Source organism: Nelumbo nucifera, chromosome 2 (assembly GCF_055504915.1).
Source record: "Nelumbo nucifera cultivar China Antique chromosome 2, China Antique-T2T, whole genome shotgun sequence".
NCBI lineage: Eukaryota > Viridiplantae > Streptophyta > Magnoliopsida > Proteales > Nelumbonaceae > Nelumbo > Nelumbo nucifera.
In genome coordinates this window covers 40,901,384-40,956,430 of record NC_142650.1, presented here as the reverse complement: position 1 = coordinate 40,956,430, position 55,047 = coordinate 40,901,384, and the positions used below count along the sequence as shown (strand labels likewise).

Below are 55,047 nucleotides of genomic sequence, written 5' to 3'. Positions count from 1 at the left end.
GTATGTATGTATGTATAAAATAAAAGTAAATACACACAAAAAATTCCGACTTCGTACGGAAATTTTAAATTATAATAAAAATTATTATTTATTAAATTTGGTATTTTATTTCCATCATAAATAAAAATTAACAATTATTTTTATTTGATATGATGAATATATAACATTAGAAATGTTCCCGAATGTTTTAGACAAAATTCTATACTATTTCATTTTTTGTGTTTTATCTTTTTTAATTATTTATTATTTAATTTTGACACCATGAGTTAATTTGAAAAGTTGGATAACTGACCCATAGAAAAACAGTTTTGCTTTTATATCAATTTTAAATTATATATTTCATCTACATTATATAAATAATGTTTTACTTATTACACTTAATCTTTGTTTGATATAATTAATATATTAGAAACATGTTCACGTTTTTTTATAATTTTATATTCTTTTGATTAGTTTTACTTTTTAAAGATTTATTATTTAACTATGACATCATCGATTAATCCATTTGACCCAACCGACGATCCAAAAAGGAAAATAGTTTGGTTTTTAGATTTTCTCTAGTTTTTTATTTTTGTGATTCTTTTTATTTTCTATTTTTTAAATTTTATTATTTGACTATGACATCATTTCATTTCTAGGTTGATTTGGATTTGACATTCCATTTTCATCATTAATAAAAGCACTTCTTATATTTTATATTTATTTTGTTTAGTATAAGGAATATGCAATATTAGAGATATGCCCAATTACTTTTGTTTTTTCTATATTTTATATTTTATTTATTTTAAGCCTGGCCAAATGGTTGAATTGCTTACCCACCACTGAGAGGGAAGAAAATGGTTTTGTTTTCAAATTACTTTTCAAAATATTTATTTTTATAGTGTTAAAATTAATGTTGTGAATTTACTTAGTAGAATTTAATGATGAGAAAAATATATCTCAAATATAAGATTTAATGAGAGAATATAACTTAGATATGCAATTTAATGAGAGAGAAGAGAATAGGAAAATAGTTATATTTCCAATTGGTTTTCAATTTTATATTCCATTTCCATAAATAATAAACATATTTCATATTTATCATAATTATTATTATTTAATATGTTGAATATATGCTATTAAAAATGTTCCTAAATTTTTCTTTAATTTCTATATATATTTTTTAATTTTATCTATTTTGAATTTTTTATTATTTAATTGTAGCAACATGCATTGGCCCATTTGACCCAAAATGGATTAATTTCTTATCAATACTTAGATAAAAACATTATTTTTTCCATGTAGATTTTAAAAGTATAAGTTTTTATGTTATTAGAATTATTAATTTATTATGTATGCATTTAATTAGTGAAATTTAGTGGTGAGAATAAATAAAATGCTTTAAATATATGATTCAATGAGGGTGAATGGGAGTTCATACCTTAAATGTAGGATTTAATGAAGGAATTGAATGCATTGAATAATAGTATTCAATTTACATTGTTTACCCTCACAATAAAGGAACCATATTTCAAAAAAGGGGGTATTTTAGTCAAGAAAAATTTCAGAAATTTTAGATATTCATACTTTATATATATATATATATATATATATATATATATATATATATATATATAATAGTATGATAATATTATAAGTATACTGTGAGTATGATCAGTTCGAAACAATCAAAACCGATCCAATATTATCACCTGGACATGTAATGTGGATCCAAATATTTCATGGGTTTGATTTGATTTTGTCGGTTCTACCAATTTTTTTTCCACCCCACCCTTGGGTTCTATCCCACTCTTACCTAGGGCTGTCAATGGGTCAAGGTTTAGATTGGGACAGTATTTATCGGTCCCATACCGATTATTAATTAATTAATATAAAACTATAGACCCAGAATTGTCCCGATTATCAGTGGGACTAGTGGAATGCAATCCACCCAATTATACTGATATTAATAATTATTTATGTAAAAACAACTTAAAACTTGATTTTTGATAATGTAATGGTATAACCTAAGGTTGTGTTTGATTGCAATGCAAATGATTTTAGTGTAAAATTTGACTTATTTTTGTTTCAAATTTCAGCTTATTTTGTTTGATTGGAGTACAAATAAAGTAAATTAAAACATGAAGTAGAACAAAGTAAGACCCAAAACAAAATTAAAGGAGAATTTGCATTTTTTTTTCCATTTGCACCCCCACACATTTATATTAATGCAAAAAAATTGCAGTGCAACCAAACACAACCTAAAATAAAAATGCAAGTAAAATAATATGTTAATAAACCAACTGTTTTTTACCAAAATTATGGTATATTATCTATTAAATTTATCTTTTAAGACAAAAAATATAATAAAAATTAGAATCCATTATATTGTTAACAAAATAATTGATTTGGATCTGAATAGATTCGAACCAAAATCGACCCAATTGTTAATCGGGCTAAGATCACATAACCAGAACCGATATAATCGGTTTGGTCGATCTGGTAGAATCGACCCGTTGAATCATTGCAGCCCTGCCCATACATATCATATATCACTTCTGCGTTATTGAATTCATCGTCACGAGACGGCCATTACTTCAAACGGGGAAGGGTATTTTCGGAATATAATTTGAAATTGTGGTCACATTCAAAAATCAAAAATCAAAAATAAAAAATCCAAAAGGGAACGAGCGGCGGTACCAAGGCTCAAGGGTGGAGCGTGGAGGATTGAGGGCAATCGTGTAAATATTGAAGCCTTGAGGGGCGAGGTTGCTTGAATCCAACATGAATTGAGAAAAAGCTAAGCGCCGAGAGCTCTAAAAAATTAATCAAAATCAAAATTTACAAAAAAGTAGAAAGGGATTGCATCATCATGTTCGTCCATTTCAAACGGTCAGAAATGAAAAATTAACGGAACCTTAACGACGTCAACGTTAAATACCAATTATTCCTTGGTTTTTGAATTTTTTGGGTTTAAATCAAACGTCGCTTAACGGTAATGGGTTCCTGTCATTATTAACACTTGATGTTCTGTTTCTACACCACCTACACGAGTCAGAGTCTTCAGTATCTCTGCTGTCTCCTACTCCTACTCGTCAATTCAAAATTTAAAAACAAACAAACAAAAAACGGAGAGTGCTCACGAGTTTATTCGAAACCGATTCACAGCTCGAAATCGTCATAGCCATTGTTTCTGGAATATTTTTTCTTCTACAGATTTGTTTTATAGAGATTTTACATTCTTCTTGAATTTTTCTTCCACATTTCGTGGACTCACTTTGCTGGCCTTTCACTTGACTGTAAGTGTTTCAGCTTGATTCAACAATCTTATTTGCATAATCTGCGTTTCTAGTTGCGAATGTTTGACCGATCGTTGTCGATCAGACTGTGAATCTCCACTACATTTAGGTTTTTTTTATTTATTTTAACAATAATTAAGTTTTAGTGATTACTGTGTACCTCTTTTATTGCATTTTTCGTTGCATATTTGTTCTTGGATGGAGCTTTGCACTTCTTAAATCGGTTCTTCCTTTTTCCTATCACACTCTCGTCTCTTTTCCCTTTATTGTTCTTTCGTCACTTTTTGCCCTTGTGTTATCTCTCAAGCTTCGATTTTTGGATTTTCCAATAGTTTGCTTGATTATTGGAATTGCATTAGTGTTTCGGAGTGGGTTTTTGGATTTTTTATTCTGGGGATAAATGAATATGGACATCTTGTTCTTTTACATTTTCAGATTTCCAGCTGATGTTCCTAATAGATTTTTGTTTTTTATTTAAACTCTTTTACTACATTCTTTTTGCAGGAAAATTAGAGGCTTATTATGGACTCTTCACAGCATAGGAGAGGGGGACTTATCCCCGTTTCTCCGTCTCATACTCCACGATCAAGTGACAGGGCTGCAAGAGATTTGAGATCAGGGGATGGAAACGCAAAACATGACAAGGGAGTGAATGTCCAGGTTCTTCTCCGTTGCAGGTTAGTGAAAAGTTCGATTTTTCGCTTGAATTTCTAGTTAATGGGGCAAGTTATACCAATAACAGATGATAACGTTATGCATTTTTTAGACCTTTGAGCGAAGATGAGATGAGGGTGAACACACCTGTGGTCATTTCCTGCAACGAGCATAGACGAGAAGTATCTGCAATTCAGAACATAGCAAACAAGCAGATTGATAGAACCTTTGCATTTGACAAGGTTTGACATTTAAAATCTTCCCCTACTCTGTCAGAATTCTCACACTTATTTTGACAGATATACAATTCGAAACATTTTTTTTTAAATGGATTATGCTCAGCTCAACTCAACGAAGCCTTACCCCAACCATACGAGCTTAGCTACACGAATCCTATTTCACAACACTACCGGGGGCCATGTCATCTGCTGAATATTGGATAATAACGGTGGGTATTTATTTGTAGGTTTTTGGTCCAACATCCCTACAGAAGGACTTGTATGACCAAGCTGTCTCTCCTATTGTAATTGAAGTTCTTGAAGGTTATAACTGCACAATTTTTGCATACGGTCAGACGGGTACAGGGAAAACGTACACAATGGAAGGAGGGGGAAGGAAATCGAAGGTTCTGTTCTTTTTCTTGTACGTGAATTAGCTTTATATTTATCTTTATTTACTTTCCATTATGAATTCACCTCTGCTTCCTCTTCTTCACTTTGCTTTTGTAGAATGGGGATTTGCCAAGTGATGCAGGTGTTATACCTAGAGCAGTTGGACAAATTTTTGATATACTTGAAGCTCAAAATTCTGAGTACAGTGTGAAGGTTACGTTTCTAGAGCTGTACAATGAAGAAATAACAGATCTTTTGGCACCTGAAGAATGTACGAAGTTCATTGATGACAAGTCAAAGAAACCAATAGCCCTTATGGAAGATGGAAAAGGTGGTGTTTTTGTGAGAGGCTTGGAGGAGGAGATAGTCTGTACTGCAAATGAAATATACAAAATATTGGAGAAAGGTTCTGCTAAAAGGCGTACCGCAGAAACTCTCCTCAACAAGCAAAGCAGTCGTTCTCACTCAATATTTTCTATTACAATTCACATCAAGGAGTGTACACCCGAGGGGGAAGAAATGATCAAATGTGGAAAACTTAATCTTGTTGACCTTGCTGGTTCTGAGAACATATCACGTTCTGGTGCACGAGAGGTAAGCAGGTTACTATGGTTAGTAGCACAAATGCAGAACTTATCACATTCCTTGTAAGGTTGATATATGTTCTCTTGGCATAAAATGCTGATATGTGCATGTGTATACATATGCTTTTATGCTCAAGTGCACATATCCTTAGTAGGGATAAATGGCATTCTTGTAGATGCAATAATATTGCTTAATCTGTCTTAGTGGTCAATATGAAATTATGATTTAAGACAGCTTTAGTAAATTTGTAATCTTCTAGATGTGGCTATAACAAAACCTATGCTTGCAGGGAAGGGCAAGGGAAGCAGGGGAGATTAATAAAAGCTTGCTTACACTTGGCCGTGTCATTAATGCACTTGTTGAACATTCTGGCCATGTCCCATATAGGTATTGTTTATGAATCCAATATAACATTTCCTAGTGACATGTAGCGTATGTTGATAAAACTATAATGTGTAAAAAAATAACAAGGATATTGCTTGGTCTGTCAGGGATAGCAAATTAACACGGTTGTTAAGGGATTCCTTGGGAGGAAAGACAAAGACATGCATAATTGCCACAATATCACCTTCTATCCACTGTTTGGAAGAGACACTCAGCACTCTGGATTATGCACACCGTGCCAAAAACATCAAGAATAAACCAGAGGTTAGGGATTCGGTTGCTTTGTTGGTTTCTGTTTCTTTGTGCGTTTTTAGTCAAGATGTTTTCCCTTGGACTCTAATTTAATATTCTTGGATGACTTCTTGATTTTGTCAGATTAATCAGAAGATGATGAAATCTGCACTGATAAAGGACCTGTATTCTGAGATTGACCGCCTTAAGCAAGGTTGCTGATAAATTTCCTACTTGGGGCTGCTTGGTCTTACTTTTGAACCATCAATCTAATAAAATGCTGAAATATAATTTTTGATAAATATTTAACTTCTTCTCAACAAAATGGATGCTTCAAATCATAGATGTAAAAGTAGTGTCTGACAGATTTGATGTTGTATTTTGTTATTTATCTCCCACCAGAGGTATATGCCGCCAGAGAGAAGAATGGCATCTATATACCACGGGACCGTTACCTGCAAGATGAGGCTGAGAAGAAGGTCCAGCTCTTTCTTTTTTCAATTGAATTATGAGTTACTCTCTCCAATGAAAACTGCATTTCAGAGTTTTTCACTGACTTGGAAATTTCATCCATTATTGCCATCTGTTTCTTTGCCCAGGCCATGGCTGAGAAAATAGAACGCATGGAAATTGATTCAGATTCCAAGGACAAGGTAGTTCTATATTTCTAAAATTTGTTAGGGGCTTACAGGCCTTAAGATTTCCTGTTAAAGAGGCTTGACTAATTAACAATATGTTGCAAGTAGCAACTCCTGGAGCTTCAAGGACTTTACAATACCCAGCAACAGTTGACTGCAGAATTAAGTGAAAAACTCGAAAGGACTCAGGTACGATGTGGTTGAATGTTCATCTTCTAGAAACTCTCACTTGTCAATAGAACTATTTCACTATTTCTATCCACTTTTCAGCAAAAGAAACTAAACTACTTCCTATTCTTCTTTTGTTTGCATGCCTACTGCAGAAAAAGCTTCAAGACACTGAACATGCACTATTTGATCTAGAGGAAAGATATAGACAAGCAAATGCTACAATTAAAGAACAGGAGTATCTGATTTCCAATCTCCTCAGATCTGGTGAGCGAAGTGCCATCAAATTTTTTTATGCATCTTGTGCAATGGTTTCTAATATTTATGTGATTGACATAATGACATTGCACCTTTTAGTCCCAAGGGAAAACTTTTCTCCATTTTTTTCATCTTGTAGTATAGCAGCCTGTTGGTAGCATGGGTATATGTTTTGACTATGTTTGACTACTATGTTTCATTAGTTAGGGATATTTGACAAATCCAATGGCACTTCAGACACTGACATGTAGCCTTGATCTTTTAGAGAAAGCACTTGTTGAACGGGCAACTGAACTTCGGGCAGAGCTAGAGAATGCAGCATCGGACATATCTGGCCTGTTTGCCAAAATTGGTTTGTACTCATGTTTTTGAGAAGTAGATTGCTTAGGATTTTATCCTTTACTAGGAAATGTCTGCAACTTTCTTTTGCTTATTCTGCTATGCTTGATCGTCTACAGAGAGGAAGGATAAAATAGAAAATGGAAACAGAATTCTTATCCAGAAATTCCAGTCTCAACTAACTCAGCAGCTTGAAGTCATGCATAAGACTGTTGCAACTTCTGTGACACAACAGGAGCATCAACTGAAAGAAATGGAGGAAGATATGCAGTCATTTGTCTCCACAAAGACTGAGGTAGAATACATTTTCTGAAGGTGATAAAATCATTCCCAAAATCTTAATCAGTAACCTGAATATATTGTTCTATCTCATCATCTTTCTGTAGGCCACAGAAGAACTTCAAGGACGAGTGTCAAATCTGAAAACCATGTATGGTTCTGGTATAAAAGCATTAGATGATTTAGCAGGGGAGCTTAATGAGAATTCTGAGTCTACATTCAACCATCTAAACTCAGAAGTTTCTAGGCATTCATCTGCCTTTAAGGATGTAAGAATTGCTTACTGCGTTTTTTTTTTCCTTTTTTAACTTTTCTACCATTGTCACCCTTATTGTTGCTTGACCTTTATCCCATAATACAGCTTTTCAAGGGAATTGCCTCAGAGGCTGATGTGATACTTAATGATCTTCAAAGCAACCTTTCCAGTCAAAAGAAGAAGCTAGCTGCATATGCACAAAAACAGCGTGAGGTTAGCAACTGGCAATTATTTTATTTCACAAACTCCAGTGTGTGTGCTTGGAGGCAAGCTAAGATTGTTGTAATTCAATTGATTGCTTTATTAAATTGTGCACACTACACAGGGACACTTTAGAACGGTGGAAGCCACAAGATCTATTTCTAAAATTACAGTAAACTTCTTCAAGACACTAGATATGCATGCGTCCAAATTGACCCAGATTGTTGAAGAAGCACAGACTGTAGACAACAAGAAACTGTGCGAACTAGAAAAGAAGTTCGAGGTGTTTCTTTTTCTCCTGTTTAATCCTGTCAATATGATCATAACTATTTATTTGCACCTGAAGGTCTGTCCTATCAATGAAGTCCAATTGCTAACAATTTACTTTGTTTCTGAAGGAGTGTGCTGCTAATGAAGAAAGGCAACTTTTAGAAAAAGTGGCAGAGCTGCTAGCAAGTTCAAGTGCTAGGAAGAAAAAACTGGTATGTATTCTTGTTTTTGTTTGACTTTATGGGAACATGATCTTTTGGATGTAGGAGAGATGCTGTGATCTTTGCTTTAGGGATATACTGAATCATTCTTTTTACCAAAACTAATATACTTGACCATTCTATTGCTTGTATTAGTGAAGCATAAAATAACCCGAAGAACTTACAAAAATGTGATGCATTCTTCAATTTCCATCCTTATTTCAGTTGCATGGTTGTTTACATCTTGCATAATCCAGCAATTGATGTCTGTTGCACCAGTGGCTGACAGGCTTCTGGCATAGATATAGGATAAACATATTGAAATTGTTTATCTTTTAAACACACTCAGATTAACTAAAATTAACCATAATTTTGATGAATGTATTCTCTGCATAGCACTTTCATGAAGAAAATATGTCTTGAAAGTTGTAAACTTTGAAGTTTGCTATCCAACCAAAGGCCAAAAGCAAAGTGTTAAAATAATTAACAAATGAAGCATATTGCATATGCTTCTGCCTTTTCTTATGTAAAAGTTTTTTAGTAACCCCTCTCTATTAGTGAAGGCTACATTCCATAATCAAAACAGTTTTAAGGATAGAGGATCACCAATTGCATGTCTTCTGTTACTTACCATGTTTAATAACGACTTCACTTTTGTACTTTTCTTCCTGGAATTGTAATGTCAGGAATCTAGGCTAGAATTGTCTGTTGTAATGGTCAGCATATTTCCGTTATCTATCAAAGGCTCTTTAATCAATCCAATAAGGCTATGTTTGGTTTGAAGGAAAAGGTAGGGAAAGGAAGGGAAAGGCAGGGAACCCTATACATGGTTTGTAAAGGTTTCCCTACCTTTCCCTACTTTTTCCTTCAAACCAAACACAGCCTAAAGGAAAAGAAAAGAAAAACCAATCCAGTGTTCACTCTGAACCAGATCAAGGAAACCAAAGATATTTTATTTTGTTATCAACAACAATTTAATTGTCTTCTAAGCAGTAAATTCAATTACTTTATCAGACACCATGCAACTAATGACAATGGTAAGGTTGACAGTAACAAGGTAAACATTTTTTGAGGGCATGGTAATGAAACGTCAATTATCTAGCTTCAATGTGAAGACAATTATTTTAGAGGGTGGGTTCCCTTCTGAATTATATATGCTTTCCATTGTTCAGGTTCAAACAGCAGTGGATGGTCTTCGTGAGAGTGCAGCCAGCAGAACAAGTAAGGTACAAGAAGAAATGTCAACAATGAAAGATTTCGCCACTTCCGTCAAAGAAGAATGGACAATTTACATGGAGAAAACTGAAACCAACTATCTTGAAGACACTGCTACCGTGGAGAGTGGGAAAAATGACTTGTATGAAGGTCTCCAACACTGGTATGGGGAACTCTTCTGACAGCTGATATTTTCCCTGTATCCTGTTTTACTTTCATTTTTCCATATAACCTATGCTTGTAAACGCTGTTCAACTGCCTGAAATTTCTATTGTTAAAATAATGATCAGCATGACCAAAGCAAGAATGGGTGCACAACAATGGCAAAATGCCCAAGATACTCTGCTTTGTCTAGAAAGCAACAATGTTGAATCTGTTGATTCCATCGTCAAGTGAGTTACTAATTTTATTGTCCAATTATTTATCAATTTGAAGATGCACTTGTTTTTCTTTTCTTGTCTTACATTTTGCGGTGGCAGGAGAGGAGTGGAAGCCAATCAGATGCTGCGTGCTCAGTTGTCTTCTGCTGCCACATCTGCTCTTGAGGACATCAACCTTGCAAACAAGAACCTTCTTTCCTCTATTGAACGTAAGTTTCTAGTTGCATATGAGCATGAGCATTGCTTTTAATTTCACAAGCAACGTTGGATAGAGCTTTCCAGGATATTTTATTACATTTCTATGTCACTATTGTAGATTCCTTGAAACTTGACCATGATGCATGCGGGAACATTGATTCCATGATTATTCCTTGCTGTGGAGATCTGAGGGAACTGAAGAGCAATCACTATCACAATATTGTTGAGATTACAGAAAATGCAGGGAAGTATCTTCTGGAGGAATACAAGGTAAACATCATTGATATGGTTTGGTGTACCACCTTTGCTCGTGTCTTCTTTTGTTTCTGTTCAAGTGTGTATACCTCTAATATATCTTTTGTCATCTAGGTGGAAGAACCAACTTGTTCAACACCGAGGAAAAGGTCATTTAATTTACCGAGCATGACATCCATCGAAGAATTCAGGACTCCATCTTTTGAGGAGTTGTTGAAGTCATTTTGGGACACAAAATCTGGTAAACAAGCAAATGGAGATGTCAAGCATTTACCAGGGGTTTACGAGGCAGCTCAGGCAAGAGATTCAAGACCACCTCTCACTACTATAAATTAAGGCAAAGGTGGGAAGAAGCAGATATGAAACAGCACTAAAGAATGTAAATATATGGCTCAAGTATCATTCACCAACCGATCAACGTTGATTCTCTATCATTTATTATTTTGTTGGTGGGGGATTTTCAATTTTTTTTTTGAACTCCTCTCTGCTTTTAACGAGTGCAGTAGGATTTACCAAATAAGTATTTTGGATGTTGTCAGTGTATTAAAAATGGGTTTGCAGATTATTACAAACTCTTGTCAGTATTATCATAAGTTGTCTCACTTCACAAATTGACAAGGTTGCATTGATGATATAAATTGGGTAAACTATAAATTGTCTTGTGTGCTTGTGTCAAGAATGTATGCCAGAGATTATTAACGTTGACAGCGCGGAAGGCTTTTTGGAAGACTCCCAGAGTGGCTTTATAGAAATTGGCACACCCCAACAGAATAGTTGTTTTGTACTGGACAAAGATGTGTGGTAAGGGTATTAATAATTAATAAAAATAATATTAATCATATTAATAAGAATTAAAAATGAGTAACCATATTAATGATAATTGATAATATTAACAGTCAGAGACAATCAATGAGTAAGTCCCAACTAAGGCCATGGATGTATAAAAAATCAGTTTAATTTGATTGACTTTCAACCATCTGATTTTGACATTCTATATAGAACTACTGCACTATTAGAGAAACTTATCTCCATTTTCTGAATGCAGTAACAACAGTGGACTGTAAACATTCTGTACAAGCTGATTTTCAACCTACCGGGTCTCCCAATTTAGGTTCCATCTGGTGGGTTCAAATGCTAGAAGCATGTGAAAGGTGGCAAGTTAAGATAGTCCATGAAGACCAAGATCCACATATGTTGTGTTCCTAGACCATAGAGAAGTCGGGAAAGAGTTATGGCAATTGGCACTCACAAGATATGCCAAATTACCAGGTTTTGAAGGATCACCTCATAGGGGAAAAAGAAATGGGAGAATGAATGATAGCTCAGCCCGGGGTCAGAATTTTTAGGTGGGTATTTGACATTTTGAATGTTTATAGATCTGGAGTGGAATTCAGAAATCTGCATTGGGTCTGTCCGCACTTTTCCGAAAAAAATTCATTTTCTTACTTTTTCTTTTTCTTAATTCTTGTATTTTATTAGTGCAATCAATTACTAGATCAAGATTTCTACAGAACAACATAAAAACTTCATAAATAGGTAAATAGATCCCTTTGAACTTGCCACTGAAATTAACATCTTTTGTTGTTTAATGAACCTTCACTCTTCAAATGTTATTCATTTTAATTTCTATTATCAATTTGTGTTGTGTTACTGTAAAGAATTAACATAAAAACTGAAGTAAAGAATAGTAAAATCTGAAGCAAAAATCAGAATTTGCAATCTTTTTTATTTGAACTCCAGTGTATTTGCATTAAGTGCAAATGAAATTACACTGAAAACAAATGGAGCCTTGTGCATCTAAGACAAAAATATTTTCTTCTAAGGAGAATCTGTACATATGGGAGTGTAACTCTGTAGTTTCTGAAAATTCCTTCCATAATACTAGGATTATTTCCATTCATATCTGTATCTTTTCTTTCTGAACATTGTTCTGATTGATATGTATATAGATAATCCACATCCATAGAACTACAATTTTTAGTTTATTTGTATTCGACAATAGCCTTGAAGGTTTGTCAATTGGAGTAGCATTTTCAATTTTGTAATGTATTTCTTTCACAATGAATCTGAAGTGAATCTTTTCGAGAACTTAAAAGCTTGGTGATGTAGGTGCTTTTAGCAAGAGATATTAAAGTACAAATAAGTCAGAAATGTTGAGAGGGACATAAAGAAATAGACTTAATTGATCAAGAGAATGACGATTCATGTAGAGGTCTCAACTCTAATATTTTTGTAGACTACTGGGACATGAAATACAATAACACTTCATACAACACATCAAAGATGATACAGATAAAAATCCTCCTTGAGGCAATTGGGTATTGCCTCCGCTGCAATTACCCTAGATGGAAGAAGAATCCTGAGGTGATGTTGAGTCCTGCTAAGTAAGCTAATAGCCATTGTGATGCTTTTTGCATCAAAGCTCAATCTAAAGTTTGACAAGTTAAATGGTGGATCAAGATATGCAAATGCAAATTACTGTTATATTTGGCATTAACCCAGCTCGGAAATTGGTAAAATTCTATCAGAAATCAAAAGTTGACTCTAATGGCATGCAACTTAAGCTAATGCAAAGTATCATGACTATTTATCCAACCTGAAAATTGATTGGACTGAATCAAAACATTAAATCAAAATGTTGACCCAAAGAAATTGAACAGAACAAAATATTGACCCAAAGAAATTTTCAATCCTCAAAGAAGGAACGTGTAATTTGTTGCATACATCAAATTGTATGTAGTCTTACATACAACAAATTGTACCTCAAAATCAAACACTATAAATTACAATCAATTTGACCAAAATTCAGATTACGCAAGACTGTTAACTATAATATTTATATATTGTGGACTTTCATGGTTTATTCATCCTTGAAGAAAATTTCAATTAGATACCAAATTCTTAAAACCTTTAAGAAAATTGAAGTTCCCTAACAGAAATTTTCAATTCAGATTACATGCTCAGCTTGACTGAGCCAGACAAATTTGGGAGTGTTGGTTGCATCTTTACAGTTGAACTAATAGGGTCCCAATAGAGGGAGAGACAGAGTTTGTGATTTAATTTTCACCAAGATTAGTATGTGAACCAATAATCAGGGGAATTAACATGAAGAATACCAAGTCAGATATCTATGACATGCATTTTACTTGGAAATCCAAACCCGAGTTAAATGGTTTGTATACATATCATGGATGTGGCCAAGACTTTGTAAGACTCAAAGATCTAGTTCATATTGCAACTACCCATCCAAAAAAAAAAAATTAAAAACAAATCATGTAAAGAAAAATATGCAGGTCCCATTGGTCATAGAAGGTTGCCCCTTTGCCCCCGGAAAGTAAGCGTAAAGATGGCTTTTGATTTTTAGGTAAAATGCTTGACAAAGTAAGGTTGCCTTTTTTCCATAATCATTGTCTGACAGCCTTTTGCGGGTTTTGGATGTTTGGGGAGAAAGTAAATTGCAAAAGCCCAACATTAAGCTCAGATCAAGAAGGATCTAAAACACTGTTTTTCTTTCTACAAACGAATAGAATATGTTTTTATTGTTTTTACAATTTTATAGATGAAGAGAAATTTTGTTTCCCACAATACATAAACATGTGGATATGTAAACATGTAACTAGTCACAAAGCAAAAGAATCGAAAAAGCACGTATTCATCAGTTGCAAAACAAATATGAAATAGGGGTAGGAGTAGACTGAGATGAGGCACTTACCGCCGGCGGTTCAGTGCAGCCGTGGTTAGAATTGCAACGACGAGTGGTGAAGTAGTGGTGGCCGGAGTTACAGAGGCGAGTGGAGAATAAGGGGTAGTGGAGGTGCTCTGTAAGAGAAGTTGGAACGGTAAAAGAAATTGAGTTTACCTTAGGTAAACATCATATGTAAAGCATGAGATCAGTCTTCATAGCATACAACAGGGTTGCATGTTTTGATCCACAAGAAAAACCCATGGATGAAAAATTAGCCCATCGTGGTCTACTGGCCAACCGAACGTCCTAAGTATCTCGTGTCATTCCACGATACTGAACACCACCTTAATGGAAACAAATTTGATATTCACAATAAATTCCGTTTGGTTCAAAGGTGTTCCATTCATCCAAACTCAATGATTCTTAGAATCACAAAATTCATCAAAACTAATCCCCTAAAAACTTTCCAAAGGCAGAGGCAGTCGGGCGTTTGTGTAGTTTGTACGAACTGCAGGCTTGAACATCCAGCAGTGACTCCCTTACCTAATGGAACAGTCTGAGACAAGATTCTTCGTAGAACAATTGGGGAAAATTATGGCATTCAGAAACGACGACAGAAATTTTGCAGGGATGTGTGCAGATTTCGAACTCTAAGCCATAGGGAAACGGACTCACAGAATTGCGTGCCAAAAGATTGCACTTCGTGGACAGTGATGGCAGTAATATAACCACGAATCAGCGTGGCGAGCACCTTTCGTCACATCCGTGGTCTTAGCTTTAGGTGACTAGGTCCAAGTCCAACATATAGATGAGGAAGTCACAAATCTGAACTTCACTCAATGTTTACTCAACTTCAGCTTCCGTCATTAAAACTTGCTCAAAGACAAAGTAATAAGCTGTTATAGTTGATCCACTTCAGCTGTGAGCCCCACGTTTACGGAAGAACTGAGCATCAGTCAACCTTATTCTGGGATTCCTCGACTTCGAGTCTGGGAATGCAACTTGGGGAGGACCTGTTTTCACCAACTGGTCGCACTCTGGCATATATGAGAGTAATAATACCCTCGTAAGAGAATGAACATCCTGCGAGGCCTGGAAATTAGCTGATTGAATTGATATTAACAAACGGTATAAATGGTTCCAAATCCCACAATTATTATCAACCACTTTCATGCTGTTTTACAGTTTTACTTCGAATGGTTTCTTATTACAAATTCAATTCCAGCTTCACAGCAGGTCCATTGTTACCCGTGAAACAGGGAGGAAGAACACGACAAAGAGAATGTCAGCCTTTGATTGAAAAGCTTCAAAGAGCACCCAGATTTGGGTTTGGGCTGTTTAGCAAGCTCTGGATAAGAAACCATATAGCAGTCTCTTCTCTTCAATGGAGACGTAACTAAAACCTAGCAAAAGGATTCCAACTGGAATGGTCATCTAGGCCCCCAAAGTCATGTTACTTCTTTTTGGATTTATTGCCCAACTATCATGGGAAACTATACAAACATACCATAAAAGAATAATTAAATTACAGTATAAGGCAGGAACAGACAAGGCTTAGAAGGAATACAGAAACAGATATGGCTTATATGTTGATATTCACAGTAAATGATAAATGCATTCAATTTCAGTAATGCATATCAAGGATAGATATTTACATATTATGCACTTCAAGAAATTAGGTTATATCTTCATTTCTTCTTTTCCAAAGGAAAAAAGAACGTATTACGTATCCAATTGAAGTATCTCAAAGTGGCAGATCATTGCAGAAGGGTTTCGCCCACTTTCTTATAGGCTCAATCAAAACGTTCCTTTAAGCAACTTATAAAATTATGAGCCTTTCTAAACATTTTGGTTTGGACATTCCTTTTCCTTCCCTCAGTCCCTTCACCTTTTCCATGGAGTCGATACAATGCTTGTGGCATCAAACTTTGCTCTGGAACATATTGATTGAGCCAAAATGCCAGGGGCCACCTAATTATCAAAAAAAAAGGCCAAGGGCCACCTGGCCACCTTAATCACACTGATCCCTCCAAAACGAAGTCTGAGATGTACTCAATCCTCCCCAAACCTCCAAAAACTGCTCTAGAAACTGTGACCTTGTTTTCTCATATTCCTGTCCTAATTCTTAAAATCCATTGGCGTCTGATGATCGAGGGTGCTATGCCAGATTTCCATTGGACACTCGGACGAGGAATGTAAATACGTACAATGAGCTACAATCTCACAATAGAGATTACATACCCCTTCTCCTATTGTCTGTATGATATGCAAGTGGACATTTAGGTCCCATTTGGCATCATTCCGCAGGAGTGTTCCTCGCGTTCCCAACGTTCCCACGGAACGGAAACACGTTTGAGGTGGGAACGGGTTCTTCTGGAGTGTTCCTTGCATTCCCAACTTGTTTTTTTGGGGTGACCAGGACGTCACTCCGCAGGAACGAGAAACTCGAGAACACATGGTTCCCACGACGTCCTCTTTAAGTTGTGAACAAGTGTGCTAGTTCTCCAGGTGTTTGCCGGGGCAAAATCATAATTTTGCGATTTCAGACATAAGAAAGCCCTAAGTCGAGCTGAGTAGGTTTCTTCCTTCTTCCTGCCGTCAACGGACTCCCAACCTCTTGCAAAGCTTTGACCAAGCTGCCTAGGTTTTTCTTGCTTTCAACAACCTAGACTAATCTCTTCGTTGTTATGTTTACTCATTTTCATTTCTCAACATCATTTCTGTGTGGTCCTTTTTTATTACTTTGAGGACATGCAACAATGCTTTGTATGTGTACGGATTTGAAAAACTAATCTCAAGATTCAACAACGTATCCAAACGTTGTTTCTGTTTCTTTAGAATAGAAACTTGCTCCTGAGGAACAAATTGCCAAACACTTCTGTCATTCCCAGGAACCAGGAATTCCATTCCTATTCTGGAACAGGAATTTCTCCAGAAACAGGAGCAGGCAGGAACAATGCCAAATGGGACCTTACCTGCTGTTTTTTTTATGATGTGTTAAGAATGTCCTTGCCCTTGTATAAAGTACTTTTTGAAAGTAGATAAAAATTTTAATGAAAAGAAGAAAAAAAAAGAGAGAGAGAGAGATATTACAAGGTGACAAGAAAATCACCCAATAGAAGAAAGCAACAACCCCTCAAATTGCCAACGTTTCTGTTTCTTTAGAATAGAAACTTGCTCCTGAGGAACAAATTGCCAAACACTTGTGTCATTCCCAGGAACCAGAAATTCCATTCCTGTTCTGGAACAGGAATTTCTCCAGAAACAGGAGCAGGCAGGAACAATGCCAAATGGGACCTTACCTACTGGTTTGTTTTATGATGTGTTAAGAATGTCCTTGCCCTTGTATAAAGTACTTTTTGAAAGTAGATAAAAATTTTAATGAAAAGAAAAAAAAAAGAGAGAGAGAGAGATTACAAGGTGACAAGAAAATCACCCAATAGAAGAAAGCAACAACCCCTCAAACCACTGAAAACTCAATTCCGCCAAAAAGCACTCGACTAGGATAAAGAGAGGAAAACATCCAACCAAACCCAAAAAACACCCCTACTCAACCAATCAACAACTAGACTTCAACCTAATTCCTCTAACAAGCCACCAAACACCAATCTCACCCGACCCAAGTCACCAGCAATAGAAACTCCAGAAAAAGGCAAAACTCCAACAAAAACCAAACAATATTCAATTACTCAGCAACTTCAAGGGCTTATGCCACTATCTATTTGCTTCTTTTAAATACTTTTCATTGATTTTCTTAACCTTTTTGTTGGACCCAACTCCAAAAAGCCCCCCTCTAAACCATAGTTGTCAAGGCAACGCCTAGGCAACAAGGCACCCTTTGAGGCTCGCCTCGCCTAATCGCCAAACAGTTTTGTACTTTATATTATAAAATACTTCTTTATTCTTTACTTTTTGATATTATAATTATAAAATAGACATTATTAAACTAAAATATTCATTTTGTGTGTTTATATACTAATTTCTTTTTATTATTTTCTTAATTGTTAGGGTTTAATCAACACAAACATTGCTAAATGCTGTATTGAACCAATAATAAGAACTTGAAATTTTTTCTTTTCTTATTTTCCTATACCAAAAATAAGGGTTCAAACCCTATACTTTTTAAATTTTCTTTTCCTTCTTTTTCTTCTCATGAATATGTTGATTTTCTATACTTTAACATGAACTCTATACTTTTCTTATGAACATTATGAATAATTATTAAGGAAATATGGTTATGGTACCTAGGGAACTACCCTATGATCTATGTTTCTACATAAAAAAAATCCATTGCCTAGGCGACTAGGTGCCCCTTGTCACCCAGCCTCGCCTTGGCACCTTGAAAACTATGCTTTTAACCTAGCAAAAACTTTCAAAACCTGAATAAGCCGATGGTGTTTCTGACTTCAGAAATGCCTCACAGCATTAGGCACCTTCTCAGTATCCTTTAAATCCACCTTAGAACATGCATTTATCCTCTCTAACTCCATCGCATTCTTCTTAATGGTCTCATTTTCCAACGTCTCTCCACCCTCTTTGTCAGTAATCCATTCACCAGAAGCTTTCAATCTTTCTTGAGTTTCTACAAACCTCAAATTAGACCCAGCCACTTTGAAAATCACTTTCTCACAATTCTTCACTTCCAGTTCTCTGAACGCCTTCCTTGCAAATCCCCCTACTGAAAAAATAGACCCAAATCAAACCTCTATTGGGTTTAGTTAGTAAAAAACAAATCAATCCCCAAATTATTTGCAATTAGTCTTGGCATTTTGCTCTGCCATCACCTTATGAATCTGTCATGGTAGGAGTGGAATCCTCCCACATAGAGGTGTGGTTGATCTGAAGCTTGATGGCTACTGCATCTGCACTCAAGGTTTAACTTGAACGAGGGATGGAGATGACAATGTCCTGTTTAACACTTCAGACCATATTAGAAGTAATTCTCATTTTTTTTAATCAATAACAAGAAACTTTATTAATGATATGAAACTATGTGAAGCTTAAGGTACAAAGGGGAGGTAAAAAGACTTAACTCCCCACGAAAAGAATACAATGGAAAAAAGTCAAAGATTAGTACAAAATTTCGAATCCCTATTCACCCCTTGCTTTGCTAACCCATCAACAAAAGAATTAGCAGTCCTCTTCACCCAGTTGTAATGAACCACAATATCCCTACTCAGCCATTTGAATTTATTCTTTTTTTTGATGAATTATAATAAATTTATTAATTCAGAAGCTGATTTAGAGTGAGTTCATACAACATCCCAGAGAGAGGCGCGAGCTGCAGCCCCTCAAATCTTACAAGTAAACTAGGAAAGAAAAGCAAGAATCACAACTGAGCCCAAAACAATTCTTCCCTATTTACCCCTTGCTTGGCTAACACATCTGACAAAGTATTTGCTGATCTCCCCACCCACTGTACAGTGACCGACATATTCCTTGTCAACCAACTAAATTTCTTCATTTCATTCTTGTAACGCCACATTGCCTCTTCAGGATTTTTCAACCAATCCACCACCACTTTGGAATCCCCCTCGATTGTTAGGTGTTGTAACCCCAGCTGGTTTGCAAATTGCACCCCTTGTACAGCAACTAATAGTTCTGCCCTGATGGAGTCCCCAATTCCTAAGGGACCTGAGTAGAGCAACAAAATCTCTCCCTTCTCATTTCTCAAAGCACCCACCATTCCAGATAATCCTGGATTACCCATGCTACTTCCATCAAAGTTCAACTTCAGTGAACCTTCGGATGGAAGAGACCAGCTTGTAATTGATTTGTCCTTTAGGGATGAACACCTCGCTACTGCTGACCAATTTTTCCAAAGGTCATTAAAGGAGAATTGATTAAAGATTTCCAAGGTATTGCCCTATTCAGCACACAGTCTTTCAATTCCTGACTGCTCCTTTCCGTTTCTTGAAAAATTCTAGCATTCCTTTCTTCCCAAAGAGTCCAAATCAAGGCAACATGAGAACATTTTTTTATAGGAAACGGTAACTTTCATTAGATAAAACCATAAGAAACAATTGTCACCTTCCAAAGTAAAACGTGGCCCCTGAATAACAAAAAACTTACAACACTGCACAAAACAAAAACTCCCGATTCACCCCCTGTTTTGCTAGGTAGTCAGCTAAAGCATTTACTGACCTCCTAGACCAATACACTTTTGCATCCAGCTCCCTTGTGAGGCTCAATAATTCCCTTACCTGTTGTCCAAGGGACCACGTTCCCAAACTGTTTGATTGCAGCCATCCTACTACTAATTTTGAATCCCCCACCACTTCCAATTGTTGGAAACCCAATTGCTTGGCCCATCTGAGCCCCTGGAGGAGCGCCAAAACTTCAGCTCTAAGCGAGTCCCCCACACCTATTGGGCCAGAATACAGAGCTAGAATTTTTCCTTCCGCATCTCTAAACACACCCCCTATTCCAGAAGGTCCGGGGTTCCCAATAGAGCTGCCATCAAAGTTCAGTTTGACATGACACTACAAAGGAGGGGACCAAACTTCTTGTATGGTAGGTGATGAAGTAGAAGATCTTGCTAAAATATTCCAGCCTCTAATCAAATCATCTGTAGAGACATCCTTGAACAATTCAAGAGTTTTCAGCCAATGTACTGCCTGGATGGTAATCCCTTCAATAACTTCAGTAGCTGATTTTTCTTTCCCTTGGAAAATCCTATTGTTTCTCTCTTCCCATACTGCCCACAAGATAGCTGCCCTCATTGTTCTTCACATCACCCTTCCTTTCTTCTTTGGTTGTCGGAAAAAGCTAGGGTCAAATAAATCTGATACACTTGTGTGAGGATTCCACCTATAATCAAAGAGAGAGAACCAATCCCAAATTAGAGCACTAAAAGGACAATAAATTAATAGGTGATTCACCGTCTCACCATTCCTCAAACAAAGGCTACAGACATGAGGTGACAAGCACCAATTTGGTCTCTTTCTTTGAAGCACCTCCAACGTATTGATTTTTTGGAGAAACACTTCCCAACAAAAAGCCCTTACTTTTGGGGGGACAAGAGCGCTTCAAACTTCTTTAACAGGAAAAGAGGAAATCGGGTTAGAAGGAAGGACCAAAGCATTGAAAAACAAAGAACAAGAAAAACTACCTATAGAAGTTTCTGCCCAAACTCTACTGTCTAGAGAGGTGTGGTCTAGAAAAACTGAACTTAGAAGAGAAAAAATATCAATTGCTGACTCCACTTCTGAGTCCCTCAAACCTCTCCTTAGTCCCAAATCCCAAGAATCCCCAGAAGTACGAAAAGAAGAGATAAATTGAGATTTTTTCAAAGAAAGGGAACAAAGGTTCGGGAATCTATCCTTAAGAGGAGATTCCCCAATCCACAAGTCCTCCCAAAAAAGAATTTTATTACCCACACAAGCATCATACTTGATGAAAGGATAGAAGAAAGGCAAGATACCAACAATATCTTTCCACGGGGAAAAACACGAAGCCCTTGGGTCGAATCCAGCGTCCCATCCATTTGCTACCATTCCATGAATACTTCTTATCACCTTATGCCATAGACTCTCTTGTTCCTTAGGAAACCTCCATAACCATTTGCCTAACAAAGCTGCATTTATTATTCTAATATTTCCAATCCCTAAACCCCCTTTGTCTTTCTTTCTAGACACCACTTCCCATTTTACCCTATGATCCTTTTTGGTATCTCCAGGCTCCCACAGAAAATCTCTCATTATTTTTTCAATTTGGTTTGCAATCTTAACAGGCAATTTGAAGGTAGACAAAAAGTACACTGGCAAATTTGCTAGTGTTGACTTAATTAGAGTGATCCTACCCCCCAAAGAAATGTAGTTCCTTTTCCAACCTACTAGTCTTTTTGAGAATCTTTCCAAGACTGGGTACCAAAAGCTAATAGACCTCGGATTTCCTCCCAAAGGTAAGCCTAAATACTTAAGGGGCCATTCACTTACCTCACAACCTAGAGATCTAGCCAACGATGCCACCTGACCTTCTTGCCTATTAATTCCAACTACATAGCTTTTATTCCAATTTACTCTCAAGTTGAAGACCTTTTCAAAATTCTCTATCAAGACCTTTAAATTTTCCAACTCCTCTGGATCTCCTTCACAAAAGAGGATCAAGTCATCAGCAAATTGAAGGTGGGTTACAACTATTTCCTCCCTCCCTACTCTCCACCCTTTAATCAAATTTCTAGCATCGGCTCTAGTAATCTAGACACTCAACACATCAACTATCAAGGTGAAAAGGAAAGGAGAAAGAGGGTCCCCTTGTCTTAAACCTCTCTTTGCCGAGAAGAAATCCTTGGCTGCCCCATTTACTAGAATGGAGTAGTGACTTGAAGAGATACAACCCTTAACCCACATGCACCACCTTTCTCCAAATCCTCTGATGCTCAATACTTCCAGTAAAAAGTCCAAGTCCACCAAATCATAGGCCTTCTCCAAATCCAGTTTGCAAATTAGACCATTTTCTCCTTGCCTTTTTCTGTAATCCACACATTCATTGGCAATAAGGATCTGATCAATAATTTGTCTTCTTGACACAAATGCCCCTTGGTTCGAAGAAATCAAAGAAGGTAGTACCTTTTTTATTCTTTCTGCCAAGACCTTTGATATTACCTTATACATACTCCTAATTAGGCTTATGGGCCTAAAATCCTTTGGGTGGTTTGCATTTATCTTTTTAGGAATCAAATCTATGAAAGTAAAATTGGCACCCAAATTTATCTTACCTCTTTCAAAGAATTCCAAGAAGACCTCCATTAAATCACCACCTATAATAATCCCAACAATCTTGGTAAAAAGCCATCGTGAAACCATCTAGGCCTGAGGCTTTAGATCTTTCCATTGAAAAAATAGCATCTCTTACTTCTTGGACTTCAAAATTCTTTTCTAGTTGATCCATCAAAACTCTATTCCCAGGTAGCCAATCAAGGTCAGGGATTTCTTCTCTCTCTCTCTCTTCTTGGACTATCATAAATGGATTTGAAATGCTCCACAAAGGCTCTTGATATCTCCTCCTCACTTGTAATCACTTCCCCATTCCATTCCAGCCTCCCCACAAAATTCTTCCTCTTCCTTCCATTTGCCAAGGCAACACGAACACATCTCCACATAATTCTCCCTATTTTTGTAGGCCAATAAAAGGTGCCATTTGAATTTATTCTTCTCATTGTTATAACTCCACAAACCGCTATCTCCCTCCTTTAGCCACCTAATCACCACCTTCGAGTCACCTTCAAGGACCAAACATCTGATGTTCAACTCCCTTGCTCTTTGGATACCTTCCAGGGCTGCAAGAATCTCAGCCCTAAGAGAGCCTCCTTCCCCAATTGGGCCTGAGAACATAGCAATGATAGCCCCATCCTCATTCCTGAACACTCTCCCAATCCCAGAAGGCCATGGGTTCCTTCAACAGCTACCATCAAAATTCAGTTTTGTGAACCTAGAGGGAGGAGGGGACCACGAATGACTACAAGTCCTCTTACAGAGGGCAGAGGAAGCTATCTCTTTCCAATTTCTTACCAAATCAGCCACAAAATAATCTGAGAACAGTTCCATAGTTTTCAACAAATGTGCCACCCTTAACAGAATTAGATCTAATAAGTTTTCAATGGTTCTTTCCTTATCTTAAAATATTCGTGAGTTTCTCTCTCCATAGAGACCAACACACTACAACCCTAATGCTTCTCCACATAGTCTTCCCTCTTTTCTTCGTCCATCTGAAAAAAGAATGAGAGAACAAGCTTTGGACACTCCTAGGGGGTATCCAAACACACCCAAAAAGGGAAAAAGCCCACTCCCAAACAGATTTAGCAACAGAACAAGTAACCATAAGGTGGTAACCAGTTTCCCCATCAGCTTTACAAAGAGTACATCTATTAGGAAGTAAACAAGAGTTGGGTCTCTTTTTTGAAGTAATTCTTATCATTTGTAAGTTCTTGATTTTCTTGAAACTCTCAAGACAGGGGAGTTTCTTGAATACAATGTAAAAAGACTTAACACTCCCTTGTCTTGATTTTCTTGAAACTCTCAAGCCTCTATTGGGATAAGTGCTTGGAAGTAATTCTCATCATTTGTAAGTTCTTGATTTCTTGAAACTCTCAACACTTAACTATGCCCCACTTCCAAGCACTTATTCTAAAAGGCCAGGCAACATGGGCAGGTTTCTAATGAGGGAAACTCCCTTGTCATCTTTTCTCAACTCAGCCATCCTATCTGAGATGAGACCCCCACATGAACATCTCATTGGCATTGCTCTTGAACCAACAGATAGGTTCACAAGCATTCTTGAGAAGGATTTGTTTCTGAGATGGATATAAAGCAGAGTTTAAGTTTTACCTATTTTAGGTTTAGGTGCTTGGGTTTCTTAGTTTTTCAATTAAATTGTTGTTTCCCCTTTGAAAACTCATTTGTGTTTTTCTTCCTTTGTATTTGATAAATTTACTATTTCCAACAATCTAGTAGAGGAAAAGTCTTTTGTTTTATTGATCAAAAAAAAAAAGTCTTTTGTTTTTTATCATGGAAAGTTTAAGAAATGAGGCTGGAGCAACCAAAGGGGCTCACACCTCAAAACTGCGAGGTGAATATGAAGCACATGCCTCATATGTCTTGAGCCTCTGCTGTTAAAGACATGGTCATTAAAAACCAACAAAACAAAAAGAGTTCTAATCACATAACTGAGACTTTAAATGGAACTCATGTTATGATAATATTAGTGGAAGGGCACATGTTATTCACATTTGCAAATAAAAATAAAAGGGTAAAAATATGAAAATTTTTTGAAAGCTTTTTTTGCTGTACTTCTTTAAATGCCTAACTCATTTATTGGATTTAGAGATTAAAATATTTGGATAACTACTATTTAAAGGCATTGACATCATATGATATATCAAAATATTCCAACTTTTATGGCCAGGACATGAAGGCAAGGCTAGTATCGACATTTTCTTGATAAGGCTAGTATTGGCATTATACGGTAAAGATATTCTGTTTTAGCTTTTTAATTTATTTAAGCTGGATATAAACTAATTGATGTAGGGAAAAAGGGAGAAAATTCTACTTGGGTTAGCATGGTGGGAAGAGGGAGAAGTAAGGATTTGAGTTACAAGAGAAAAACATTTAGATATGACAAAATACTGAATATTTAAAAGAAAGGAGACAAAAGAAAATGAGCAACAAACTATTGCCCACAAGTAACTCCAAAATTCCAAATAATTACATTTATAGACTAAACTAGTTTCACATTGACACAGACACAGGAATCAGAAACAAACACGTGTCCAGGAGCTTTAACTCAGAAAGCTGAAGAAACAAAAATTCACAGACACGTCTAGTTTTTTCAGGTTCTAACATTATATACCTAATTACCTATAAGAAAGGTTTAGGCCTTTATCTTTGTTACTTAATAATGGTTTCTAGAAAAAAAAATGGCATTCATTGTAGATATTAGCTATTCATTTATTCCAAATAAACAAGTAGATAAAGGAAAACATTATGTTAAAGTGCCAATCAAGAACCCATAGAGCATTGGAATCTAACAATGGACACTTCATCCACTTAGGAAAGTCCATGCAAGACGGGTCTAAACATGAAAGCTTGGATCTCCCTTTACAGACTCCAATTTCAACTAGGAAGTTGATTTAAAAAACTTTTAAAAAATCTAACTAAATAGGTAACCCATTGGGCATCAGGGCACTCAAACAAGAACTTATTCTTAAAATAACTTGATAACCCATATTAAAACTATCTTATTGTGAAGACACCAGAAACTATAAAAAGTAGTAATCACAATTTTACCATGAACAGTAAGACGTAGATAACGAGTTTTCTAGGCAATTTTGCGAGGTCAATTTGGGATTGGGCTTTTTCCCTATTTATGGAAGTGGGGTGAAATTGCAAATTGCACACAGACCAAGTCAGTAATGAGTGTGGCTTGGACCCCTCCACCTGGTGGATTTTTGAAATTAAACTTTGATGGGCGTAGTAGGGGAAATCCGGGACAATCAGGGATTGGGGGTGTTTTTAGGGATGAAAATGGGGTCATTTCTGCCATTTTCTCAGGCCCAATTGGAGTGGGCAACTCCCTTAGAGCTGAGATCTTTGCAGTTATGGAAGGAGTCCGGAAAGCTAAGGAGTTGAACATTAGGAAACTCGTAATTGAAGGGGATTCAGAGGTGGTGATAGGGTAGCTGATTAAAGATCACAATGGCTTATGGAAGTACAACAATGAGAGGAGGAAATTCAAGTGGCTGGTGCGGGAGATGGAAGTTAAGACATGTTGGGTTAAAAGATCGGATAATTCCCTAGTTGACGGTTTAGCTAAACAAGGGGCAGAAAGGGATTCACTGTTTTGGGCTAAGCTGTAACTTTTGTGTTTTTTTCTTTTTTTTCCTTTTCTTGAGGTTCTTTGTTGCTCTTGGAAGATAAGTGTGTTTGTCTTCCTCTTGTAAATCTTCTATTGATGATTTAATGAAAGTGTTATTGATCAAAAAAACAGAGGGGCGCTTAGGTGATACAAATTTTATAAAATAAAGAACTAAATTTTGGCTAGTACTGTTCAGCATGTTAATTGAAATAAGAGCAATTCTTTTTATTAAGAACATTAAATTTCCTGAAAACATGGAAAATCATTAAATGTATCAACTCAATATTTTCAGAAAACAATACTAATATGATAAGTATTTAATAATTTAATAGAGCAATTTCATATCAATTTTTTTATCAATGAATAAATATTTTATTAATCCAGAAAATAAGAGTTACAGGCAACCCAAGGAAAGGCACGAGATGAGACCTTTCCTTTAAGATTGATTACAGCATTACAAAATCAGATGAACATGATTACAAGGTAGCCCAAAATAAAGAGTCCCAAGAAACCCCCTGTCCAGTGAGTCAGCCATCGAGTTTGCTGATCTGCCTACCCACTGGACTCTAACTGTAATATTTCTTGTTAGCCATTTCATATCAATTAGCAACTAAAGAACACTATAACTTTATATTATAAGAATTGAGGATAGAAAGTAAAAGAGAAAAAGAACAAAGGCGGAGCTATTGTTTTATTTAATTGTAAGAGGGAGAGAGAACAAAAAAAGAAACCTCTGTTTTTTTGATAAGCGGTGAGAGAGTGTTGTGTTAATATGGATATGAAGCCCCCCCCCAACTGTAGAAAAGCTATACAGCTCAGATGTATCAGAAACTCAATATAGAAATTACTTCTATTCTTTCTATTTTTCTCAAAACCCTGTGATCTTTCAAGTTTCAATGGTAAAACTTTAAATCCAAGTATAAATAATTTATATAGAATATAATAGAATGTATTGACACACGTATTAGTAAGATGTGACAATATGAATAATATTATAGCAAGGTGCCTGTTTTGTCATTTTTGTCACCTAGATACCTTAACTATGGTTTCTAGAAAATTGACACGTATCCTAATTCCTAAAACATCAACATAAAATACCAAAATTTGAATAAAAATATTACTAAATTGCCATTGGGATGAAGAATTGAGAGAAAACTGATTCCCTTGCTTCTATCCCTGCATCACCAACTTCCATAAATACTTTCCTGTTAAAAGTATGCCTATGGAGCCACTTCTCCAGAAAGGCAAAACTTAGTCATCTGGTCAAATCTTTGAGCTGTTTATCAAAACAAAATTCCTTAGCTGTGACTTTTAATTTTTCTGGACAAAGTTTATATTTCACGGTGTAAAAAGTCAAAGAAAACATATGCGCCTTACTACCACCACCACTAATACCACTGCTATTAATGGCAGTTAAGTGGTTCCTTTCAAGTGCATAATGGCCTTGGATACTCAAAAGGAAGTTAAAGCTTTGGCATCCAATCTGAAGTTCATTCAGGTCAGTTCAAAGGTTAAAAAAATGGATTAGCTGATATTTATCACAAAAAAAAAGGATTAGCTGATAGGTTTAGAAAGGATGGTTGTTAACAAATGTACCTTAGAATGGAGTATGCCACACTTGGGGACAAAAGCTTACACTTTTGTTTTAATTCATGTGCTCAATATGTCAGCCAATGGCTGTATCTGATTCTGATGTCATTTCTTTACTTCTCTAGACATCTGGAGAGTAGGGCTCTATCCTGAAAGCTCAAATGAAGTTATTTCTTGTTACTGATCAAAAAACCCTAGAAGCCTTGGTACACTTCACAAGCTTAACATTGTAAAAGACTGTAACACATTCAAGAAATTAGGAGCATTAACTGATAATGGCATAAGGGCTTATGTCCCAAGAGTGGTGCATTCACTCATTGGTACGAACAAAACTACCAGCACAGACCTACTTGATTCCATGACTTGCATAGTGTTCTGCTATAAAAACTAAAGTAGTTTGAAACCAAATCTTCCAATCCAGGCAGAATAATGCCAACCTCGCCCAATTTAAGGATAATTCAGTAAATTTGCAAATGATTTAAATGTTTGCTTGGAAGACAAATATTATTTACGGGGTGCAAAGGATGGTTATACCCTGCCTGTGGAGAAAACATTAAACATTTTAAGCCTCAACAAGCTGCTCTTTCTATTTTACAATTTCGCAGTAAAAAAGAATATACACATAAAATGCCACACCTTCAATGTATAGACAGCACCTAAAGGACAATCACATCATGCATACTTGGTGGTCTTCTACACCTGCAAAACATTCCAGCATTCTTCATCATTTGTCCATGGAAATGATGACAAGTCGATCAAATACATGACATATAATTATTCATGTTTGAGATGCATGCAGTAATCACAAAAATAAAAAAGAAATAGAATGAACTGTAACATAAAGAAATGAAAAACTCAACTCAACAAAGTGGATGGTTAATGAGTACCAACTTAGCTACTTTTTAGTCATCATATCTAACCCCACATATGCCCCAACTGAATATGGGTCTCATTAACTTCAATATTTTATTTTATTTTTTTTGGACGGGATTCCAGGTTGAAGACCTAATTAACTTTATATTTGCATTTCCATTAGCCAATTAAGGAACACAAATCATAAGGTGTTAAAACAGATGCCTAGTAATGAGTGGCTGTGACACTTTTTTAATGTTATATAAGTCAAGGGACATGATTACTGATAAAATAAAATAAAACAAAATAATGATGACTAATAAAATTTCAATCTGTTTCTTTTGATGAGTCCCCGAGTACCAATCTATGGAAAATATCTTTCAAAATCAACTAATTTCAAAGCAATATATAATTATAGATTGCTTAGACCAATAAATGAATCGCATGATACAATGTACCCTCTGATGCAGACCACCAAGAAAGCAAGAAAAAGAAATGCCACAATGATAAATCAATGGACCCTGACAATTAGGAATGGAAAGAAAATATAGCCAAACCAATACCACATGTGTGTTGTTTATTGTTTAAAGCATAAGGAGACTACAAATTCTCCACTTTTACCAAAAAACCAACTTCTAACAGTCTGCATGTTTCAAAGTCACAGAACATCAACATTAGCATTTCATGTATCCATTTGGCAGGCAACTAACTTTAACCTTTTTATCAATATCATGAAGGCATCAAAATAGAGAAGGTGAAGCACATGGCTATGAACTAAAAAGGAAACCTAAGAAAGAAGAAAACCCAAACTATCGGGGAAAGAAGCAAGTGCAATACAAGTTATTGCCCTTTGCTGGAGAAGAATCTAATAAAAAGTTATAGTGCAGAGATGAGATTTGTTTCATTGACATACTAAATGTTAGTCTTATATTGCTAATAAGAGGTGCAATACACAAAATCCTTGATCTACAACATTAACAACCTACAGCCACAAGATAATAAGCCCACTTAAACTTCAATAATCTCTACTATAAGCCAGACTTATTCAAAATGCAAGCATGATAACATGAATAGGCACATAAATATGCATATTTAATAATAATAATAATATGGTATTCAGAAAACTTGGAAGGTATGGTTATAAATATCTACCTGGACCATTCCTGAAAAACTTGGTGTGACAACAAATCTATTGTTCTTCACAGTAAGCTTGCAGCTAAAATCCCAACTGGTCTCTCTCTTTCTCTGCTAAACACTTCATCATCAAAATCTTCATTTGTGGAATTCTCTTGACACAGCATTTTGTCATCCCGCACGGGATTCAAATCAATAGCCTCCCAATCCATTGGACGAGCTTCATGCGCATCATCTTGGGCTGAGCCATCGAAGGGCTCAACATCCTCCTCCAAATTTGGCCTTGAATCATCATAAACAAGCTCCTTTCTTTTTCTTTCATGCATAGATGAAGATTCAACATTAAGATCAGAGATCAAATCACGTCCACCAGCTGTACTACTTCCAATTTGATCTCCAGCCCCATTATAAGCTGCATTTACTGTTCCAGGGTATGACTGCTCCGTAGCATCCTTCCTTTGTCTTTTCCATTTTTTTGTAGATGAGGTGCCATCATCTTCAAAATCTTCTTCTTCTCTCTCCCTGTGTAAATAAACCCATATTTTCCTATCTCCATCAAATTGCACACAAGGATCACGCTCATAATGCAGACGATCCAGCGCTCCACTGACTACTTGGTTAATTTGTGCATCGGAGACATCTTCTACAATATACTGTGAATCTCTTATCAAGGTGCAAACATCGGCTCTAGTACCCATACTTCCAGGCAATCTAGCAGCTGCATCCCTCACAAGACACAGAATTGTAACATGAGGTGGCCTATCAGGTTTAAGCATAAAATGGTCTCTGGCTTTTGATGTTGGTTTGCCACCACACCTTCTCAGAGGAGCAACAATGGATTTTTTACCATCAGCAGCTGTGTAAGAAAAAGCCCTGTCTGGAACAGAATATCTTAATTGTTCCTCCTTACGAAAATAGGCCCTTACTTCTTCAGAGCTCGGGCTGATAGTGGTAAGACTCTTCTGAGCTCTTAAGTCCCTGAACCTTTCCTTCGCATCCTGGATGGGTTGCATCAGTGTCACAGGTGGTGCAGGAAGGCTTCCTAACTGCTGGAGGGTCTCTTGACCACTTTTCAGCCAATTAGCAAATGCATCAACCAGCTTCACAAGCATCCTGTGAGGAAGACCCCAAGCCTCAGAAGATGTTTCCTCTTCAACAATCTCATGATCTGAAGAGTTGGAAGAAACTGGTCCAATCCAAGACCAGCTTTTTGTGGATCTTTCATAAAATACAAGCGATTTCCAACCTTTTGCTCCTAAAGGTGCTGTTTTGGATGAAAATAGTTTCAGTACTCCTCTGACCAACTCCTGGAGTGGCTCTTGTGTTTCGAGAATACAAGGATCTCCAGGGTTTGATCTAACGCGGTTGACTATCTCTTGAACAGTGAGAGAAGGCAAAGTCTTCTGTCTTGGGAGATCTGAATCGTTGACATCCAAACTCTCATGAGATGGAAAAGAAGGTTCCCTATTGATCCCTTCTTGTTTTCTAGCTTGCTCTTCTTTATAAAGATTTTGTCTCCCATCTTTCTTCTCAAGGTGCTGCCCAAACTCTGAGGTGTCTTCTGCATATGGAGTAATCATTGCTGCACGAACAGCTGAAAGAAGATGTATAATGGAAAATGAGAAGCCAGTATGAACAGTAGGCGTTATCAAAGTGAATGGCTTCTTTGCTGGTTTTGTTTCTGGTTCTACATCTGTAGCTCCCCTTTCTGAAACAAGTGGTTGAGAAGTTATCATAGCTGAAGAACCAGTTTCAGCCTCCACTTTCCTTTTACCCCGTTTCTTCAGGGGTGCTGTGCCATCAATCTGCTGCTTAGGACTGGAGTTCATGTAACCAGATTCATCTGGTTCATCCATGTATGTCAGATCTGCCTTCCCTTTCCGCTTCTTTGTCACTGAGCTGCACCCTAGCAACAACATATCTGACCTTTCATGATGATTGCTTACAATAGTTTCAGTGTTTTGCCCTTTCTTCCCCGATTTAGTAGTATGCTCATGATCATCCACCAACCTATGTGATCCATGTAAATCATCATCATCATCATCTCCACTAATATAATCATGCATGTAATTTGACTGAGACACAAAATGATCATGATCATAATTTCCTTTCTGCTTCCTCTCTGCAGGATAGGCCTTTGACAATGGTAGATGTGACCTTTCACCAGGTTCACTCTGCAAATGACCATTCTTTCCCAACTTGTGAGTTTGTTTCCTATCATCATCAACCCATTTAGCTGAAGTAGAGAAATTGCTGGCCAGGATTCCAGCAGCAAAGTACATTGGATCGTGTATTTGATCTTTATATTTTCCTTTGGACAAGTACATCTCTATTTCTGTTGTATGCATCTGTTCACCAAGATCACTACCCTTCTTGGATGGATATGTCATTGCATCAAGACCCTGAGCATATTCCTTTTTATCCTTCCTCACAAGTTTGTTGGCTTTTTTAGGATCTGCCAGAGATTTGACAGAAGCAGACCTACGACCTTCCAATACATTGCCAGGGTAGTCAAGCTTACTCCCCAAAAGATTAATATCATCTTCTTCATTGGCTTGTTCTGATGAATCTGACTCTGTCTCCTCACTCTGGGAAAACATATTGATGCCTCTCAGCTCCTCCCTTTTTACTCCTCCATTTTGTGGAGACTTCCACTTGATTTTCTCTTGCACTGTTTTCCCATAAGCAAATTTATCTTCCATTTCTGTTGGAAAAGCTCTATGAGATCTAACTTTGAAATCAGAACCCAAACTGTTCTTACCAGTTTGATACTCCTTCCCCAGCTTCCATTTCTTGCTTCTAACTCCCCAATCATCAAAATTCACTGGAAGATCCACAGAAAAGGCTTCTTCTTGTGCTTTGTTATGTCGTGACGACCCATTTCCAGAAGACCAGTCAATGTGATTTCCCTTCAATAACGTATGTTGTGCTCTATCATTAACAGTTTTCATCTGATCTTCAACCGCAGGTTTCTGAAACTTCCCCAGATACTTGGCCTTTTTCCCAGCCACCAAGGAATGATAATTATAGGAAGCTCGTTCATTATTCACTTTTTCAGTTAAAGATTCTATATCTGCCCTCTGATTGACATACCTGGTCCTACCATGAGAAGGAGAGTCATTCTTTACAGACAAAGGCAAACCCATAAAATCATCAATGGGAAAGTCATCTTTGCCTCTGAGGAATTCGGATTTCTTCCCTGGTTTGAATGAGCCAACTTTGGCTACTGCACTCCCACGTGGAGCATGTCGATCTCTCTGGAGATTCATCTCATATGCTGATTCATCCAACTCTTCCACACCTCTTACCTGACCCCTTGATCGATGAGCAGCTCCATACCCATACCCTACCACCTGATCTTGCCAAGGATGAGCTACTGTTGGAAGATATGATTTAGACTTCATTTTCAAGCCATGCTGGGCAGAAGGAAAGTGACCCATGAACTCTTTTGCAGAAGAGGCTTTTGATCCAGAAAACTTCAATGTCCCTCTTGGGTTCTGCTTTCCATATTTCATTGGTTCCGCAGCAGTAGACTTTCTTCGAGAAGAAACATCCAGAACTGGACTCACTGAATACACTGCACGACGACCTGCTTTTGTCCCCAATTTAATGTCTTTTGGTCTTTTTCCCCAGAAACCTTCACCAGATTCCTCCTGTTCTGAGAAGCCACTCTCCAACCCCAGGTCTTCCATCTTCTCATACATCAGACTCCTCTGACTTCTCATTATATTCAGAATACGAAGCCTCTCTTCAATACTGTATCCCACACAGTTCTCCCAAGCATCCTTTATCTGCATAAGACTGCTGACCATGGAATTCTGATATTTACGTAGAAGGTGGTAGTGTTGGCGCTTCTGGAATAAATTCAAACCCTGCCGATAAAGGGCAACTCTTGGTTCGCATAGTCCTCCCTTCAACAGATTGAAGAGTTTGGCAACAGGGCTTCCAAAATGAAAATTGCTTCCAGAGAAGAGCTCTTTTAGGGTACGCATGAAAGTCTCCTGGTCCATGTCTGGTAGGTACTCCGCAAGGCTAAAACGCTCCTCTTCAGTTAGGCAATTATTCCAAGTATCCAATGTCAGAACTTCCCCCAGGTCCGGAAGATCATAGAGTTCAAACGGTAAACAGCAGTTCTGATTCCCAACTTGACAAAATTCGGCTCCAATTTCTCCCAATTCCAACATATCAAAGTCATCAGAACCTGCTCCAGAGTCAGCGTCGTCGTCATCTTCGTCATTGTCATCATTAGATTCCGAGGCAGTACTTCGCCTTGGAAGTTCATCCTCATCAGTCGACAGACTGTCTCTACACCCCGGAGAAAGCTCACCATCTAACTTCGAAACCCTAAAGTTATTCTTTACAATTGCCATCAAGCTACAGAAAGAGAGTGTAATGGATGCAACAAAATCCCGGTTCTTCTCTCTCGAACCAAACCGCAAATTCTCAACTTCTATGTGAACAAAAAACGATGATACCCTAAAAAAGGCAAACAACAGATGGAAACAATACAAATCTCTCAAAGCAGAGAAAGGAGAAGCAATTCCAATCCCAGAAAGGCAAACCATGTATAAGTCGAATAAGGAAAGAAAAAAAGCACTCAAAAAGAAAAAAAGACGGTACAAAACACTACCTTTTGACTGATCAAGAAAGGAAAAAAATACGTACGCAAATAAGAAAAATAAAACTCAAAAACAATGGAACAAAGTGAAATCGATCGACCAATACCTAATTCGTCCAACGAACAGTTTCTCCGTCGATGTCTGCGAAGTTCAGATCCTCAATCGGAAGACGAGAATTGACTGATTAGAATGCGCAGGCACCATGAAGTCTGCGGTTTCTCTCTTCTTTTCTCGCATTTCCAGAAACCCTAGAAACAGAAGAAACGGGAAAGGAGAAGCGAACGAAGCGGTTATATAACAGGGAAGAAGGAAGGATGAAGAAGACGACGTGGACGTGGAGGATTATCGGTCGTCTGATTAGGAGAGGGAGCGACAATAGCTGAAAAAAGACGAAAAAAGGCCAGGAAAGAGAGAAGAAGGAGAGAGAGTGTGTGTGTGAGAGAGAGAGAGACGAGGGGCGTGTTCACAGAGGTGGAGAGAGAAGCAATGAAAATAAACCAAGAAAGGGATTGTTGTTGTTGGTCGTAGAGAGACGGCGACTCAGCACCCTAGCCGATACCGTTGCAGGGATAACCCTTGGGTGTCTTGTGGGTCAGATCACGGCCGGGTTTTCTAATTCCCGGCCGTCAGATCTGACCCACATTAACCGCTAGTGGTCTATCCGGTCTATGCCCGTTAGTTGTCATTTCGTTTAACTTTCGAAATTTACCATTAGTAATTGTTTTTGGTCATTTAGTCAAAAGTGTAGGGAGGTGGAAGTAATTTAGAGTGTTTGATAGATTCTAGGAATGTGTAGATACGTGGGAGCCGAGGAATGTCAGGATGCCCTAGTGGCGACGCTGGATATGCTCCCAACAGTGCGCGCCTTACACCGATCTCACAGCATGTTCTGAACGCACATAGGTAATATCTCTCTACTTATATTTATTATTCATGAAAAATGTTCCCAATACAGGGTGAGATGTGGACAATAACCACGTGTCTTTACACATTGGTGTATATGTCCACAATAAACGGCAGAGTAACCTTTTGTTTTTTTTGTTCTTAAACCCTGAATTTTAGTATTTTTGTATACATCACCTATATTTTTTTCTTTTCATGTTTAACCCCTCCTCTTATTGGGAAAGAAATGTCATGGACGCTCTAACCATTTATCCTATGGCAATTTGGCAAGTTGAGTTGGGTTGGATTGAGCGTCAACCCAGCCCAACCGTAAGGTTCAAACATGGGACTTGAGTGTGGCCCAAACTTGAGGTTAAGCCCTAGCATACAAACTTATACCTATTACCCAACCCAGACCTAACCCAATGTAACTTGAATCGAGCATGGGCTTGGGCAGTTTTGTAAGCTTTAAGGTATTCTTTTAAGGGCAAATTTCTTAAACTACCTTTGTGGTTTAGTTAATTGACTAACTCTACCCTTACTATTTATATATTATCTTAAACTACCCCTAAGCTTTCTAACAATTGACTAATTACTCTACTATAGTTAGGGTTATATCACAGTCCGCTCATTGTTCATATGCCACATCACATGATTGTTATATTTTGAGAAAATGACAATAACACCCTTTTCTTTACCAGTATTGATTAACCTCTCTCTCTCTCTCTCTCTCTCTAGTGAAGTTTTGAAATTCAGTAAGGAACTTGCAACGGTCGGAGAGGAGAAACTCCATTAAACGGTTTCCATTGCAACTTGCCTGAAACCAGAGTGGAACTGAGTGATGAATGCTCACCAAGCATTTGATTTTTACATGTTATTGAGGCAAGGAGGCAGGTTCTTTTCCTAGGCTTAATTTGGGAGGTGTGGTCCAAGGAGAAAGAAAGTGGGAAGAAGAAAAGTGTGGATAGAAATGCAAAGTCTCGAAATAACAAAGTGACAAAAAAGAGGCTAATTGGATGAGAAAGAATATGATAGGGGCAAAATCTATATTTGCAAAAACAACAACATAAAAGTTGTATTTTTTATTTCCAAATTTATTCTTCCGTTTTGTAGCACTTAATTGATGGGTTCCAAGATTCACAGTTAAATTCATATTTAATGAATCAAAAAACAAGGAGGTTTAGGTTTCAGATCTTCGGAGGCCATGAACCGAGCAATGTTCAGTAAGCAAGTTTGGAGATTGTTAACAGAGAGAAGAGGGTTTTGGAGCACGCAGATTAAGGCTAAATACTTTCCCCGCACTTCCTTGTTTGCGGCAAAGAAGGGCAAGGAGAGCTTGCAGTGGTTAGGGTTGTTCACGGGTTGGGTTGGGTTGGTTTACTAGTGTTTTTTCAATCGACCTGACTTGGTCGGGTTACCTATAGATCAAACTGAAACCGACCCTCTATTAAGTAAAACCGACCTGGTCGGTTTGGGTTTCAACTAACTCCAAGCTTGCACAATGCACATGAAGTCAAAGTGCTAATATTATATATAATATTTTAGAATATATTTTTTGGAAATATATATTTAAAATCAAAACATATATACAAATATATTGAAATATATATTTTTTAATTTCTAGAAATATATATTTGATATATTTCAGAATATATATATTTTCATATATATATTTAAAACTAAAATATCTATATTTAACAGATATTTTTTTTAGAATATATATTTTTTCACATAACTCGGTTCAGTTTTTCACCGAAACCGAACCGAATTATCGGTTTTCTCATCTTTGCAACCCAAAATTGGCCGGTAATGAAGAAAAATCGGCCAACTCGGGTTGGGTCAGGCCGGATTGGTCGGTTTGGATTTATTTGTGAACAACCCTAGCAGTGGTGGCAACAGGCCCATCAATTACTTTCACTTCTGCGTCCCAATATGTTATGGTCGATCAAGGATGGCATGGAGGTATCTACTATCTCTAATCCATGGATTCCGTCTCTACGAGGTAACATTCCGCCTCTGAATTCTCCTCTCTCTCAACATCAAGTTCAGGACCTGAGGAGTCTCAAAACTAATGAACTTAGACGACTCATGGAATCTTCAGAAGTTGCAACAATTTTTTTCTAACTCCACCATTTCCCACATCCTCTTGGTTCTCCGAAGCCAGGCCAACCGAATGACCTCCTAGTTTGGAAAAATAATGCTACAGTCATTTATACAGTCAAATCGGCATACCACTCTCTATCCTCATTAGGAGCTTCAACGTCAAGTACCTATTTTAATTGGAAGCTTATATGGAAGCTCAAAGTGCCATTCAAATTCCAAGTTTTTCTTTGGAAGATTCTTTGGGATAGGCTACTTACAAAAAACAAATGCTCCTCATGGTTGAACAGGGAAGATAGGCTATGTGTGTTCTACAAACTCCAAGAAGAAATAGCTCACCACCTGTTCTTCAAATGCCTATTTGCATGTGTAGTATGGTGTGGTACCTAGATTGGTCTAAACCCATCACACATATCTCATCTCCCCATTCACACCATCATCATGAACTAGTACACCTCTTTCTGGGCACATTTGGGTAAACACCAAGCTCTAATATGTCTTAGTAAATTCTCTATAATTATATATCATATATGGAAAGCAAGGAACAAGCATATTTTCGAGAATGTGAGGCAACATCTCATACAAGTGATAAACTCAGTGATAAGTTATCACATGGAGCATTCATCAACCCATCCTATGCATCACCACTAGAGTCAGTCACGAAAAAAATAAACTTCCCACTTTGTATACTGATGGCTCTTTTGATACAGCTACAGGTAATGCAGGACGAGGGTTCATCCTCCAACATTCCCACGAGCATTACACTATTGCTGAAGGCATACCTTCTTGGGCCCTTACCAGCTATGATGCCAAAATTCAAGCCCTACTAGGCAGACTACGCATGGCACTTTCCAATGGCATCTCTCATCTTTTGGTATATTTAGATAATGCAACTCTAATAGAGTTGGCAAACACTGACCGAGTATCCTAATGGTTTGAGCAACTACATAGAAGTCATCTGAGGCATCTAATAGACTCATTTGAATATATAAAGTTTGTACATATTGTGAGGCAGCACAACCGCTTATTTAGCCTGTAAGGGTCTACCTTGCACTATAACTCCAAACAATCACAATATGTAACTTTTAACATGTAATATATAGTACATTTTTTGTCAAAAAACTCATATTTCATGAATCAATATTGGCTAGCATTGAATTCAATCGCATTGGTACTATTCAATGTCAATTTGTCAATTCAATCGCATTCACACACACACACAATCTCTCTCTCTCTCTCTCCCCTACTGTTGATTTTTTTTTTTTAAGATTGCATGAGACATTAGGGGGTCAGCTTACACAAATCCTATTACACCATTTTTCTCTATTCAATGCAAGAACATTTGCTGACACTTTGTTGTGCCCCCAATAAAATATGAACACATCAGCAATGGGACAATTGTTTCAAATTAAAAAACTGAATAATCTATTTTCTTTTTCTGTATTTCCTTATTTGATAGGTGGTGTGTTCATTTCTAATTCTATTCTAGCTATTTTTGTATGGGCGGTGGAGGTTCCGACTGTGTAGGGGTGGTTTAGTGTTGTGTAGGGGCGGTGAGGTGGGAGGAAAAAAGAAGAGAGAGGGAATACTGTGTAGGGGCAGTGAGGAGGGAGGAGGAGGAGAAAGAGAGAGGGAATGAGAAACCTGAGTTATGCAGGGCCAAGGATGAAACTTGGATTGTTTCTTCATGGAGGCAGTGATGAAACCTGAGTTGTGCAGGGAAGGACGAACCTTCAAAAGGATTAATTTGATTTTTAGCAGAGGAGAAACTCCATCTCAAACCAAAGCTCCCCTAAAACTTGCTTGAAATGGGGTTGGTGGCATGCATCTCATACCAAAGCTTGCCTAAAACTAGAAGCCATGTTGGGATCCAAATATGCAAGCAATGATTCCTCTGTAAGAAGGACGGAGACGGAGACTAAAAATGGAGATGGTGACAGAAAACGAAGATGGAGGCGGAGAAGGGAATGAAGCAACGATCTATTTCCTATCTTCCTGGATTTTTTCATCAGCTGGGTTTTATTTTGAAAATTTGGAGAATAGTGAAAGGCAAATTTGACATTTTATTTTTTTCTATTAGCACTAAACGTAGATGTCAATTGTCAAAAACAGTAGGTGTACGTTAAGACAATATGTAAACAATAAGGGTAGAGTTAGTCAATTAGCTAAACCATAAGGATAGTTTAAGAAATTTATATGTTTTTTTACAATGGAATGAATATATGCCTAAATATGATTAACAAATGCATGATACACGGTTGTAAGTTTAAGCTAATCATATATACATATTTTAAATAAATAAATGTAGCTTATGGTGTATTGTCTATCTATATCTATATCTATACTAATACTAAAAGTATGAATGGAATCTAAGAGTTTGAATGAGAAGCCCTATTGGTTGAGTGCTCTGCTTCAATAAGGTGTCTATTTAGGAGGGCTTCCATGTTGTGGCTTTTGGGTTTAGGAAATGGTACTCACCCAAAAAGCCTCTAAGCAATATATGGCATATGGTTGGGAGGGCTTTTCCATGGCTGCTTTGGACTTTTCAAAGTGTGCTCTACATAAATAGCCTATAAGTAGGGATGCAAATAGATCAAATTGGATTGGAATTGAGGTATATCTAAATCTAATCCAATCGGATTTAATTTCTGTAAAATTTAAAAATTGTTAAAAGGAAAAAATAACAATCTATATAAAGAAAAACATAAATACAAACATTTTTCAACTATTTTTATATACATGTCTTTTTATAGAAAAATACATAATATAAAAGATAACAAAATTGCAATATAAACATATATATTGGATCAGATAGGGGTGATTGATTTTTAATCAGGTCCAATTATTTGATTTCATCTTATCTGAAAATTTGAAAGGGGGATATCTGAACTTGACAAAATATGATCTAATTCAAATTCAGATTGGATCATGGTCCAATCCATTTGCACTCCTCCCTATAAACAATGTTTGGTGAAAAACATAGAAAGGTTAAATTAGTTGTTTTTTAGAAAAAGAAAAAGCTTTCCATGAGGATTCTTTTAATGGATTCTGAAAAGTTTAAATGACACAACCAAAGCTTCAGTCTTCCCAAATGGGTCCTTGGTAAAAAAAAAAAGGCTTTTTCCAAACAATGACAAGAGATTTTTCTATTCTTTAACAAAGTATGAGCTTTGTTTTGTGACCCATGCTTATGCAACCTCAATTCTAGTAGTCCATTTTTTTAGGAGAGCATTCTTGTTTTGTACATGAACAAACCACTAGGGTTAAGTGTCTAGACATATTGCCTTTTGAATGATTTTAATGTAACTAGCAAATGTGCATGCAAATATTTTAGATGATGATGAATGTTTTTATTTTATTTTTGCAATTTTATTTATATTTATATGTGTATAAAAATAATTCTTATTTATCATACTTATTTTGGTTTAATATGATGAATATAGAAAATCTATAATGCCAAAAAGACATTATATTGGAATAACTTAGACCAATCAAACCCCCTTGTGAATTTTGATAAATATCACTTGATTGGTTACCATCTTTATGATTTTTTTGAAAGGCTATGATACCAATTGATTGGTTATAAGTTATTCCAGTGTGTCTCTCTTGGTATTGTAGTCGAACCCTAACGAATATATGATATTAGAGATGTGGCTAAATGTTTTTTATAAGGTCTCTATATTATTTTTGTTTTTTTTTGTTTTTCTTTTATAATTTTATTATTATTTAATTATGACATCAAGATACATTTAACTTGAAAGGTTGAACTATTGACCCACCACCAAACAGGAAAACAATTTTATTTTTGGGTTGGTTTTAAATATTATTTTTCATTTCCATCATCAATAAAAACAATTATTCTTTAACATATTTATCTTTCTTTAATATGATTAATAATTAAGGGTAAAATATTTAAAGTACCCCTAGTCTTTGTCAATAGACTAAGTCACACTCTTTGGTTCCTAATAAATATTAAAAGTTCACGATCCTTGGTGGTGGTGATGATCTAGAGCTCAGGTGTGATCTCTAGTATCTAAATATGCAAATATAGTGTCAAAGGGCTCAGGTGAAACTTTGATGATTAAGTCAATAGGTGTCAAACTCTATGGGGCGACAAGAAATGCAAGAGTAGGAATCATAGAGTGGAGTGGGCATGCCTTCGGATGGTGGCAACTTACCCTTATATAGGCCTCGAGGCTTGGCTTAAATGTGGCAAGAGGGGCGAGCTAGGCAATCGACCTAAGTGGGCATGTTCGAGTAGTTGATGGTGGCACATCCTCCATTCACAAGACATGCCTATGTGGCAGGTTCACAAACAACGGTGTCTTGTATTCACTTCCCTATGAAGTGGGGGAAGTGGGATTCTAGCAGCGCCATGTGGCCTCACGTTTGTGTAAAGTTTAGGTTGGCCATTATGTGCGGACGAAGATAAGGGAGAGCTCGCCATGCAGGTCAGAGGTGCATTGAGGTCAGAGAGGTCTCTTAAGTCACGAACAGCCCATGTTGGATGAGCAAGTCGAAATCATTGTATGGCCAAAGCAAACATACGCTCCGGATCCATTTTAGGTTGGAGGTCAGATTTTACTCGGATCTCATAAGCCAAGCTGATGAGGTGCCATAAGCAAGATCCTTCTACGTGTGTTGTCTAGGTGCCACAAAACATTTGTGTCGCTACTTGGAAGGATGTGGAGGGGAAAATGAAGGGTGCAAATGTTTATTTTTATTTCCCCCTTTTTTTTCAAACTAGTAGAATGGCCCGTGTGATGCACAAGATATTTGAACCAGGACTCAATTAAATTAAGAAAATCTCAACATATGACACAGTTTTGACCTTACTTTAATTCAAAATTCAGTATGATATTTTAGTTCATACTAATTCAAAGGATACAAAAACAATTCTAACATGTTATATCTTAATGTAAGATATGAACTATTACTCATGCAGAGGCAATATGTTAATGTAAAAAATTAAGAAGCGCTGACCAGCAACTATGATAGTGATAGCAACAATTGCCTTAGTAGCTAGCTGTCAATCCAAGAGCTTCTGCTATAGCTTGAAAACCAATCTCTACATAAAAGACAATTTGAACACGTTTGGCACTTTTGATGTTAACTTGACAAAACATCTCTTAACAACATATGTTGTAGGGAGATTATAACATCCTCTCTAGGAATGGAACACATTCTATGCTTACTTTTTATCTTAAAACCATAGCAATACAGACAAATATGGGACAGATATCCCATTTAATATGCTTATATCATCCTTTGATATGGGACAAAAATTTCAATTCAACTTCTAGGATATTATATGTTTTTATGGTATATTTGATCAAATATACCAACTTCATGTTTATAGGTTTTAATGTTATATAGTATACAATGTGGATTGTATCAACTATTTTTCATGTCTGACACAACTACACTAAGCATTTGCAACTATCGAGGTATCACAAGTATAAGGTTCAAATTGGAAATCTGATGTGATGGAAGAGAAACATGTTAACTAATTTGGAATAGGAGATGATGCCAATTTCAACCAATATTAGTTAATCTTGTCCACAAAACATTCAGGCTTGTGCTATCTCTACCAAGCCATTCAGGGCCCCAAGTTTCATCACTTGTTGCATCTAGAACCTATCATTGATCAGTAATGTAAACAAAATTATGTCATAAATTGAACCAAATGATGTAAAGTAAAACGAAGTGAAAATGCTATATATATACCAGTGTAATGAGCTGCAATCAAATTTTAGCAATGAAAATAATAATTTTCGACAGTGATAGCACAAGCCAACATATTTGAGCAGACATAAATTGAGTTCCATGAGATCAAAACTCTAGTTTTTTTTAATCCATCTTTGACAATTCATTTAGAAGAATTCATGAGAAACTTAACTATCTACGAATAATAACAATAACAATGATGATGAGGACAATAATAATACGACAACAAAAACAACACCTCTTTCTTTTCCTGTGGGGGTTCATTGAGGTAAGGCTCCACATTTTCAATTGCTTCAAAGATGGAAATTTCTCTTAGAAAGAAATTGGTAGATAAAGTTTAGAGAACATAAATGTGTGATATGGCCAATAGAACATGGTATGGATCCCTTCACAAAATTGCTAGATAGGTTTAATATGGTGAGATTGGAAAGACTTCCAAGTTCTGCTGGAATACTTCCTTGGAGGTAGAGGTGTCAATCGGACTGGATTTAGTCCAACCCGATCCAGTCCAATGTGAGTCCACTTATAGATGGATTGGATCCAATCCATTAAAATGTAAATGGATTAGATTGGATTCAATCCAAATCAGATGAAATATCAAAAATGATATATAAAAACATAACATGTAAAAATTACAAAAATATATTAAAATGAAGGAAATCTGAAAATTACAAAAAATATAACCTTTTGGCATTAAAAAAGCACTTTCGCAAAAGTGCTTTCATAAAAGTACTTTGATGAAAGTACTTCATAAAAGCACTTTCGCTAAGAAAACTTTTATGAAAGTACTTCTATAGAAGTGCTTTTATAAAATTACTTTCGTATAAGTGCTTTTGTAGAAGTGTTTTTCATAGAAGTGCTTTTATAAAAGTGCTTTCGTAAAAGTATTTTTCTAAAAATGCTTTCATAAAAGTTTCTTAATAAAAGTGCTGCTATAAAAGTACTTCCATAAAAGTGCTTTTGTAAAAATGCTTTTATAAAAGTGCTTTTATAAAAGTACTTCCATAAAAGTTCTTTTGTAAAAGTGATTTCATAAAAGTGCTTTCGTGTAAAAGTATTTTCATAAAAGTACTTTTGTAAAAGTGTTTTTATAAAACTGGTTTTATAAAAGTGCTAAAAGTACTTTTGTAAAAGTATTTTCGTAAAATTGCTTTTGTAAAAGTATTTTTGTAAAAGTGTTTTTATAAAAGTTCTTTTGTAAAAGTGTTTTTGTAAAAGTATTTTCATAAAAGTAATTTTATGCTAGATTCAATTTTGATCCATTTCAAATTGGACAAGGGTTTGGCCTCATGATCATTGGGAATTTGGTTTCGGTCCAATTCAGACCAATTTATTTTGGATTGGACCAATCCAATAATTATAATGGATCGCCCAAATCCAATTTGATAAGGTTTGGATTGGATTGGATCCAATCCAAAACCGGTCAATTGACACCCCTACTTGGAGGTAATTGGCCCTCAAGTAAGTGTTGAGCTCAATACAGTTAATAATTTCAATATGAATTGATCAATGTAAGTTGTTCTGGTCTAATAAGGTGAAGTGTCAATCTCTGCAATCTATTGAGCTTGCCAATGATTGGTGATAGGATTCCTCCAAGTTGCATGTAGGGTAGGCTTATTGAATATTATTTTATTAAAAAATGGATTTTGGGATGATTTATCATGGAAGAAATTTTATGTAATATTTCAGATTTAATGGCTGAAATTAGTTTATTGAAGGCTTATGGTGGGGGTAGTTAACAAACATGTATCAACCTAGAACAAGGGGGTAGTTAACAAACATATAAATGAATAAAATCATCATGTATGCTATAGAAGGAATTTGTTGTGTAGAAGAATTAAGGCTAATAAACAAAAAATAGTGGTGAGACCACCAAAAGAATAGCTTTCCAAAGCACCTTACCCCGCTTGGCAATAGTCTTAATCCTCTATTGACTCAGGTCAGTGTATGATGCGACCCACTTTCACCAGACTACCCCGGTCCCGTCAAGACATCAAATCGACATGAGAGGCAACCTGCTTTTGTTGACCTAACCTGAATTCAGCTGGCGACCTGTCGAATCTCCCCTTTGAGTGAGTTATCATCTCTGACTTCTCCGGGATCACAATGCTTGACCATTAGACTCATCTATCCACATCATCCGCAACGGAGTTGATCGGGTAGACCTTATCCCTTTGTGTGGATCATGTATCCGACTGAGAGATCTCCTCCGAACATGGTGGGCACGGTTTCCTGGGGATCTCAGAAGCGTTACAGGAAGCTCCCGGTTTCTTACGCCTATATAAAGGCATCCCCTCCCTTAGAGAAGGTATGTGCGATTTAGCTCTCAAACACTCTAGCTCTTTCGCTCTGTAGCTCTCTCCGAAATCTCTAATTAGTTGACTTAACCATTGGAGTACCCACCCTGGGTAAAGAAACCTAGGCACTCTAATACTGTTTTTTTGCAGGTCGGCCTAGCGAACTCGCCAACTCGGCATCCAAGTTGCCTTCCAGTAGGGAGCTACCAAATCACGCATTATCAAGAACAATGATTCCACCATCGATTTTTATATAGTGTAAGGTGAGTCAAATTGGATCTCCTAGCTTAAAGAGATGATTATTTATGCTACTATCAAACTACCCAAAATAATATTACCAAGTTCAATACCGGGGGATCAATATATAAATCTTACTCCCTTGAATCTGCTCCTCTTTAGTTGATTTTATATCATCTTTTAAGAAAATAATATCATCACTGGTTCTAAATGGATGCAAATTGAATATATGCACTTGAAAAAAGCTATGGACTGCATACTTTATACTGTAAATTATGCTCCAAATCTATTGTTTGTATTCTACTCCTTATTTTAATTTTTTCAACCCACTAAACTATTTGCATACAAGCTAAGATCTCATAAAAATAAGTCAAATTATGAAACTAAATCATGGATTTAAATTTCACATCAAGTCCCCAAATCTGAAATAGAGTTTAAATTTTCCAATAGGAATATGAAATCAAAGAAATTAATTAGAGGTCATTGTTTGGTGTAGTCTCCTCTCGAGACCACAAATAGTTGGGACCACTATTGAAAACTATAGTAAAAAATGTATCTTTAGAAAAGACCAGACTGAAATCCTTAACCAAAATTATCTATCAACAAGTGCGAGCTGGACCCCCTTGACGGATAGAATGAAGAAAAAAGAATTTTTAACAATTAGAGAGGACCCAAATTGAGTTCTGGTTAGAAGAGTAACGTCAACTCAGAGAGAAAAAGAAAATACAGAAGTGATGTGTTAATAATAGAAGTGATGAATCAAATCTTATCCATGAATTTAGATCAAGCTCCAATTTGAAACCAGATAGTGAATACCATTAACAATTTTAACTAAAAATGAATTTGATATTGTATATCAAGAACCAAATGATGAGTTGAAATTCACTCCCATGATACTATTTGTTAGACGCCTGAAAGGTAAACTTCATTCATTCAAATTGCTCATACAATAGCTTGTCTAAGGAAATGAGGTACAATAGACCAAGTATAAGAAATAGAAATAAAGCCCATTTGATGAGGAGGTTCCAGTTTGAATTGAAGCAGATACCATATTAATCCTCTTGTGCAAGCTACTCTCAGTGCCTGTTTGTTAGGGCTGAAATTTTGATTAAGCTATTTTGGAGAAGGCAGAAAGAGCCCATTTGGGAGGACTTCAGCTTTGATTGAGCTGCATCAATTGAGTCCTTTGAAGAAGCTGTTAAAACTAGCTAGCTTCACCTGAAAGTCGATTTCTTGGCCAAAGTAGAGCGTATTTGGGCTTTCTGGGTTTTTCACCAAACATAACTTCTAGGCTTTCTGTGTGGGGCTCACCTTTCAAAACCAAAAGCCACTACATGAAAGCCTTCTCTAATAGAGAAAGCCACATTGCTGACTGAAGAACCTATTTTGATTTTTGGGCTTTCGGGGAGCTTTAACCAAGCATAGCTTAGGGGCTGTCTAAGCAAGGCCCACCTCATAAAACCAGAAACTGCTTTGAAAGCCTTCCCAAACAGGCACTTGCCTCAGGGCCCATTTGGGAGGGCTTATGTGGTGATTGATCTGCGGCTTGCGAGGTGCGTCCAGGCTTGCATGCGAATGGGAATGGGTTGGGCTTACCTAAAAGGCTAAAATCCTCTTGCCTCTGTAGTTAGACTCCAACAGTCAAAAACAACTTCTTCTCCTTCTTCTTTGGCTTCATGGGGCTGGGACCAAACCAATATCTGTAGTTGGACCCCATTCAGTTCAAAATTAATTTGAACGAATTGGATGGACCAATAAGATATATTGAATTGAACCAATCTAGTCCAAAATATTTATTAGATTGGATTGAACCTGATCCATTTATAACAAATTTATATTGAATTGGGTTGGATTAAGCCAATATCTGGTCTATTGATATAAGATAAGAATACATGTTTTTGGATTAAGCCAATGGACTGGGTTTGGGTTGAAAACAATCTAAATCAATTTATTTTTTTATTTATATTTATTTTTATCTGAAGCATACCCGATTTGAAAAGGTTAAAGTAAACCCAAGGAACATCATATCCAGGACAACTTAACTTAATAGTTTTGGATTCTAAAATTGGTCTATATGTATGGACACGAGGACTGAATGTAGGAAGATTTTTTTACTACACATTAAATCATGGGTGCACTAGAGGTCCACTACCTTTCCACGGAGAGCCTGTAGTTACTAGATTTCATAGGGCAAGTTTCTTCAAGTACCCTATAATTTAGGAAATTGACTAATTCTATACTTATTGTTTACATATTGTTTTAAAGTAGTCTAAGTTTTTTGACATTTGTCTAAAACCTTCTTTTCTATTAACTTTTCTTTACACTCCATCACATGTGACATCACATGACTATATATATATATATTTTTAAAATTCATAAAATACCCTCCTTTATCGACATCTTCTCAAAAGATCTTTTTGATCCCAATTTCTCCAAGAAGCTTCAGGGTATGGAGAGAAGATGAGGTTCTTTGTAAATTTGAGTTTGGGATTGGGAAAGGCAGCACCATTGCCGGTGGTAGCTGCAGTGATGACGGAAACACCAACATCCTCTCCCACAAAGATGAAGAGCAACCTTGGAAACACCAGTTATAGTAATGTGAAGCTTTTGAACGATAAACAAGGAAACTCAATCTCTATGCAATTTTTTGTCTTTAGACTCCCTTTCTTTGTAATTGGGAAAGACCATGAGCGTCCACCACTTCTAGGTAAGTTACTTACCTGAGTAAATGCAATTATTTGGGTAAGTTTTTCCTGCAAAACACTTACCCGGGTAAATGCATTTACCCGTGTTCTTTTATTTCTTATGTAAATAATGCAATAACCATTTTAGCAATAAAAATTCATTATTAAAAAGGGCATTTTTGTCCCATTCAAATATTGACAACTTTCCTCTATGTGAAAAAGTTATTTATCCACTTAAGACATGATACCAAGGAAAATAAACTTTCCCTGATCCCCACATAAATTTGAAGAAAGAACATGGGATTCTTGATCAATAGGAACCAACCATCTTTCCCCATCTCAAAATCCAAAAAAAAGAATGCCCCTTGGTCGAAAATCAATTTTCAGCAAATCTAGACTGAGACAAAATCAGTAACCGCAGAAGTTATGCTATTGCTTTCTACGGAACCGAGAGGATGTATCGTCCGAAGGGACTCCTTCACTATGGCTTGAAGGTAAGGCAGGTTGGGCAGATCAGAATCTAATACAGATCGAGGATCCTACAACAGAATCAGTAAACTAAAACCCACTGTATCAGAATCTGATACAGGTCAGTTCTTTCCGTCACCATCTCCGATTAGTCTGGGCCCATCATATATATTCATGTTCGATCAATTTCTGCTATCAAAAATTACTTGGGGGAAGGGGAAGCACAGCTTCAACTCGTTAACGGACGATAATAATCAGCTAAAGAAACCCACAAGCCAAAATCAATACTTAAAAATCAATTAACAAAAAGAAACCCATAAACAATTAATTTCCATTCCCATCTTCCTACCAATATTGCATGTTAAGAACATTTAGACCAATCACTGAACAGTTTTTCTATCTACTAGTAAGGTGGATGCAAGCTTTTCTATCTACTAGTAAGCGTGCATGTGCATTGCACGTGACAAATATAGATGATGATAATAATAGGAATAGTATATTCAAAATTTTCTATTAAATTCATGTATTTTTATTTTTTATATTTTTTTCACTATTAATCAAATGCAGACTGCATAATCTAGATCTAATTACTTAAGCATCTCATATTGGGCTACAAAGTTTTGGGTATCATTGTAGGCCTACTTATTTGGTTGGACTCTTTTTTTGTAATATTTCATCTTCTTAGTATATACTTTTTTGTTTATTTATAAAAAAAATGTAAGATTTAAAGAGGGGAAATTGAATGAGGTGAAAATTATAATTCAAATTACATTTTAAACCTCACAATTAAATAGGGATTAAATTAAAAAATGGATATTTTAGTCAAAAGAAAGTTCCACAGTTTTATTCATATTTTTAATAGTAGTGTAAATATGGAGTTATAGATGTGTTCATTTTTTTTTTTTATTTCCATGTGTGTAAAAATAATACTGTTATTTATGCTTCTTTTTTTGCTTAATATGTAAATATATGATATTATACATGTTCCCAAATGTTTTTTTTTTTTGTAAAATTTATGTATTTTTTATATTTTATTAATTTTTATTATTTAATTATGACATTCAAGGTTTATAGATTTGACCCACAAGTGGAACTATCGATCTCTGCCAAATAGTAAAATAATTTCATTTTTTAGTAGTTTTAGATTATGTATTTCATTTTCGTCATCAATAAAATATCATAAATGTGTCTATTTTCTACATTTTTGTAATTTTCTATATTTATTTGTATTTAAAAATTTTATTATCTAACTATGACTTCATAGGTTGGATGGGTTACTATTTTTATACCCTCATTCGTACTTTTTTATAATATAGATTGGATGGATTACTGCTTCTAAGGATGGACGATCTCAATTTGTGGAGGTAGGTGTGCATCCTCTAGATCATATGTTGAAGTGGTGAAAGTATCCACAATTTACCATGCTCTACAATGTGCCTCAAAGTTTGAAGGACAAGTGTTTCAGGTGAAAAATCATCTTATTCGTGGTTAAGTCAACTAGTCCTTCAAGATTTCCAATTTGTTGCGTCGATGTTTATTATATTAGTCGTTATGTTGGGCACAAGGGCCAAGTAAAGGAATGAGAGAGTACAAGACCGGATTTTGCAATAAGTTGTAATAAGATGAGCTGCCCTGTTCGCACTTCTGGGAGCGAAGAATATTGACTAGTATATATATTGGGCATCTACATCTCCTCTACCTTTATAAACCTTTTCTATATTTGTTTTCATGTTAACTTACTTTCTGATAAGTTGCCTATAAACTTCTTTATGGGCCGAGTAATTCGATGGGTTGGATCAGCCCGATCCGTTATTAAGTCAGGCTTGGTCATAATTTTAGACCCGTGAGCTTGGGTTCGGGTCTAAAGCACTGGACTTGACTCTTTTTTGGACCAAGTTCGGGCTTTTTCAAAAAATCCTGATCAAAGCCCGAGCCCGACTTGATATTATATATTAAATAATAAAAATATATTTTATTTAATAATATATATAATATTTTTTCTTTATTATTTTTCTTTTTTTTCAAGTAATAGTGAGATGTTTATTATTTTTAAGTTTTGAAGGTTTTTAATATAAACAAAACACTTTTTATTGAATAAAAAAAAGAAAAAGTTTTTTATTTTCAAATTTTTGGCCGGGCTTCGGGCTTTTATATGAGGGTCGGGCTTGAGCTGAAGACTTAGGCCCGATGGTCGGGCCAGGCTCGAGCTTGGACTCGGGCCTAAATGTATTCTATTGATACATATATAAAGCCCGGCCCGAATCTGGCTCGGCCCGGCCCATGAACACCACCAAATTGCATCAATGCATCTGCAATGATAATGTTGATCTTATAGCAGAAGGGAATGACCCAGTTCTTTAAATGACGATCATGAATAGTGAAAATTCTTAGTTTCATAGAAACCTTCGTTATTGACCATAATGGGACATTGGATGCATAGAATGCTGTGAAGTTGCAGTAATGCATCCAAAAGGACTGTGTTGACTTTATGGCAAAAGGCGCAACAACATTGCCCCAATGATGATAGTAGATGGTCAGTATTCGGGGTATCATAAGATTTTCTATTATTTGCCATTGCAGGGCATGTGAGCACCAGAATGCTACCAAATTATACTAATAAATCTACAAATACTAACATTGATCTTCTCTATTACAAGGTGTAACCCAATTGTGCTTATGACAATCTCGGACGTTGAATATGCGTGAATTGGCAAAGATTTTTTGTTATTCACCATAATGGATCATATGAGGCTTAAAACGGTGTCAAATTGCATTGAAAATTTTGAGCTTATGGCGGAAGGCATGACCCAGTTGTTTAAAGGATGATCACCAACAGTGAAAATCCTTACTTTTGTAGGATTCTTTGTTATTCGCCATAACAAGCAAGACATTGGAAGCCGAGAACACTGTAAAATTGCATCCAAAAGAACCGTTTTAGCCTTATGGCACAAGGCGCAACAATGCTGCACCAAGGACGGTATTGGACGATGAACATTCAAGGTCATATGAACACCAGAATGTCGTCAAATTGTATTAATGCATCTACAAGGTCTGCCTTGACCTTCTCTACTCTACAGGGCACGATCTAGTTGTGTTTAGGACAATCTCGGATAGTGAATATGCATGGTTTCACAAAGATTTTATGTTATCCACTATAATGGATCATAGAAGGATTGCAACATTGCCAAATTGTACCAATGCATCCCTAATGATATTATTATTAACCTCATCCACTACAATGGATCATGAGTGTTTGATGAAAATACTACTTTTTTCAAATAGGGGTAGTAAAAGTACTTTCAAATGACATGGAAGGCCAACATAAGCCAAAAGGAAATAAGCACTTGTTGAATAAGCCCAAATTTTGGACTTCTCAAATAAGCACTTATTCAAGCTTATTTCCTAAATTCAAATAAATGTTTATTGATATGGTCCTGACTTAAAATAAGTGCTTATTTTCAACTAAATTAAGTTTGATTTCTAGTTAAACACATCTGTTTTTTTCTAGAATAATGGGATTCACATCAATGTAAGTTTTTTTTTTTATACAAATATATGGTTTCAAAGCCTTTTTTCTTTACCAAGAAACCCCTTTTTTGTTTTTTGTTTTTGAGAAGCTAAATTAGATTATATTTATTTATTAAAGGATATTAACTAATTCCAATATTGAATAAGAAATAATATGATTTTAATAAGGAAAAGTCTTTGTACAGAAAATATATGATATGGAAAAAGTTTTGACCAATCAAAATCCATCCATGAATTTTGATAAATAACACCTGATTCGTTACCACATTTATGATTCCAATTTATTGGTGAGTTGTTTTTCGGATATCATATCTTTTCCATATCATAGTCAAACTAAACACATTATTGTTTTGAACTGAAGAGAGAGATAGTATTATATATTAGGAACAAAGTGACCAAGGTAGGATCAAAAAATTGATAACAAAATATAATGACATTCATGTTATTTGAAATCTTGTAAGATGTGTACCTCACATCTTACAAATTTGAATAAACAGAGGGGGGTCAAAACCTAAAAAATATGGATAGGGGAGACCAAAAGGTAAGAAACATGGGTAAGAGGGTCAAAATATAAGTGGGATTTAAATGGGTTTTGTGCGAATTTTGAAGGCATAGGGGGCCATGGCTCCCCTCCGCCACCCCCTGGCTCCGCCCTGTGAATAAAGATATAGAACCGCATAGTAAAAATAAAGATATAGAGTTATAAGTTATATATTAGATCGATGTGGTATGTATAATTAACAAATCTGAATGCATGCAACCATGTGACGAATTCACATCTGTACCCCATAAAGCATGCTCCCACGGATGCCCTATAACACATCCCAACCGTGTATTTAAAATATTTTTTAATGACAATTTTAAGAAATATTTCCGGTGAATGCTGAAATGTGGATGTGGGGTGCCTATCACCATTGAGTTCAGATTTATTCTCAACAAGCTATTATAGTGCAAATGAGGAACATCTCGCATGAATAACAAAGAGATGTTCCCAATGTGTTATGTGGGAATGTAGTGGCATATTGGAATAGTGATGATAATGGTTTTTATTTTTTTTTATTTTTTTTTGTATAGTGCTGATGTAAGACTTTTTTTACATCGATTCCAAACAATGGCCTAATATTTATGGGAACACGTTGTGTTGCACACTTGCACTAAGCATGGGATTACTTGAGCATTAATCGGATTAATCAGACAAAAAACGCAGACACGTGGGATCAATAGTGAATAGAAAAGAAATGAAATATTTCTATTGTCCCAACTCCCAAGCTGCATCTCGCCTTCTCCCTACATTTCTCTCCTGCACTTCCATTCTGTTACTTTTTTTGTCATGGTTTTTAAAACCAGATCGGACCGGACGGTCAGACTGGAAAAACAGATGACCAGTTCCGTTTTTTTTTAAAATCCGATTTTTTCTAATAATCATTGATTTTGGTCAACAAATTGCTGGCTCAGATGGTTAATTATTCAAATGGTTTTGACCATTTTTATTTTTTTTATCAGAACAGGCCAACCGTTAAATTTGAACAGTTGGACCGTTCGACCCGGAAACTGGACCCCTAACCGGTTCGTTCTCCGGGTCGATTTTGAAAACCTTGCGTCAAAATTTGTTCTGGGCCTTAATAATGATTGGGACCCAGTCCATGATTAATAGTGTTTTGGGCTCCTTAACAGTCCCGTCCTGCGTCTGTTTCCTGGTTTCCTGCCTGGTAAATCGAGAAAGTGGTAACAATACTACAACTTTACAAGGAGTTCAAACTTCAAAGGAGTGAGTAGACTCGAGAATAGAAGAAGAAGAAGAACGTAGAAAGATACAGATGAGAGAGCGAAATACAGTTAGTAGAGGCAAAGCAGCAAAAAGAGAATGAGGTCTTTGTCTTCTTTTTTTTTTCATCGAATATGGAGAAGGAATTAATACATTCCATCTGATTTATGATACAATTACCATCATTCATTAGGTTTTAAAGGTGTATTATATATTTATATGTAGAGCTCAGAATCCAGAGTAGTCCAGACTGCTACGGACCCGTCAATGAAGCCGGTGAGGAAATAAATAGAAGAGGGCGGAAGTGAAAAGTCTCAACTCTTGTTCCCTAAAAGCCTGCCAATGTTAGTGAATTGGGATTGGGAAGCTTCCTTCTGTTTACCGTCCTCCGTCCAATTGCTTGCACTGTTCATCAGATGAGAGTGAGATCACTCCTTGCGAATTACAGTATAACAAGTACACCCCATCTGATCCCTTCCGCACAACTTCATTACTCTCTCATTCTTGTGATCGCAATCAATTATCAGAAGACCCTTCAGAATTAATCATTCATAATTCCATATTGATTGAATGGGTTGAACATGAAGTTGAAATGAAATCCCATCTGGTTGAGTTAAGCACAGATGTGGACGTCCCTCTTCTCCTCTATCTCTATTCTCTAACAAGCGAAGTTTCATTACTTTGCGTTGACTTGAGACGCCTTCTCCCTGTCATTCCACCTTCTT

General features: G+C 36.3%; 2 protein-coding genes across 15 annotated transcripts; one reads left to right on the top strand and one right to left on the bottom strand.

Annotated features, from left to right (window-relative positions):
* The first annotated feature begins 3,030 nt into the window (after positions 1 to 3,030).
* On the top strand, positions 3,031 to 10,972 carry LOC104599219 (kinesin-like protein KIN-5D). The gene is made up of 23 exons (XM_010261667.3): positions 3,031 to 3,278; positions 3,783 to 3,955; positions 4,045 to 4,174; positions 4,399 to 4,557; positions 4,661 to 5,137; positions 5,418 to 5,515; positions 5,620 to 5,776; positions 5,888 to 5,957; positions 6,146 to 6,222; positions 6,343 to 6,396; positions 6,490 to 6,570; positions 6,705 to 6,816; positions 7,073 to 7,159; positions 7,266 to 7,441; positions 7,533 to 7,694; positions 7,787 to 7,894; positions 8,007 to 8,165; positions 8,281 to 8,364; positions 9,525 to 9,730; positions 9,858 to 9,959; positions 10,047 to 10,156; positions 10,264 to 10,415; positions 10,515 to 10,972. The coding sequence occupies exons 2-23, from the start codon at positions 3,801 to 3,803 to the stop codon at positions 10,734 to 10,736; spliced, it is 3,138 nt and encodes a 1,045-aa protein (XP_010259969.1). The 5' UTR covers positions 3,031 to 3,278; positions 3,783 to 3,800; the 3' UTR covers positions 10,737 to 10,972.
* Positions 7,276 to 35,171, bottom strand: LOC104599217 (uncharacterized). Of its 14 annotated transcripts, none has more exons than XR_016082301.1 (6): positions 34,741 to 35,171; positions 30,034 to 34,491; positions 28,666 to 28,728; positions 10,032 to 10,638; positions 8,538 to 8,645; positions 7,276 to 7,868 (listed from the first exon to the last, which is right to left on the bottom strand). XR_016082301.1 is itself a non-coding variant. In XM_010261665.3 (3 exons), the coding sequence occupies exon 2, from the start codon at positions 34,383 to 34,385 to the stop codon at positions 30,081 to 30,083; it is 4,305 nt and encodes a 1,434-aa protein (XP_010259967.1). In that variant the 5' UTR covers positions 34,386 to 34,491; positions 34,741 to 35,171; the 3' UTR covers positions 28,353 to 28,728; positions 30,034 to 30,080. The 14 variants fall into 14 exon arrangements, 1 of the variants encoding a protein (XP_010259967.1); XR_016082295.1 differs by lacking the exons at positions 7,276 to 7,868; positions 8,538 to 8,645 and adding exons at positions 14,113 to 15,188; positions 28,036 to 28,178 and having other exon boundaries at positions 10,333 to 10,638; XR_002022761.2 differs by lacking the exons at positions 7,276 to 7,868; positions 8,538 to 8,645 and adding exons at positions 14,113 to 15,168; positions 28,036 to 28,178 and having other exon boundaries at positions 10,333 to 10,638.
* Positions 35,172 to 55,047: the final 19,876 nt, after the last annotated feature.

Bases quoted from the DNA above. Each gene is read 5' to 3' on its own strand.
- LOC104599219 (XM_010261667.3), top strand. From the start codon at position 3,801: ATGGACTCTTCACAGCATAGGAGAGGGGGACTTATCCCCGTTTCTCCG. The intron at 5,516-5,619 runs GTATTGTTTATG...TTGGTCTGTCAG, and splicing joins TCTGGCCATGTCCCATATAG to GGATAGCAAATTAACACGGT. The intron at 10,157-10,263 runs GTAAGTTTCTAG...TCACTATTGTAG, and splicing joins CCTTCTTTCCTCTATTGAAC to ATTCCTTGAAACTTGACCAT.
- LOC104599217 (XM_010261665.3), bottom strand. From the start codon at position 34,385: ATGGCAATTGTAAAGAATAACTTTAGGGTTTCGAAGTTAGATGGTGAG.